Raw genomic sequence first — 68,597 nt, forward strand, 5'->3', positions numbered from 1 at the left:
TCTTTCCTTGATGACGATGCCTTATATTCGTTCTTTTGACTTTTCATTTCTGCATTTCAAGTATTCAGTCGAAAGACGTACACAGGATGATTTACATAGGCACACCTTTCACCCCGCCCGGTAAGGCTGGAGGTGGTTTGCGCTCCACGGCCTATCTAGCTGCCGACCGTCCTCATCTTCCAAATAATACGCGCCCGAGCGGAGCTTTTCGATGATTTTGAAGGGACCCGCCCACGGAGCTTCAAGCTTGCCGACGTCGCCTACCGGCTTGACTTTCTTCCAGACAAGGTCGCCGACCTGGAATGATCGGGGAATGACGCGCCGGTTGTAGTTTTGCTTCATCCGTTGACGGTACGCCATCAGCCGAACGGATGCTTTGGCACGCTCTTCGTCAACCATATCCAGCTCCATATTCCTCCGCTCGGCGTTGACTTCATCATAACACTGGACCCGGACGGACTCTACGCCGACTTCAACTGGAATGACCGCTTCACCGCCGTACACCAGATGAAAAGGTGTAACGCCCGTTCCTTCCTTAGGAGTCGTCCGGATGGCCCATAAAACACCCGGCACTTCATCCGGCCAACTTCCTCCCACGCGGTCGAGCCGAGCGCGCAGAATACGGAGAATTTCCCGATTGGCTACTTCGGCGTGAAGTGTTGCTCGATGCCGTAGCTTTTGCACCAATCTTCCAGCACCTTCCCTGTGAATTGCCGCCCATTGTCGGAAACCAATCGGCGAGGGATACCGAACCTACAGATGATGTGTTGCCATATGAATTTTTTGACCATCTGTTCGGTGATCCTGGCTAGTGGCTCGGCTTCTACCCATTTGGAGAAATAATCGACCGCTACCAGCAAAAATTTCCTCTGCCCGGTCGCCATTGGAAATGGACCCACAATATCCATTCCCCATTGATCAAACGGACATGAAACGGTTGATGCTTTCATCTCCTCTGCCGGTCGGTGAGAGAAGTTGTGATACTTCTGGCATGAAAGGCACGTAGATACTGTCCGAGCGGCGTCCATTTGTAAGGTCGGCCAAAAGTATCCAGCTAGCAAAATCTTCTTGGCTAGTGATCGTCCGCCCGGATGTCCTCCGCACGATCCTTGATGTACCTCCTGGAGGATGTAAGCCGAATCTTCCGAGCTCACACATTTCAACAATGGGCGAGAGAAAGCCTTCTTGTAGAGCTGATCGCCGATAAGTGTGAACCGACCGGCCCTCCTCCTGAGCAGCTGGGCTTCATCCCGATCGGCCGGTGTGACTTCCGAGCGAAGGAACTCTATGATGAGTGTCCTCCAGTCGCTGGGAAACGTAAGGCTTTCCATCCGGTCGACGTGTGCTACCAGCAGTACTTATTCAATAGGTTGCTGAATGGTGACCGGCACTATAGAACTTGCTAGCTTGGCCAAGTCATCTGCTGCCTGGTTCTCCGTTCGGGGAAGTTTTTGAATAAGGACCTCTCGGAAAGTGGCTTTGAGTTTTTCAAAGGCTTCAGCGTAGAGCTTAAGCCGAGCGCTGTTAATTTCAAAGGTACCAGAAAGTTACTGAGCGGCCAACTGTGAATCCGAATAGAGAGTCACCCGACCGGCACCCACATGCTGGGCTGCCTGCAATCCGGCTATGAGGGCCTCATATTCTGCTTCGTTGTTGGTAGCTTTGTAATCCAGCCGGACGGATAGGTGCATCTTCTCTTCTTGAGGTGAGAGCAGCAATATTCCAATCCCACTTCCGAGCCGAGTGGAGGACCCATCCACATATATTCTCCACATAGCTTCCGGCTCTGGCCTTTGCACTTCGGTCACAAAATCAGCAAAGGATTGGGCTTTGATCGCCGAGCGGGGCTGATACTGGATGTCAAATTCACTTAATTCTGTCGTCCACTTGATGAGCCGTCCGGACGCTTCTGGATTTAACAGTACTCTTCCGAGTGGACTGTTCGTCCGGACAATGATGGTGTGAGCCAAGAAATACGGTCGAAGGCGCCGAGCGGCTAGAACCAAAGCAAAGGCCAACTTCTCGAGCCCGGTGTAACGAGATTCAGCATCTTTTAAAATGTGACTTAGAAAATACACCGGCTGCTCTTCGCCGCTTGCCCTCACAAGTGCTGAGCCTACAGCATGCTCAGTTGACGACAAATAAATATAAAGTGACTCACCCCCGATCGGCTTGGCTAACACTGGCAGAGAATTAAGATATGTCTTCAATTCTCCGAACGCTCGATCACATTCTTCATCCCACTGGAACTTAGTAGCCTTGCGCAGAATCTTGAAGAATGGAAGGCTCCGGTCGGCGGTTTTGGAGATGAATCTGGACAAAGCAGTTATCCGACCGGTCAACCTTTGCACTTCTCTTGTATTTCTTGGGGGCGGCATGTCTTGCAGAGCCTTCACCTTGCTGGGATTTGCTTCGATTCCCCGCTCGGTCACTATGTACCCCAAGAAACGCCCTCCTTTGGCTCCGAACAGGCACTTCTGGGGATTTAGCTTGATTCCATATTTGCGCAGCGTTCGGAAGGTTTCTTCCATATCCTTGAAAAGATCGGCCGCTCGGGCGGATTTAATAAGAATGTCGTCCACATAGACTTCCAGATTCCGCCCGATTTGCTCCCTGAACACTTTGTTCATCAAGCGTTGATAGGTGGCCCCAGCATTCTTTAATCCGAACGGCATCACATTGTAGCAATACGTGCCGTCGGCAGTCACAAAGCTAACCTTTTCTTGATCTTCGCGAGCGAGCGGCACCTGATGATAGCCTTGGTATGCGTCGAGCATGCAAATCAATTCACAACTGGCTGTAGAGTCCACCAGCTGATCTATCCGGGGCAAGGGATAAAAATCCTTGGGGCATGCTTTGTTTAAGTCCCGAAAGTCGATGCAGACTCTCCACTTTCCGCCCGGCTTGGAGACCAATACCACGTTGGCCAGCCAGCTCGGGAACTGCACCTCGCGTATGTGGTCGGCCTCCAGAAGTTTTTCTACTTCCGCCCGGATGATGGTATTCTGCTCGGCGCTGAAGTCCCTTTTTCTCTGCTTCACTGGCCGAGCGTCCGGTCGGACATGCAACTCATGCTACGCTAGGCTCGGCGAAATTCCAGGCAACTCATGTGTCGACCAGACGAAAACATCATGATTTCGTTGGAGGCATTGGATCAGCTCCTCCTTCTGCTCCTCCTCCAGATCAGAAGCGATAAAAGTCGTGGCCTACGATCGGGTCGGATGGATCTGAACTTCCTCCTTTTCATCGTAAATTAAAGCAGGAGGTTTCACGGTTATGGCGTGTACCTCAATTCGGGGCGCCTTCCGAGCGGAACAAGCCTCTGCTCGGACCATCTCTATATAGCACCGCCGAGCTGCTAGCTGATCTCCACGTACTTCTCCTACTTTGTCCTCCACGGGGAACTTTATCTTCTGGTGGAAAGTTGAGACAACTGCTCGGAATTCGCCGAGCGCCGGTCGTCCCAAAATGACGTTGTAGGAGTCGACCACCACGAAGTTTATTGTCCTGGTCCTCCTGAGCGGCTCCTCTCCCAGTGAGGTAGCCAGCCGGATCTGTCCGACCGGCTGAACTTCGTTGCCCGTAAACCCGTAGAGCGGGGTCGTCATGGGCAGCAGCTCGGCACGATCAATTTGCAGCTGATCGAACGCCTTCTTGAATATGATGTTGACCGAGCTCCCTGTGTCAACAAATATGCGGTGAATAGTATAATTTGCTATTACCGCTTTAATGAGCAGAGCGTCGTCGTGGGGCACTTCTACTCCTTCCAAGTCTCCGGGACCGAAAGTGATTTCCGGTCCACTTGCCCGCTCTTGGCTACAGCCGACTGCGTGGATCTGTAGCTGCCGAACGCCCGCCTTTCTGGCTCGGTTGGAGTCTCCTCCGGTCAGCCCTCCAGCAATAACGTTGATCTCGCCCCGGGAAGTATTGCTCCTGTTTTCCTCTTCCCGAGTGGACGATCGCGACCGTTCTCTGGACGCCCGGCGATTCTCCTGTCTCGGAGATCTGTGCCGATCGGGTGTCTGTTGATGTCGCCTTTCGGTGCGGGTCCGGTCGGCTTCATGGGTCCTTTGTCTCCTGTCGATGGGAGGAGACCGTCGCTCGGCTTTCCTGGGAACGGTATTGACCACGAAAGGAAGACTTCGACAATCCCTCGTGTTGTGCGTATCCGTCTGGTGGAAGGTGCAGAACATAGGGGTCCACCTCTTCTTTGGCTTGGGCCGAGCGGCCGCCACTTCTTGTACTTGCGACCTGGCGTGGGGGGATCGGATTGCTTCAGCTCTCGGTCCTCTAGGTGGCTGCTGAGCGGCGTGTTGTTTCCGCTCGGCATGAATAGGTGCCCGCTCGGTGGGAGTTTCCTTTTTCCGGGCGGCTTGTGCTTCTTCCACGTTTATATATTCGTTGGCCCGATGTAGCATATGATCATAATCTCGGGGCGGCTTTCGGATGAGCGACCGGAAGAAGTCCCCATCCACAAGGCCTTGAGTGAAGGCATTCATCATCGTCTCCGATGTGGCCGTTGGGATATCCATCGCCACTTGGTTGAATCGCTGGATGTAGGCTCGAAGCGATTCTCTTGACTCTTGCTTGATGGCAAACAAGCTGACACTTGTCTTCTGATAACGCCGACTGCTAGCGAAGTGGTGGAGGAAGGCCGTTCGGAAGTCCTTGAAGCTAGTGATGGACCCGTCCGGCAGCCTCCGAAACCACCGTTGAGCCGATCCCGAGAGAGTTGTAAGGAAGACGCGGCATTTTACTCCATCTTTATATTGATGGAGTGTAGCTGTGTTATCAAACTTACCCAGATGATCATCCGGGTCCGTTGTTCCATTGTACTCGCCGATCGTCGGAGCCACGTAGTGCTTGGGCAGAGGGTCTTGTAGAATAGCCTCCAAAAATTGGCGATTGATCCGCTCGGGAGATGAGTCCGCCCGGGGGGCTTTCCCTTTTCTGTCATCCCGCTTTGGCATTTCGTCTGAAGAAGAGCCTCTATCTCTTCGAGCTGGTGCGGCTTCAGGGGTGCGAAATAAGGCCCGGTGGAATGCGACGGTGGCTTGAGGTGCGTCCGTTCGGCCACCAGACGCAGATGTTGCTTGTTGCTCCGGTCGTTCGGCTGATGCTTTTTGTTTTTGCTCCATAAGTTTGGCGGCCCTCATCTCGACCAGAGCATCGAGTTCTTCTGTTGAAAGCGCCACCGTGTGTTGTCGTCCAGCCTCGTCCATTGTTCTTGTTCGAATGCAGGTGCGTTCCCACAGACGGCGCCAATTTGATCCTGTTCGAATCAAGAGTCAACGAACGCTGGGGATGCGGCGCTCCCTGCTGGATCCTCGAGCGCCTAGGTGAACTCGCGCAACAAAGCCGGGCTGGGAAGGGGTGTCCCGGCGTCAGGTAAGCTACGATGAACAAAGTGGCTTCCAAAATCTCAGAATACGTACCTCTCCGGCGAAACCTGAGGTTCTTTATATAGAGCTATGAAGGGTCTGGGCACACGTACCTAGGTGCATAAGTGTCTTCTGTCTTTTCCTAGGTATGCGGCTGTCAGAAAGCTTACCTGTCCTTTCCTAGGTATGTGGCTGTCAGAAAACTTACCTGACCCATATCGCTACAGTCAAAGCATGCCCTCGATGGGACAACAAAATCCCCTGTCACGAGATTTGGAGCATGACACACACGTGAAACCTACCGGTTGTCAGAGGAGAAATCCTCGGGTCTTTTTCCTTGCTCCAAAACTTGTCGTCCGAGCGGACATCTCCCTAAACATCCGACCGGACATACGCAATGGTTTACTTGTGCTTGGTGGAGGCGAATAAACAGGGGCGCTTTATGACTGTGACCGGTCAAAAGGTCAGCTCGGTCCGTGACCTTTTTAACTGAGCGTCGGAACCCCGATTTGACAGGGTCTTCCAACTATAAGTGCGAGCCGGCCGGACCCTTCCGGGTATTCGATTCCATCGGGCGGCCGGTAGTCCGGTCGGGCCGGCCGTCTACGGTCGTCCGTCCGGTCGGACCACACTCTCCTCGGATGAGCGGCTGCTCCGGTGACTTTAACTTGGCGTTGACTTTGTCTGAAGGGGGGGGCCCGCTCTTACTACGGGATCAACGATCAAATCACATGCATGATCTAATCATAATTATAAATGATTCATTTCCTTATTTATTTTTCTATAGATTAGAAGATCTGATCTCAAATAAGTTGGAGTTAGACATTAATGGTGCCATAAAAAATGGGTAAAATATCTAATAATTTAGTCCTCCATTAGAATGCCCTAAGATTAGGATGTAAAATATCTTCTCAATTGATCTGTACTTTACGATGGGGTGATGATATTGAATACTGATGTCACCTTTACTCCACTAGGGAATCAAACCATTATTTACCGACTACCGAGAGAATCAGATCATTGTTCCTACCGCTTACCGTCGCGTGGCTTTCCCCTATAAATAAAGCGGATGCCATTCAACGCTTCAATGGGATTTTGCTTGCTTACCATAGGTCAATCCCCTACATGGCTGCCGCCCTCCCTCTCTCCGGCCGCGTAGCCATCGTCACCGGCGCCTCACGCGGCATCGGCCGCGCCATCGCCTCCCACCTTGCCTCCCTCGGCGCCTCCCTCGTCCTCGTCTACGCCTCCAACTCCGCGGCCGCCGATCAGCTCGCCGCCGAGCTCAACTCCTCCTCCCACCAATCCGTCCGCGCCATCACCGTCCGCGCGGACGTCTCCGACGCCGACGCAGTCAAATCGATCTTCGACGCCGCGGAGTCCGCCTTCGGCGGCCGCGCCCACATCCTCATCGCATGCGCCGGCGTCCTCGACGACAAGTACCCGACCTTGGCCGCCACTCCCGACGAGGACTGGGACCGCACCTTCTCCGTCAACACCCGAGGGGCCTTCCTCTGCTGCCGGGAGGCCGCGAATCGGCTCGTGCCCGGCGGCGGCGGCCGGATCGTGTGCATCACGTCCTCGGCAGTGGGAGCGCTCCCGCCCGGGTATGGGGCGTACGCGGCGTCGAAGGCGGCGGTTGAGGCGATGGTGAAGGTGCTGGCGAAAGAGCTGAAGGGGAAGGGGATCACGGCCAACTGCGTGGCGCCGGGGCCGGTGGCGACGGAGATGTTCTTCGCGGGGAAGAGCGAGGAGTTGGTGAAGAGGATAGTGGAGCAGTGTCCGCTGGGACGTCTGGGGGAGGTGGGGGACATCGCGCCGGTGGTGGGTTTCCTGTGCGCCGACGGCGGTGAGTGGGTGAACGGGCAGGTGGTCCGAGCCAACGGAGGCTTCGTCATTACCGCTTGATCCATCTCGCTTTCCTCGAGGAATTAATAAAATGTTTTTTTTTAAAAAAAATTGTGTGGCTGGCTTGGCTGTTATTGTATTTGTTTAGTTGTTTAATTGACGCCATATGGTTGAATGGGTCTCTGGTTTCACCGCTGTCTGGGCCGAGTTTGCTGTTTCTCGAATCGGATGCGTCATTGCTTACGCTGTCAGATTGCGGCAAATCGGATGAGACAGTAGGAAAGTAAATCGAGATGTCCGGACCAATTTTAGACCGCTCGACTCATTTTTAGATGCCTGACTGACTACTCTTGATGTCTCGGCTCATTTTCAGATGTCCGATAGACTCTCCTTGCTTGAGTTATTATAAGGAGCGTATTAGTGTACTACCAACTCTCCTTGCTTTTTAGTTCGTTCTATATTGATCATTTGAACGTAAATCTTATTTTAATTATAAGAAAATATATAATTTTATTAAATTTGAGCTAAATTATAAATTTAAAAAAAAACTGACTTCAAGATTAATTCGCCTGAACATCTGAATTAAAATTATCAGTTGAATTCGTGAGAAAGACGAAGAAAAATTTTTTGAAAAAAAACAACACATTCAAATCCAACATCGATACAATCGTAAATAATGAATAAATTGGTAAGTTTTTATTTATTTAGATTGATAACCGATGAGAACTACTAAAAGCCCGTGTAGTGGGAACGTCAATAGTGATATTGAAATGAGTCAAAGTAAAAAATTGATCAACAAGGAACCACTTTTACTCAGATAATGATGGCCTCGAGATGAGAAACTTCATCATTCGGCTCGATCAATCCGATTTCTCGAGCTCAACCATTTTAACTCGGACAACGATAGCTCTGAGATGAGAATCTCCACTATTTAACTTAGCTGACGTGAGAAAAGAAGCTCCACCATTTAGCTCGGTTGAATCGAAACGAGAAGTTCCACCATTCGACTAAATTAGGACAGGGCAATCCCTCCAGTTCAACCACTTCTACTTGGACGATGATAATCACACGACAAAAAACTCCATCATTTGACTCAGTCATCTCGACTCATCTTACTGGACTTAGCCTTGTTGTACCAAAGTTTGATACCCATAGCATGGTCCACGTAAGAGGTGGATGTATGGATCATGAGATGATATGACCTATGAAACATTAAGTATGAGGTGATGTGACTAACAAGATATGGTGATTGGTGTGACGTAGACTTAGAACATGATGATGTTGTTGAATATTTGTGAATAGAGAAGAGGTGGAAGAGGATAGAAGCTCTATTGTGAATGAGATTTTAGTCTCACATTGGAGGTTTCAAGGCATGTTGATTAGTTTATATTGATTCACATGTATTGAGGATGTGAACAAATGCATGAGGAGAGGTTATCTCTCATGTATGGGTGTGCAAGGAGGGTGCAAATCTAGAGCCCAGATTGCATTGAAGCAGATCTACTCGCTCAAAAAAAAAATCCGCTCAATGACTGAGTCCGATCCATCGAAATCCGCTCAACGACTGAGTCTGATCCGTCGTTCTTCGACATATAGTAGAATCAGATCATCTCTATTATGTGTAAGCTTTTTCCCAACAGATGTAACACCTATATTGAAAAGCAAGCATGGGCACCATCCCCCCGGCACATTTTTCACCCCCACATTTTTTATTCTAATTTGATGTTCTTCTTCCACCTTCATTATTTCTTTTTACCCCCATGGGAGACTTGACTTGAGTATCAGAATAGTTGAGTTAGGACACTTTTGACGTTCATTTTAACTCTCTCTCTCTCTCTCTTAAGCTTTGTAGGCGTTCCTGACGGTCCATCCCTCCCTCGGTGTTCGACGACTTCGTCAACATAGAAGACACGGTCTCAGGTAGGAACAAATTGACGTCGTATGTAGGAACACTAAGTTAAGAACTTGAATTGGGATATTTAGATGAATGACATTGGAAAATCTGTCACCATCATCATGACTTAGGGCATCCATATTGCTATTAACGTATGAACATGTTAATGTTTTTTTATTTATTTTTTAATTTGTAGGTATTAACAGGTTCAAAGAATTAAACCGTTAATGCTACAATACAACTAAAAGTATTCACGTCGGTATTAGCACTCCAAGTATTAACGGCATTGTGGATGCCCTTAGAAGGATTTCAATAAGCTTATTACAGCTATGGTGTAGGATGTATTGTAAAGACATCCATTGACAAATCCTTCACCTTCAAAGATACCTACTTCATTAGTTCTGGTACCTCAAATTCCTAATTGGAGGCTGTTACGGCTGGCTAAAGCACCTCACTCTTCAATTATGGCTCCCGCTAAAATGTCAGTCAGGACAAGGAGCAGTCGCTTGAATCTTCGACGGGAGAAACGCCTTTCCAGGGGGACCGAATTCTCTGGACCACTTTTTACGGTCCAGGGGATGATCCCTCCACATGTATTGATGGAGATGAATGGTCCCCACCTATTTTATGAGTGGGGTCATTTATTCCACCAATGTATGTGAAGGAATCATCCCTTGGACTGTAAAAAAAGGTCCAAAGGATTTGCTCCCAAAGTTCGACGAGAGAAACGCCTCTCCGAGGGGACCAGATCCTCTGGACCATTTTTTACGATTCAGGAGATAGTCCCTTCATATGTATTAGTGGAGATGAATGATCCCCATCTATTTTATGAGTGGAGGTCATTTATTTCATCAATCCATGTGAAAGGACCATCCTCTTGATCATAAAAAATGATCCACAGAACCTGTTCTCCTCTCCGAGGTCAAAGGCCTTTCACTGATGGAGCGAAGGACTCCAAGAGCAGTCCTTTTTCCATCAGTCGAAGGATCATTCTACCCATGCATACAACTAGTATACCAGGGAGTTTCGTAGGATGACTTAGCGGTGATTGGTTCAGGCCCTTCTTGGCAATTTGATTATTATATGTATTTTTCAAACTCGAATTTGAGTACCTACGTATTATTGGGCTCGAATAAAATGAAAATATGAAATGTTTTCATATTTAAGGCTCATCTGCACCCCTTCATTACGAATAAGATCGAAGGGCATCTTATTGGGACTCATTGGGAGCAGCATGGTTATCTTGCTGCGATGGGGTGCCATTCGACGCTGCACTGAATTTTGTTTGCTTTCTTGCTTAACCTACCACTTCGGCCCTAATATAGTACCCTAAGCCAATCAACTACATGGCCGCCGCCGCCCTCCCTCTCTCCGACTGCATAGCCATCGTCACCGGCGCCTCGTGCAGCATCGGCCCACGCTATCACCTCCCACCTTGCCTCCCTCAAAGCCTCGTCTACGCCTCCAACTCCGCCGCTGCCGATCAGCTCACTGCCAAGCTCAACTCCTCCTCCCACCAATCTGCCCGCGCCATCACCATCCACGCTGATGTTTCTGATGCTGATGCAGTCAGATCGATCTTCAACACCGTAGAGTATGCCTTCGGCGGCCAAGCCCACATCCTCATTGTGTGTGCTGGCATCCTCGGCGACAAGTACCCAACCCTGGCCGCCACCACAGATGAGGTTTGGAACTGACACCCGAGGGGGCCTTCCTCTGCTATCGGGAGGCCGCAAATCGGCTGGTCTGCGGCAGAGGGGTGGGATCATGTGCATCACGTCCTCGCTAGTGGCATCGCTCAAGCCACGATACAGGGTGAATGCAGCGTCGAAGGCGGCAGTGGAGGCAATGGTGAAAGTACTAGAGACGGAGCTGAAGGGGACGGGGATCCCTACCAACTGCGTGGCTCCAGGTCCTGTGGCGACAGAGATGTTTTTTGCGGAGAAGAGCGAGGAGTGTTGGTGAAGAGGAGTGTCCACTGGGACGTTGCAGGAGGTTTAGGACATCGCGCCAGTGGTGGGGTTCGTGTGCACCGACGGCATCGAGTGGGTGAACTGGCAGGTGGTCAGTGCCAACGGAGGCTATATTTAATTTGATCCAGTCTCGTTTTTTCCCTGGTTGGCTTCTTGTCATGACTGTTGAACAGGTCTCCAGTTCACCGCTGTGTTGGCCAGGTTCGGTCTTTCTTCAATCGGATGAGTCACTGCTTACGCTGTCCAATTGACTTGAACTGGTAAAGGAGTAAGATTGACATGCGACTGTCGAATAGGCCAATTTGGAATTCATGTGATTCATTTGAGAAGAAAAACAGGAACTATACCAATGCAGCATAACATAGCCACGAGCGTGAGAAAGAGCCCAAATCAATCAAGTGAAATGGCATCACCCATATTAGGCTATTAGCAGCCCAGCAGCAGCAGCAGAAATTCAAAATGTACAAACCTAAATTTAGCTGGTGATAATTCTTATTTCGCATGAGCAACTAACAAAATTGCAATCGAAGACTTAGAAATATGGGATGCAAGATATTTAGAAAGTCAAAGTTCACAAAGCCCTGAGAGCAAATAGAGGTGGCACATAAGGTTCCATAGTTAAGCATCAGTAGCATACGAAAGACTTGCAGTTACATGACATAGTTTTGAATGTAAGACACATTACCTATCGGTTTGCACACCGTTAACTCCGAACCTAAGGTTTACCTTCCTTCCCCGTAGGAGTAGCTGATAGAGCTGAAGTAAGAAATCCAACAAAGGATATCAAAAAGATGAGGATACCTACCTGGCAAGGGAAAAATATGAATAAAATGATCAAATGCTGGAAATGATGTTCCAAGAAGAAAAAACAAACTCCACGTTGTCGTAAGATTTTTTTAGATTGAAAAGAATATGATTTAAGTATTGTAATTGTTCTTTGGTTTGTAGAAAGAGGGAAAGAACAGATTCTAAAACTTTACAGAGAAGCAAGTCGATTCACCATCACATCTGTAAGTTTTTTAGTTATGCAAACAAAGTTTTGAGTGTGCCACATCTAGAGTGATGATAGGATAATAAAATTGATCTATCCTTGTATAAATCTTGAGAAATGTTATGGTGGAGCATATACATGGAGTTGCATAAGTGTACTAAACATACAACTGTTATGAGTTACAGTAGGTACATTATCACTTCATATTATCTAATATATTGAATAATAGATGCAAATGCATATGGAATATCTTATGATGTTCTGATCTGCAAGACAGATTGCCCTAGCTTAGAAAGCAACTGTCTCTTCATATCACCATCCTTTTTATAAAAATTTGACTATTTAACTGAATCACACCTATTGTCTATCATTTACATTCATTTACATCTGAAGCATGTGACAGAAGAGCAAATTTCCCACTCAAGTCAGTTTTTAGAAATACTTATTTTAAAAAGAATCATGTTGCCCTCAAACAATTCTGGTCCAACCAGATCAATTTATCAATTTCTAAATTGGCCATAATGTAAACTGTGTAAATGTGAGGCTATGTTAAACAATCAGATGCATTCATCAAATAAATTGATACCATAAATTCCATATAGCAACAGGTGAATAAGACAGACACATGCAAGCCAGACCCGCTAAGTTGGGTCAAGATCGACTGAGACAGATGATATTTTATAAGAAATTAAATATCACCTAAGGATCAACCAAAGAATTTGCATGAATCTACAGGACTGGAGGGAATCACCTTGATCAGTCTGGAATAAACAAGGACAACACAAAACTGCATTTTTTTTCTTCAAAATTGATCGGGAACAAAATTTCTCAAGGCACCATCAATGACTTTTCTTAGTCAAATAATTGAAAGATAAGATGAAAAGATCTCAAAATAGGATGAAAAGAAGGGACCCAAGTAGAGAACTCAACATAAAGAACATTGTTGATCTTATTTATACTACAGTTATTTCAAGAGTGTCGTCTCTTTGGTTACAATGTATGATCTTCTTCATAAAGCCATGTGAGGCACAATTATTTGAGGTCAGCTTTGCATCGTTGTGAAAAGAACAGACATATTATTGTGCATATATCGTGAGGTATCTCTAATAACAAATGCACATCACAAAAGGGAGACTGTCTTCTTTTAACGTAAGCCAAGTAACCTATCTATAATATAGAATTCATGTTTATACATCTAATGTTTCTAGTTTGAAAAATAAGTAAAAGGGAACAATTTAATCAAAAATGCAACTACGTTAATTTAAGAACACTAAAGTCTAAACATATCTAAATACTATAGATAATAAATATATAAGTTACTACTAAATTACAGAGATTGTTATTAAACATAACATATAATCCTAAAAAACCCAAATATATGACCAATGAATAATTTTGAACAGAAAAGAGCCAAAAAAAAAACATACCAGGACACAAATCACTACTGGCTTGGGCCTTGCTGTTGGTTCGGTGGTGGTGGCGGCGGCATTCCAGGTCTTGGCGGAGCAAACATAGGGACTTGTCCACCAGGTGGTGGCGGCATACCTGGCCTTGGGGGAAGAGGAGCAGGCATACCAGGCCGCATACCCGGTGGAGGCATTGGGAATGGAGGCCTCTGACCAAGTTGAGGCGGGGGCATAGGGAATGGAGGGGGTGGACCTCCTGGCCTAGCAGCAAACTGCATGGGCATGACACCAGGTGGGCGTTGGCCAACTGCTTGTGGCTGGCCTGGGAAACCAGGAACCTGCCCCGGGCCAGGCGGACGGAGAACTTGGGGATACGCGATCGGTGGCGCAGATAGCTGAGGAATAGAAGGTCGCGAGATCTGAGGCTGCATCATCCCAGGAGCTGGCCCGCCAACGCCACGGACGGGTCCAGCGAGACCAGGCTGTGCCTGGATAAGGGGAGCCGTGGGGATGCCACGGCCGGCGGCGCGGCCTACCCCAGGTCCAGCGAGGCCAGCCGCGGCGTTGGCCTTCGCGCGGGACTCGTCGGGAGGTGGGGGGCCCTCGACGGTCATGGAAACTACCTCCTCGCCGCGGAGGAGAACTAGGCCGAGGGTGCGGCGGTCCTCTCGGTCTCCATCGGCCTTCTTGGCGGCACCCTTGGCGGGAGGGAGCTTCCGGAACTCCTCGCAGTCGCCGAGGACAAGGTTCATGTGACGGTCGAACGCCATGAACTTGCCGACGAGCTGGCGACCATCCTGGATGGTAACGCGCATCCTGTAGTTGATGTACTGAAGCATCTTCGAACCCTTCGACATCGACATGGTTGTGATCTCGGCTGCCGACGATTCCGAAATCTAGGTTTCTATTAGGGTTTCTATGATAGCCAACTTCGCCCCGACTCCGAGCCTTGGAAATAAGAAGGGTTTGGATCATGTGCGGACCACGTGCATGTCCGCATAAGAATTCAATTTATTATTTATATTTTGTAAAATAATTAATAAATAAAATTCAATAACGGGTTAAAAAAAAGTAATGCAAAATCACAGTTTTATTAGACTATTTATCATTCATCTGTAATTTATAAAAAGTTTGATAAGATGTATAAAATGTACAACTTTTATATATTTTTTTTAACACAAATCGTTATTTAATAAGCAAAGGTGAGAAAGAATTTGATTATATCTAATTAATCAATTGTAGATCGTAGTCATTGATCAAGATCTGGAGTTTTTGATCTAGATTTGAACTGATATAGCCATTGAATCATATTTGAAGCTTCTCATTTGTCCGTTCAAATATGAGATTTGATTTAAATTGGATGTTACAAATTCATTCTAGGGGTCGTAAAATTGCTAAGGGGGCGTGATCATGCGAAGTAGAGGAGCGATCTTCTTCTTCCTGATCCATCGTCGGCCACTGGAGCTCCACTGAGGTCAAGGGTTCCCTTCCTCGTCCATCCTCATCTCCATCAAAAGCTTCGGCCACCATCTTCCTTATCCGATCCACTTGATGTCCTTCCATTTTATGAGGCAAGGTCAAGGTTCCCTTCCTCAGTCTGATCATCTCTTCTTCCTCCTGCCATCCACTTTTCATCAAGGTAAGAGGATTCCCTACCTGCTCCTTCATCTTCATCGCCAAAGCTATCGCCATCTCTACCCATTGATGCATCTCCTCACTAACGACTCCCTTTATCTGAGCGCTGAAAGATCCGACCATCATCCACTTTCAAGCTTCACCTTAGCATCAACATATCGAAGTCCAGCCATCACCTCTGATTAGCCTCCTCTGCTCACCATCATCGCCAAATTATCTTCTCCGATCCCGATCACTTCGAGCTGGGGTCGCCCTAGTTCGTGTTGTAAGGATTTTTGGTTGTCAAATCTTTGTCCCAGTTAGTTGTAATTGGATTTTGTAGAGACTTTTGCATTCAATTCAGTTTTGGTTAGTTAGTGTTCATCCAGATTATTAGTTGCTTAGTGTTACAAGGTTTAGCTAGGGTTTGTTTATTGTTACTTCTTTGTTACTCCAATGTAGTCGTTATGGAAAGATCAATTGCTTGTTTTCTTTATTTTTCATGCTTAGTCCGCAATGGTAGTTTAGTTTCCTTATTCTCATTTACCATATATAGGTTAGAAACTTGATTATTGTGCTTTCATTGCCATGAATTCTTCTCATAATTAGTTTGAATCTGTCCACTTTAATTTTACCATGTTTGTAATTAGTAAATTTCTAATTTTGTCCATTGCACCATGTTCATTCTTTGCTCTTAGCTTTAGTATTCAAAAACCCCAACTCTAATCTGAATAAATTCGATCTTAAGATATAAATTCACTGACTACATTCTTTGAGAGACAATTCGGACCATTCCCTATACTACACTAGTTAGGAAGGAGTTCATTATTTTATTTGATACACATTTTACGATAAAATTAGATTTATCAGTAACTTAGTAATTGTTATAATTTGTTTAAAATGAGTTTATGATTTAAAATTTAGGGTTACATCGTGTAGAAGTTGCCGAGCAGGTGCTACAACATGTAAAAACTACCAAGTAGATGATACAATTTATCTAGGATGAGTTTAGATTCTAGGATAGCAACATTTAGCTATTTTAAAGTGATTTTGGTAATTTTGACTAGGTTGATAAATAATATTTTGATATATGTATTTAGAGATTCTAAATTATAAACTCACACTAAATACGTTATAACAAAATAACTTCTACACGTTACAGCAACTACAAGATAATTTCTACATGATATAAATTCTATATCCTAAATTCACCATAAAACACATTATTATAATTACTGAATAGCTTATACATATTATAAAATCTACTTAATAACTACTACCCATTATAAAAACTAACGAGTAACTAATACATATTATAAAAGCAACTATTAGCTTCTACAATAATATTAGATTTTAGAAGTATTTTTGAAATAAAATTATGAAGGAGCATTGATTTGATTTTTTTTTAGATGCCTTTTTTTTATGAGTTCTAAAATTTGATTTTTTGCTCAATTTTCATTGGACTTTTTATAGTTTTTTTAACACGATCATTATTTAATATGCCACAGCCAACATGGGAAAAAGATACTAAACATTTTATAAACAGCAAGCATCTAGTAGAGTAAGTAGCACTACCACAACTGTCCCGAGAAGTTATTAGACATTAAGATTTAGTCCGACATGATTTACAAACAGCAGGGGAAATACAGCTGCTCTTAAGTCTTAACCTGACTAAAGCAAACTAAATAGAAAAGCACACATGGATGATGGATCCTACAGTTTGAGTTAGCCACTACAAAATATGACATTAAGCAAATGATTAAGGATTATTAGTGATTGAATCAGCCACAAGTCAACCACATTCCTATTCCTCCTACCTGAAGTAAGCCTGCTGATAGCCTGGTGCCAGCCCATTGTTGTAACCTCCGATGCCGCAATTGTGGTATGTGCCATAGGCTGGGTAGTTCATTGGTGGTGAAGGGTATGTTGAGCCGAGTGGAATGTGGGAAACTTCTTCAACTGGGTATCCATATGGCTCCCTGATGGCTGGTGGACTCCTGCTGCCATAGACAGTGTGAGGATAAGCAGGTGGAGCAGAGTATGTTGTGTGAGCAGAGGGCGATCGCACATAGGCAGGAGCGGTTGGGAAAGACGAAACACAGGCATTGATCGTTGTGCGACCAGCCTTGGCAGGGGGCATTGGTCCACCATGGTTGGCCCGTGTTCGCTTGTTAGCGGGGCCAGTGCTGTTCTTAGCGGGGCCAGTGCTGGAACAAGGGCTAGAAACAGCAGGCTTTTTCTTCTCCACCTTCACCTTCTCCAATGTTTCGAGTTGCTTCTGAAGGCTCTCTAGTGGAAACTCAGATTCAAGCTTGTGATCTTGAATGCATTTGATAGCAGCCCGAATAGTTGACTGTTCTTTCCTGCTAGTGCTATTCTGCAGAGGAACAGAATAAGCACCACTATCCTCTAAGTAAATTCATTAAATTAGACAAGCTACAAGTGATGTAGAGATTCTTCACGCAATTACATGAAAAAATATTGTAATTCAACATAATTATCCAAATCTACTTTGATTACTTGGGACTAGAAATCTACTGATTGATTATAGATACTAAACTTCAACCAAAAAAAATAACTATAGAATTAACCCATACCACAGCTTGCCCGCTGGTGTTAGAGTCCCCTGATGCTGAAGTTGACTTCTTCAAATCTTTGAGGAAGGATTGTATCAGGGAAATAGGAGGAAACTTGTCTTGGAGGCTAGCCTCATAGGCAAAGTTTATAGCATCTAGTTGATGCCCCTTGTCAATTAATTCTTCTATAATATCTGTATATCAAAAAGAGTTTTTAAGGTCAAGCATTTGGAAGACAAAATAACCTTGAATCTGACAAACCACAGCAGGATATCCATCACAGTTAAACGTACAATTTTAGTATTTACCCTAGCCAGAGCAGGATATTCATATGTGATTTGGAGTATGTTTCAAGATCCAACACAATTGCAAAATCTAAACTTAAGCAAAAGAACAAAAATATTATACAAGAAGACAACACAGATGTCAATTTCCATCACAAGAACTCAGGACCACCTTCAAAAAGTTTGCAAGCAAACAGAGAAAAGAAGCCTAAGATTTCAATCAACAAGGGTTCAAACACAAACGCTCCATCATAACACCTAAGAGAAGACAAGCATGCATTTAAATGCAACAACTATCAATCAAAATGATAAAACAAAGAATTTCACATTATCAGAACCAACAGAAAGGCAACATAACACATTCACTGTTCTGTTAGCCATAAATATCCAGCCTTCTGTATCAACTTAAACCAAGTTATATAAGTATTACATGTTTTATTTATTAATAATGAATCAAGACGAACTACAGAATCACAAAACTTAAAATATTCATATATCTTCTTACAACAAGCAGGTTGAAATATCCTCTAAATCCCATTCCATTAAATATACTTGTTTTTCAAGCATCTCATTGCAGCAAAGCAGCAGATGGATGATGCTAAAAAAAATGATGATGTTCAAAAACAATTGCCACAAACAGTTTCTTGTTGAAGAAAATGTTGCAAGCAATGTCTATAAAGCATGAGTTTCTAGAACTTGCATCTTATCGATACTGATATTTATTATGATGTGCAAAAGGGAAACCAAGATGAGTTGACCACAAGATCCTGCCTTTCTATACGTCTGCAAATGAAGCTGCAATAAAGAAAGCTACGGAAAAGCTGGAGAGAACATTGTTAGCTTCCGACTGTACATCTGATATGCCCCATACTTGACAAATTACATATTGGATCACTATAATCATAATTATTAAATCTCATCGTACAAGTCAACAACTAAATAAGAAAGATAAAAGGATGCACCTTCCATACTATCCTCGAGTCCTAGGGAAATAGCAAGTTTGGGCATTTGCCTCCTCCAGGCAAAGCTGATCACAAGTCTCCTGTATAGGTTCTTGTCATTCGTATCTACAATTCCAAAAGTCACCACATGCTGGAGAAATGTGTGTGCATCAGGTGGCTTAACATTCTCAAATCCTCCACGATGCTCCAGCCCCTCCTTCCATTCCTTTGCCATCTCTTCAGCCCGTTTCCTTGCGCACCGAGTCACCAATGGCCTGGTCGATCCCAGCTCTGGATCAGCCAACACCAGCAACAGAGACTCAAAAATCATCACGCATGCCCAACCAAGATCATTAGGTGATTTCACGGTCCTCTTATCCAGAGGGAAGACCACAGAGATCGCGTCCAACACAAATTTGGCAGGATCAATGCAATCAGAGAGGGCCACAGGAAGCTCCGTTCGAAGAAGCTCCAGCTCCTTCCTTTTGGCAACCACGAAATCGAAGAAACCAGCGAAATCCATCTTTGTGCACAAAGACCGCAACTTTCCAGCGATATCAAGCTCCTCGACTTCCGCAGCAGCAACCGCAAGGGCCTCAGCAGCGGCAGCGCGCTCTTCGAGCTTGGCTAGTGCGAGGTCGACGGCGCCCTCGATGGACAGCTCGCGATGGCGGAGGGAGTCGAGGGCGCACTGGGTGGAGGCATCGAGGGACTGCCGCTTGGATCGGAGGGCCTCGGACCTGCTCTCAAGGCCTCGTTCGAGGGTGGAGAAGTGGTCTGATAGCTCCTTCCACAGCACTGTGCAGCAGCTGATGAGCTCCTGCTGCCTCTCTAACTGCTTGAGGCTCTCCTGGACCACCGAGCTCGGGACGACGGAGGCCACCTCCGATCCCATCTCCGGTCCTCCCAATAGCTCCTGCACCTCGATCTCTATACTCGCCGTCGTGGAAGAACAGCTGAGGAATCTAACCTAAACCCTAGACCGGAAAGCGCAAGAGATGGAGGGAAATCAAAGAAAATTAAAAGGAGGGAGACGTAAGGCAGGGAGGGAGTACGGCAGACGTATCGACCTATGGTAAATCGACACGTAGTTTGTCGACTATAAAGGGTAAAGCGGAGTAGGTTAAAGCCTGATGAGACTCAATAAAATAATGTTGAGAGGACGATGGCTGCGGTGCGTTCACCGGCGAATCAGACGACACAGATCATGATAAGGATAAATGTGTAATTACGCAAATCGGATTCGGATCCCTTCTATTTCAAAACCGTCCGAACAGAATCCGTCCGCCCGTAAACGTTTTTTTTCCCTAATACCGCCAAAATTAATTAATAAATAAATATTTAGAATATATATAAATTTCAATTGGAATGATAATATTTTTAGAATTTTTTTCTTCTATTGGTAATTAGCGATTTCTCCCAGATCTGTTACGGCTTCGTCGTGGTTGCGCCGCATTGCCATGGCGGTTCCGTTAAAAACCTAAAAAACCTCTTTTTATTTTACTTCCTCGCTCTTTCGCTTTGTCTCCCCACCGCGATCGCCCACCGAGATTTCCGTTTTTCGCCTGCACGCTTCCTCTTCCTTTTTGCTCCATTGCGCTTTTCGCGATGGAGGCCTCGGAGTACTTGGGTGGGATCGGAGGGAAGTTGCGGCGGAAGCCGCACCGAAGAGTCGCCGCGACGCCCTACGATCGTCCTGCAACTGCCGCACGCACCATCAGCAGAGGCAGGTGGCTGTCGAAACTCGTCGATCCTGCATCGCGGTTTATCGCTAGCGGCGCCTCCAGACTCTTCTCCTCCATGTTCCGAAAGCAGCTCACCGCACCGACGGCTGAGAAAGCTCCAGGTTGGAAGACCTAACTTTGTCTTTTTGTTTTTCCGCTTTCGTTTTTTTTTTAAATTTTTTTTAGGTTTGTGCTTTAATTTGATGTTTTGATGTCCTTTCATATTCAAAATGGCATGTACTATTATTTTTGGTCGATCCAAGTGATCGTTATTAGGGTTTCAGCAATATGAAAATGAAATGGATGACCGGTTAACATTTATTCATAAGGGAAAAGACGCATGATTATATATTCATCAGAAGAAGACATCTGTTTCATTTGCAGAGTTTATTACCTGATTTTTCCATATTTATATAGATATCATTTATATAGATATCATGGTGTTTAAAATCACACCTTTTCTGATTTCATCTTGATACATTCAATTGCGTGCTTTGGACAATTGGCAATAACTTTTACCTTTAACAAGGTTCAGGATGTTGCTGAAAGGCTATGTTGTATCTATTTGTATATTATTTTGTTTCTCATAACTATGTTTCATTGATTTTCTTCCAAAAGTAGAGTCCTTTATCGTGTTGATCTATCGACAAGTTTGTAGCCATCTTCTTTTCTAACTAGAAGGTTTTGCATGTCATTTAGTTCATGTAGGAAATATATACTTTTGATCCTAGATAATGGAAGTCTTCTCCTTCACATCTTATTTGTTCTTTTGTAACTTGACAAGCGCATTCTAAGATCTTATGTGATAATTTGAACTGGTAGTTTGAATTTCTTATTGTTAGGTAGCTTGTATCTTAAGATATCTTGTGTGCTCAAAGAAATAATGCATTAGAAACTCATACTCTACTGTGTAGTTTGAAATGGTATGTCTCCCTTGATATATATGTAATACACATATATATGAAGCCTCGACTGAAACACCACGGGCACAAATGCGCATCGAAGCGTGTTGAGATGAATTTAATTGAGTTAACACACTTATGACAATATAATTGACGCATAATTATAAGTTAACTACACTAACTATATCCTTAGCTTATGTTGCTCTTGTAGTTCGGAGATCACATTTAGAGTTGGTTTATGATTATAAAAAAAAAAACATAGCTTCCCTTGTACTTGTTGTTATTACTTTCTAATGTCTTATACTGCTCCCTATTGAGTATTTAATTAACAAGACTATCGTTTGGTCGAAATTGAGAATGTCTTTCCTTACTTGCGGTTATTTGTATTACCTTTTTGAATATTTGAGCTAATGTTCATATGTGGCTTGGAAATTTTTATACGCAGGTGAAGTATCTCAGTTTCAATCTGCACAAGAAGTTGTAACAGCAGTATCCCCTGTGAGTAACTGAAACCTATTTTTAATTGCATCAATTATATTCAACATTTTGCATGGCATCAATGATAATTTTTCCCTCTTTCTCCATATGAAATTTATTGAGCTGGTGAAAATCATGTGTTTTCTATCACCAACATTTATTTCACATAAAATACTCTAGATTTTTTGAAGTTTATTACTATTATTAAGGAAGTAGTTTATGAAAACAAGACAACAGTGAGTTGATCATGGAGAGTACCAAACTATATGCCTGTTAATCAACGTCACATTTGCAAAAGCACCATTTCAAGATTTGCTCATGCAAAGGCCTCTGTCCTTAACTTACCTGGTCCTGCATGCATGCATTTTCTATTTTCGTGTTCCTACATATGATGGACCATTGAGCTTGGACACTTACAATTCAATGTTAGTGGTGAAAAGATGGCAAAACAAGGGATGGTGTGCAAGGGATGGCTTACGAAAGCTCATTTGTTCCAAACCCTTTCATTGGTGAATCTAAGCCGTACGATGGCATCTGAATCCTAGGATTGTGTTTACTGTGAGCCTATCTCAAAGAACAAAAGTTAGTAATAATGTCTAACTTGACATCTTTACTGGCATTGTTATTGAAAATAAATGTGTGTAATTTTATTGCTATGAGCCTATAATTAACTTGACTAATATGATTGTTTGACATGCTTGTGTTCTAATCAACAGACTGCATACAATTAAAATTTTCCACTAAATAAGATCTTGTTATCAATAATTGTTAACAGTCATCACTTAGACTCCTACCAAGTGTTGAGGGCAGACTGATGGGCATTTGTGTATGATGCTATAATTCTCCAAATCAAAAGATTGTTTCTGTCAGTTGAAGCAGTGAATTTGGCATTCCCCACGAGCCAATTTAAAGGATGATGAGGCAGAGATAGAAAACTACATAGGATCACCCACTCTATATTGATAGAAACCGAAATATGATTTTGCAACTAGATGATTTAGTAACACAGTCCAAGGTCCTTATTTATTAATATTCATTTTCCATTGCTTTCTTTGAATCATGGCATCTTTTACTCCATCTAGCAATTGATTTACTGTTGTCATTTGCCATGCAGGATTTGCCGATTGAACTACCAGAGAATGAAGCTGAAAACAAAAATGTTGCAGCAAATAATCTTGAGGATAACGTAGTGTTGGAATTTGGACAACTTATTAAGGAGAAAAGTTTCACAAAGTAAGTAACTAACCCATGCGGATGTTGGATATGAGATGTGTATGGTCATCATCAGTATCACCTCAATTTCCTGCAGCTACTAACAATGATGAGTTTCTTGGGTTTCTAACTTCTGCCACAGCAGATTTTATATTCTTCACATGTTAGAAATATGAGAATCTTCCCAAAGAGCTAGAAAGGAAGTTGATTATTAGTTGTCATATTAGCTCTAGATCATTGTTTAATTTTATTTTGTTTTGCTCATTAAATTAATGAATTGAATTTATCGCATGCACACAAGGCTTTATCTTAGATTTTTGTGTTATTTTAAGCAGCTTTTAGTGTTAATAATTGCATTTTAATACCATTCTGAAATTAATAATTTGATCACATGCATCTGAAGTTTTTGTTTAATTTTTATGTGTTATTTAGTAATGGCTACGTTCAAATCCTAAGAATCCTTATATTCCTGACAGAGCTCAATATGAGCATCTGATTGATGTACTGAGGTCAAGAACTACTGATTTGGATACAACCAATTCTGGTGCAAATGGTGAAAAGATAGATGATGTTATTGTTCCCCAGCCAGCAACAAGAACAGACAACTTCAGCTTATGTGAAGATCATGTAAGATCTTGAGATGTTTTAGCTCTTTGAGAAAATTAATATTCTTAATTAGAACATTGCAATCCTGTAATACCTTTTGTTTTTATCTAGCTCACATAGTGTTTAATCTCTTGTGGGAATACAAAGTTCCAAAATCTTAGTTCCTATGGCTACAGTTTCCGGACTTGAATGCCAACCATTTTGAGTTGGTTGCGTTTAGTTCCAATATAGACATAATATTTCAGCTCATCGCACTCGGTTATCATCCTCAGGAGTTATCTAATAATTTCTTCATGAGATCTAATCTGCTTCTAACTTTTATGATAACCTCACTTCTTGAATTTTATAGGTTACTGATGGTCATGCTGTCACACCAGTGGAACTTGCTAAAGAATATATGCGTGCCAAGGTTTCAAGTGCCAAGGTTTCCAATGATTCCCCTTTGTCTCAAAATTGGCAAAGTCATCTCTTTCATAAGAATAAAAAAGTGCAAGCTAATTCACATTATGGTGCAAAAAAGTTAGATCTTAAAATTCCAAGATCTCTAGCTCAATTGCCTGCCATGATTCCTGAAAGTAGTTATTTAACTCCAAGGTCTCTTGGAAGATCTGGAACGTATAAAATGGAAGGCTCTCTGTATGCTAAGGTTAGTGCTGTTACCAGGATGCATTACATAATGTGGCTGCATATAAATCTTCAGTTTGTCTTTATTATGAAAACTGCCCCTTAACAATGCCTTTTTCAGTCAAAGGTCGAGGAATCTTTGAAAGATGACTATGCTGGAACCTTTTCTGAAAAGACACCATGCAATGAGCAAGCAGGGGGGCAGGTGAATTATTGACCTTTTTTGTCAACCTTTTAGAAAGTTTTAGGTTGTTTTATGGAACATCTAATTTCTAAATTGTTTGTTGCAACATTAAATATTTGGGATATAGTGTCTGATCATTCCAAATTTCAAATTATCTCATTATTTATAGGTATTGAAACGAAGCAGTTCAACATTGTACAGTGATTTTCGATCTACTTGTCCTATACGGAGGGTCCGTCAAAAATTGGGCATCAATTCATCGAATAGAATAATGCATTCAGTTTTACCTGGAAACAGTGAGCCTTGTAGTTTGACTGTCAAGAAGGGTTTTCAAGATCCATCACAAAATCAATGTTCTCATAATTTGGATGCACGGGAAGAAACTGAGGGCAACAAAATTCTCAACAAGGCTGTTGCTTCTGGTTCAGTTCAGTCAAGAGAGATGGAAAACAAAATATTGCAAGGCCTTGATAAATTATTGCCTTCCTCGAAGAGAAAATCAATGAAGCTAAAGGATAATCCTGTTGAAGAATCACCTTCGTATGGGATACATACACATCCAAAAGGTGAGGCTCTCATAAGTTTAACCATACAGCATAAAAATAGTACAAATTGTAATCTTGCTTGTTCAATTGCAGGTACTGGTGATGCTTTATGTGATAAACAAGGAAGGCTTGATATGCTTCAGGAGAATGGTCCATTGACTGCTTGCATGCATGATAATAATGTTGTGGATGCTGGAGTCTCAGATTACATTGCTGTTTTTGGGAATCAGAAACCAGCTTTTCAGATTAGAGAATTTAAGGTACAAAAGCTCTCCCTGTGTCACGGCTGAACATGTTGTGACCCTGATTTCATCTCTATATTTAATTAATATGCCTATCCTCTATTGAAGGGGTTTTCATCACATTTTGTTCAGGATACAGTAGTGAATAATATCGAGGGATCTTCAACAATTTCCAAATATAGCAAGGATTTTTCTTTTCCTTCCATAAATGTTTCATTTACTTCTGAATTACCTCCAACACCTACTCTGCCAGGACCATTTCTTGAGAAGTCTATGGTACAAAAAGTACAAAGTACTACTCCTTTGGTTATATCTGGTTCCATGGAAGCCAGCACAACACAGTCAGACACAAATCGAGACAGTTCTCATGCCGTTTCTACCCTAGAAAATTGTACAAGGTATGCAGTTATGTCTATTGATTGGTTTTATTATTACCAGTATTGGTAGCTACTGTGGGCCATATCAAGGATTTATCCTGAAAGCCATTTCTTTCAGTCTTCTATTTGTTTTTGTAAGGAAAAAAAGTATGAGCACGATAGGTAACTTGAATAAATCCTTAGCGCAGGTTGCAAAATGGGAATGCAGCTTTTTGAGGCATGTACAAGTTATCTTATATTGTTCATTGATAGTGAGATAACTAATATGATCAATGCAATTAAAGAAACAATCTGAATTTCAAATTTTGAATTACAAGTCATTTTTTATAATTATTTATTTTGGTGTTAATAAGATTGGTTCCTTTTAGTTTGGTAGGGGTTTTTGTTAATTTGGTGGTAATTTAATGAGATTATTTTGATTTTAAATTAGTGTTTTTTTTCTTAGTTTGGTTAGAGTTGAGTTTATAGAATAGTTTTCATCCAATTTGTGGTTGAAAACTAAGACACCAATGCTTTTGGTGGTTGAAAATAATGAAAAACATTAGTGTTCATCCAATTTCCTTTAAAGAAGATTTGATGTTTAATTTTCCTTTGTTCCCATAAACTTGTCTTCCTTTTTTTCTTCTTCAATCATTAGTTTCAGCAATGATTAATGACATTACTTTCTGTATTACCAGGTTAAATCAAGTTTCAACTTCATGCGTTGATTCTGTTCCTGCACTCCATTTTGAGCCTGTAGCCTCAATAGTTTGTTCTACTCTGGCACCTCAAATTAGTTCTGGGAATTTGGAAGGAAAGCCTAGTGATGCATCGCCATTCATCTTGAATAGTGCAAGTCAAGACACAGCTTTTAAATTTGGAAGTAATTCCGTTGCACCAGTGGCAGTGTCTCGGTTCTCAAGTGCTAGCAGTGACATGGATTGGGCAGCACCCACAGTTTCTAGCTCTGAAGTTGGTTCTGCTCCATCAAGTCTGTTACCAGAGAGTGGCAGAAGCCAATCTGCTCTTCCAGCAAAAATGTTGTCAGGTGCAAGCAACAACTTTAGTTTCAATTCGTTGAGATCTAATAATTTATCCTCTCTGGACAAAAGCACTGAAACCTCATCCACTGTTGCTGTTACTGGATTAGTAGGAACTTTGGCAACTCAACAAACTTCTGATGTTTCAGCAAGTCAATTCCAGTCAACTTCTGAGAATAGAGCGAACAATAGTTTTGTGTTGGCACCACCAATAGTTTCCAGCTCTGGGAGCAGCTCAGCAGCTGCTGCATTGAGTTTCTTTCCAAGTTCCGGCAATAAACAAGCTGCCATTGAGCCAACTTTACCTGATGCAAATAACACAAAATTTGGTTTTGGTTCAACAAAGTTTAATAATTCTGCCTCAATAAATCTGGGCAGTAGCACCAAAACCTCTCCTGGCAATAATATTACTGGATTTGCCGGAACTTTTGATAACAGAGCTAATGATGGTTCTATTTTGCCGACATTTGGTGTCCCGAGCTTTGCAAGTAGTTCTGCTGCGTCAAGTCTGTTTCCTCATGCTGTTTCCTCAACCAATAGCTTCTCTAAACTGGGTTCAGGACTTAATAATCTAGGCTCATCTTTAACAGACGCCAAAACCTCTCCAAGCGTTAATTTTACTGGATTTGGCATGCAGTCAACTCAAATTCAGAGTGGAATCCCACATATTTCTAACAGCTCAATGAGTCAATTTCCGTCGTCGTCTATTTCCAATTCAACTTTTGGAACGAACGTTGCTTCCTCATCAAGTTTAGGCAGCTCACCATTTGGAACAACAGATACACATTCCAAGCTGTTTTCATCTTTTTCAACAGGTGCTGGTTCTTCCAGTATCAGTGCTGCTGCTGCTACAACCCTTCCCTTAGCAGCAACCCCTGGTTTGTTTGGTTCTAATTCCTTACCACCGACATTCCTTGTTTCAAGTGCATCTTCTGGTGGCTTTGGTTCTACTTCCGTACAATCAACAATCGATGCACCTTTTGTATTTAAATCGTCATCCAATCCAGCATTTTCTGCTAGTCCTGCTGGTACTTCATTTGCATCTGGAAGTCCAGCAGTTGGTTTCAGTTTCAGGACAACCAGAGATGATCAGTTGAGTATCAAGCAAAGCCAGACCGTAGGTGCTAAGCAGTCAACAGGCAGTATGGTTCAGCAGTTCAGCCAATCAGGCACTTCATCTGCTGCAACAGTTTTCAGCGCTCCGGCAGTCCATTCTACTCAACAGAATTCTTTTCTTCCTTCCATTCAACCACAATCGCAAGCTGCTGGCAGTGCTCAAATTCCTCAAGGAGGCACCTTTGCTATGGGTAGCAGTGGCGGTGGCAATGGTGACAAATCCGGTCGTAGAATAATTAAGATTAGAAGAGACAAGAGGAAAAAATAAGCACAGTTGCGACGCAAGAACATTTCTTGCTTGCGTGATCAAACTGTTGTTGCTGGAAGTTAAATCATGGTGAAGTGGTCGTGGAGCTTTAATTCCTTGATTTTGTACGGCCAATTTTGGTCCACCTGTGTCAGAAGGCATAAGTTTGTGTATTGATGATTTATATTTATTATGTACAAATACATATAATTTTTCATGACGAACCTTGTAGTGATATGTTATAGCAGATTTTACACCTGTGCCTTTATACTAAGGCGTCTGCGATCGGGATCACAACTGATCGATCATAGGCTTCAAATCAAGTCAATAGCTAGTATGTCCCTACCTAACTAAGCACTTCATCCTTGCTAATATTGTATAAAGGCCTCCAAATCTCCAGCTTCTTTTGATACACCTCTCATTTAGAGTCCCACTTCATCCTGCTTTAATGTGTTGAGCTTTCTGAACTTGCTTTATGTCATCGTTCTTCGTAGCTCTAAGTTCACCTCAACGTAAGAGCTCCAATCCCTCAAAAGCATTAAACTCTGTAAGTTTGCTTCATACCATTTTCCTCCTCACCTTTCAAGTTCACTTCATACCATTACCTCCAAGTCCCACATCGACATAAATTCGTTGTCTGTACCAAATTCCTCGACAAGAAGATCTACTTGTGCCAAAATATTGCTTTTGGTTTCATGAACTGGCTCTTGACCATAATTATAATTCAACTGATCCAACACCTAAACGCTTTGACTGGGTGACAATATCTTGAACTAATGCAAAACTTGCCTCCGTTCAAGTTCAAAAAATCGAGCCAGATTCAACTCCAAAAGTGAATTAGTTATGCTTGCATACAAGCGAGCTGATGCTCGGCTACATGACAGAGACATGCGAATTTTGAAGTGAAATTCTGGGGACATTAGATTATCTGTGTTAACAATATCAAGGATACCTTTGTCTGGCATCTCTATATCCTAAGATTAGTTGCTTTTCTAATCAATGAATAGAAAGAAACTAACTCAATATATCTAGTTTAGAAACTACAAGAGAGCATGCATACAGCTTAGCATGCTCTAAATCAGGGATCCTGAGGACACAGTTGAGTTACAAGCTCAAGAACTCCTCCCATCGATCCATCATTCTGCAAAAATATTAATTTGTCAGGTGCAAGGACATTCCAGTGGCAAAAAAGCATCATGGTTGTATGTGTAATATGAAAAGTCACAATGACAGTTGACATGATGGTATACCAGGTATACGATATCAAATGCATCGACATAATTCTGGAGGGACGTCTCTGTGTTAGTATTCCTGACAAGGAAAATAGACGTTTTGAGAGTATAAGCTAGAGACAATAATCTACAAAAGTATGCCTTCTGGCATCATAAACATAAAAAATTCTCAATTTTTTCCAACTTTATTTCTTGTGGAAATTTGTTTCACGGATAGAACTTGCAGAATTTGGAGCTTTGCCCTTTAGTTGAAGCCCCCTTTGAACACTAGTAAACTACATGAGCATTTTTCTTGTTTATGTAAACGTTTCCTCTCTTTCGTCAGGTTCATATATGTACGTTCTAGGTATGCGCATACGAAATATTGAGTTTATGCACAATGCTTGACATTTAAACACAAAATGAGCAATAGTATTCTTACCATTTTCATCCTCTCTCCTATTACATCAATCTAAGCCATTAGTCTTACTGTTTTCTATGAACTCTAGAAATTTCTCTATTCTGATCAAGAAAAAGCAATCAAAGGAAACCTAGATGTGGCCAGTGTGGAATTGGGCACGATGCTGAAATATTATAGGGCACTAGGGACTTTTGGTTGTGGAAGTCTAGGACACTAAATTTGAGATTATCCAAATTTCCATTGACACAGTTCTCAATATCCATGGACCTTAAAGTAGGCAGCACTAGCTAGGAATCCATGTGTCACCATAAAGTTGGACTTGTATGGCTTTCCACTAACAACTTAAGGGTAGTTCGTGTTAGTAGAAACCAAGACGTTATAATCTTTTTGTATGGATATGTTTACTAATGCATATATGTCCTATGCCAATTGAAAATCAAGCTGTCAAGGTTGTAAGAAGTTTCTAATCTTTGAAAATTCCTCCGAATTATAGAACAGTTTAATCTACCTGGAATGCCTTATTTGCAGGCATAAACATGCATGAATTTAAAACTCAATATTGACAACAGGAAGACTCACAGGAATCCAATAGCTACACGGTTTTCATAGTTCAGACCATCAGACATGCCCAAGTCACCAATATGATCTCCAAGAAGCAGCACATTAGTTCGTTTCTTAACCAAGGAATTATCAGGATCGGATTCATTGGGATCTCCAAAATTATCGTGAACAGGTGCAGCCATATCCAGTGCATGCTCATTCTTGTTGAGAACATGAATTGTCTTCCCTGGAAGAAAAAGAATGCATCATGAACATTTGGATATGAAGAACAAAATTTATCAACAAAAACATCATGAAGGGTGACAGCCAGTTATTAACCATTTCAGCAGTCCCACTTTTAGTGGTTTGAGGTTAGAAAAGCCAAGATTTGGTGGGCTCATTAGGAACATGTTGCTCCCACCATGAATAGGGAATAATCTCACACCCAACACGGCATGGTCAAGACCAAAGAGAAGAAAAACACATCCAAATTTGGATGAATATGAACATAGACCAGAAGGGCCATGCCCAAAGTGCCAACATATGAATAGGCTAATTGAACTTGCTAACAAAGATTTCCTATTAGCATCAAATGGATTAAATTTGTGCCAAAGCAGTAAAAATATAGCATCGAGGTCAAGCACGACAACCACCAAAAGACCATCATTATCTTTGTCTGATTTATCACATGCTTCCAGTTATATCATTCATGGGTTAATTTGCCGGTTACTTATCACCTATTTTCCTATTCTCATAGCAATTTTAACAATGAAAGATGCAAAGAAGTTCATGCCTAAAATTTTTGCAATATGACTTGAATATTAAAAGAGCAAAATCATAACATATTCAAAATTTTGAAGCTATGGATTTCTGAGATTTCAAGGAAATATTTTTTTAAGAAAACAAAGAAACACCTTTAAAGGCAATAAGACGGCCAGTTTCATCAAACACCATTCTGTTAGAAACAACTTTGATATTCTCAAAAGATCTATGTAGTTTCTGCCTGAAAACCTGACAAAAGAAAACAGTTGTGTTAAGAATAGTATCAAGAAGTAATATTTTTTCTAATTTTTAATTTTATTTCATAAACTAATATTTGCAAAGTATTCATCGAACCAACTTCTTCTATGATGTCTGCAAGACCTGCAGAGAACACAAGGACAGGCACACCTCTTTTCTGCATTGCAGAGGAAAAAGGTCTGTTAGTTTTCTCATCTACAGCCAGCCATAATCAATTTTTATTTACTGAAAAATAAAATTTCAGTATGAGATTTTAAGCATCAATCCTCAAAAACTAATGACAGATAAACTTTACAAAGCTTTTAGAACTAGACTACAATTAGCTTCAACTGTGAATTACAAATAAGTAATTGGAAGCAAATATTGACATGGCTGGTTCACACAAATCATCTCGAGAACAATCATATTCATATTAAAATCAGTTATCCCCTTTTGTTAGTTAGAAGAAAGGAGAAACAATAGACTTCAATCGGGTGCATCTTATAAAATCTAATGATGCATGATTAAAAATACATAACCCGTGTAGAACGACTATTATCCTAACACTTTTCTCAGTTCAAAATAGAAAAACAAACAATACAAAGTGATTCAGTAAAGGAATTAATACATCTCAGAGTTGGTGAAAGGAATGAATTTATTTAACACAAATCGAGCGTCGTGATATTGTCTCAGATCTTATATAACAAAGTGAAGCTCTTATTTAACAATACAAAGTAATTCCAAAGGACTAGTGAGACTGTCTCAGATCTTATGTAACAAATCGAGCCTTGTGGTGTTTCTTAATGACAATAGAAGTCTTGCTTTACCAAATGTGATAGCTTCCATTTTTCATGCATCTACTTCGGTTGCATTACTTTTAGACTCTTCCTAGTGATCATGTGTTTCTAAAGCATCTTTCTCCTGAGATCCATAAAATTTTCACGTTTCCAAGTCATAATTAATCATTCATTTTGATGTCTTTATTAAGTTCAGTCATAATATTCTTCAAAGCCCTCGCAAACTTCAAAAGAATTAATTGTAGCTAGATTGCTTTTCAATTCTACAAACATATGGACTATTCATATCTAAATATAGAATTTACAGAATAAAGTGTCACAATGTTAAAATGTTGCTTAACTTCCAATCATTTCCAAGAAGCTTATATATTATTATCTAATTTAGCCTATGTGTTTAAGAGATTTTGCACAAATTGACAAATAATAATGCAACTCTTTGTCATAGTTATTATACAATACAAAAAGAAACATGATCTACTTCATATAGTAAAAATAATAATAATTTATTTTGATAGTTACTAGTGATTTACCCTCACATAGAGGTCAATAGCACAGCTAAAAAATGATGAAAGTAGGAGTTATGTGGCTGAACCAAATATTTGGGACTAGCACAGCTAAAAAATATGATGAATCATGAATGTCATAATAACAGAAAAATGAACTGTATAGTTTATATAAAATGTAATATATTTTTTAATGTTGTAGGTTTTGAATTGTATAGACTCAATGTGGTTCAACCCTTGCGCGAGACCCTGCATTGCCAAGAGTTTCTTGCACCAGATTGCCCTTTTAGGTTTGGAATATTCCATAGACTAGAATTTGTAAATCATATTCCAATCCTAGAATAGGAAAGTGAATCTAAACTGTCCACTACAACCATATGCATATAAAAAATGCATTAGGTACGTACCTCTAAGAATTCAAACAACTCGACAACTCCATCCCTAAAAGCAATTGTAGACTCAGAAACAGATCTCTTAATTGCATCATAGGTAAGGCCTCCCTCAATAAGAAGGCCATGCGTCTTCTCCCACCTGTAGGATAACGATTATGATGTAAAATTATAAAGTATTAGAAAATGGGCTTTGAGGGTTTCTTAAACATACCGCATAGAAACTATAGCCAAGATGAGAATATCGAGATGGATCACAAGGTTATTGGGAGAATTCAAATGAAAATGCTATTATGCATGAGTAGTTAGGTGCAACATCAATAGATGATACAATTAAGAGTATAACTAAGGTCATACTGACATATTTAAAAACTACTTGGGCATTTCATAGTTAGACATGAAAACGATGGCGAGATAGGATGAAGTATTACATGCCTATTAGTTGGACGATTTGCTACCATGCAAGACCTGGCTTTTCTGCTATACCATTACCCTTCCTCGTCCATCTGTAATGCCTATTATTGTTTAACATTCTTGACAATAAAGATCCTATTAAAACAATACTAATTCGCCCTTTCCCACAATATGTTCTTGATGAAATTCAATATACAAGAAACCTAATTGTAAGGTTTATACTTTACTTTGATGAATTACAAACACAGAAGACACTACCATCAGATAGAATCTTACTCTAAAGGAATATCCAACAAAAACATATGACACAGACTATTCCTGTGGAATTCCAGTGTGAAGGAGAATAATCTGACTGGAAAATTAAGCAACAATTTAAATAAAGAACAATATTAACAATGTGTGAGAACTGAAAAGCCAAGAAAACTCTAATGCCAGAGTGGCGAGTTGCAGGACCAAACTATGCACACCAAACAAAGCATTGCACAACAACTGGCTACATTTATTGAGTAGTAATTAATCAAAAAAGCTATCTAAATATTAAGATAATTAATAAGAAAATAAATAGACGTGTCGAATTACCCAAATTTTCAGACACTTAAAACAACCAAATTTCTGCATGTGCATCATCATATGAACATAAATTTGATATAGTAGCAAATCCCTCTAAAAGTTGGTTATGTAAGGTTCAAAGGGAAGTAGAGATCATATCCATTTTAACAGGAAATAGAGCCATTGACATAGCTGAGGTATAATTTAAGCTTTTGTAGGAAATTCATGATGGATCAATGTAATAAAAAAAACAAAACAAAAATGCAGGACTGTACAGAAGGAAGAACATTAGTATACCATTCTTCCATTAATTTCGTCTTCTCTTCGATAGGAATATCTGGAGAGATCTCCAACGGATGATAGTACTCATACAAAGCCTGCCTCTTGGCATCATAAACCTGATTCCCCTGCTGTAACAATCCATGGCTAGCTAATGACAGCAAAGAAAACGATCGACTAAGACACAGCTGAAACAAGCTTTAAACTCATCGACCGAAATAAACGGGACAAAGTGGTCTAAGGAAGCCTACTTTGACCACGGATACCATTTATCCAATACTTCGTCAGCGTGCCGTCAAAATCCGCAATCACCTGAGTGTTTCACATACATCCAAAAGATTAAACATTTCCGACCCAGCAAAAGGTTCAAGGGCTGAAGGGTTAAGCAGAAAGAGAAAGAGCTGCACCTGAACATTAACCGGGCCAGCGCTCCGGATCGCGGCCTTCTTCTTTTCCAACGACTCAGGGTCTCGGACAGCGACGCCGGGAGCCACCATGGTCTTGGGGTTCATCGAGCCTCCGAGACACCGGGCGAGAGACGAAAGGAGGAATGCGGAGGGAGGGAAGAAGCTAGCGAATGGGAAATGGAGGAGGCTTCGCCGTCGATTACGGAGGATGTGGATCGGAGTGAGAGCGGTGGAAGCGGCGCCCGGCGGAATGGTGGTGCGGTGGAGGCGGCGGTGCCCTCCGGGCCTCATCAAGATGAGCTGGGCGACGCGAGTGTGTTCGAACATTTTATTTCTCTGTGCTCGCCCCTTTTTTTTCTTCCTTTTTTACCCTAAAAAAATGGTATTTATTAATCATAATATTCCATTTAAAGAAAATAAAAAATAGATTAATTGAAAATTTAAATAAATTAATATGAAAACAACTAATAATGCTTAATAAATTATAAACCTATTGATTAATAATGTAAGCAAGTCCTTGGGATATGGTGTTGCGATAGAATATTTAAGTTGTTATCCAGATATTCATAGGATCTAGATCGATAATACTAGTACACAAGAGCTTCCCTAATTTTTAAATTTATTTATTGGATAAAATATAACGTCTAGCCGTGTATCCCAACTATAAAATCGGGATACTTGGTTTAAAAAAATAATGCAATCAAACTTTCCACTAAAAAAATATTATAGATGTTTTAGGTTTAGTTTTGATAGTTAATCATATCTGAAAATAGTGAAAAAGACTAGTTAGGGATGTGATTCATCGATTGATCACACGAAGACTCTGCTTCGATCTATAACACAAGAAACGTCAGTGTCAGATCAGGGAAGGGGTCCTTAATGTTAACCTTTCAATGCTCAAGTTAGTCACTAGAATAGTAGAAAGATGGTGGAGTAATGTAGTAACAGTGAGAGCAAGAGCACAAATTAAATAACGTATATCATATACCTCCGACGATGCATAGACCCCGTTTATATAGTGTTACAATAGGGGACGTGCACACTTCTCAAGATATAGGCATATTTTCTCAACTGTCCTATGAAAAGATTTGTTAGGAAAGTGTCTCTGACACCATACCTTAACAGGACATGCAAATGTAGGATATGACAACAAAAACTTCCATCGTACGATTTACCTGTTGACCGTGCTCTATTGTTAGCGGCATTATCTCCCAAAGGGATATTACTAAATATGGGAGGAGTCTCACTGCTTGCCCGCGCGAGGGAGCCGCTCGTCCGAGATTCTCTGCGCCGGTTGATCTCAGTTACTCTTCTTCGTAGGACCTCGGTTCTGTAGATTATTTCTTGTCCGACCAAACCTACGCTCTAGTTAGCATAGAATTTGTTTGGTCACTTGTGAACATTTGATGTTCTTTCCGTAGTAACTTTAGCCGGACAAGCGGTCCACTAATATATAAGCCACTTGATTAATCAGACCCTTCATGTCCGATTGACAATTGATTTTGACTTTCGTTTGGACAACTTTAGTAGACCTATTGATTCTCTAGGGTTGACTTTTTTAATGTTAACCTCTACATCGACTGTTGATCCCACCTATTTATACTTGCTTGATACCTTTTACCACCATATCAATGGTAAAATTAATTGGATAAAAAGAGCTGCTTCTATTTTTAATCATGAAGGTAGTTGTCTTTTCATTTTTTTTTATTGCAAAAGATCATCCTACCAATCTTCCTATAAAAATGACATAGTTGTCAATAAGTATAGTGACATTATTATCTCTTAGCTTAGGTTTTAAATCTTAAAATAATCTAATAATAGGTCAACATTGCAGCTACAAATCATAACTATTATAATATTATAATAATTATAATTTCATAACTATGATAATTTTTTATAAATATTATTGTAATAATAATGGCTATAATTTTATAGCTACTAGTAAGATTGATAATCAATCGTAGGTTTATGAATAAACTTAGTATTAGCAAGTCTGTTAATGTTTGTTTAATACATATAAGATCGATTAAATGAACAAGTTTGAACAATTTATTAATCTAAATAAATAAGTTTGAACACACATATATATTCAGTCAATTAAAACTCATGAACAATATTCATAAATAATATTCGTGAATCATCATCATTAATAAAACTTTTATCACTATGTTAAATAAAAAAACTTTTAAAATAAACAAACAAGTTTAAATTATCAAGATCAATATCTAATTAAATAAGTAAAATTTTTAAATAATCAAATAGGTTTGAATTGAGAGTTTGATAACATCTAAATGAATTAAATTCAAGCTATGATTAAACTCAACAAAAATAAACCAAATCAAATTTAAATAATCATTTCAAAGACTTGATTCGATTACTTTATCAAACAAATTTATACCCTAAAACTTAGTTTAGCTTGACTTATCTTATTTACAGCCCTAACTACTATAAATATAAACTTATCTAATTCAATAATATTTAAGTTATAACTATAATCGTTATAATTATGACACTAATTATAAAATTATAGTTATTATAATGTGAATTTATTTTGTTCCTATAACTAATCCATCATTTCAGAATTTAATATGGATATAAAAGAAGAATACCGAATAATTAATTTTTACCCAAATTAATTTCCTAGAAATTGGGCAATTAAATCATGAACAAAATAAAATTATATGTTTTTCCCTTAGGATTACGGTGATAAAAGATTTAAATAAATAAATAAATAAAAATTTAAATTTTAATAAAATTAAATAATATATATAATATATTTTAATTTTATCTGATAGATACCAATTTTATTATTTTACATATTTAAAAAACCAATGACGAAATCGTACGAAGCAGAAACATACCTACTACGACTGCAAGCCACCGCACGTGTCTCTCTCAACTCTCGCCGTTACTTTTCATGTACCTCCAACAATTTCAAACTGACGAACGTCACGTTACCACACGTGCCGATCCCGCACGCACCTCGATCCACAGGGCCTCTGATTCTCACCCATGCTTCCAATAGCCACCCGCCACGTCTCACGGACGGGAATCCTTAAAGATGACTCTATTTAGTTAACCGTAGAGATGCGGTGCACGGGAGAAAACATCGACTGGAACCACTAACGAATAGTTATCGGCAAAAAGCTGGAGGCCAGCGGTCCCCACTTTAATTCCAGACCAACGGTTGATGGTAGCAATAAGGGTGCGAGTATTGTGTCTTGCAGGAGATCCCAAAAAACGCCGTAGTCACGTTTGAGTTCCGCCGTTTTCAGACGCCGTTTGAAAGCGCGATCGAGAGATCTTTCGCGACTATTTTTCTTTTTACATATTTTTATTTATTTATTTATATTTATATTTATATTTTCTTCACTTCTTTTTGTACAAATCCGTTGGCTTATCCGAGAGCGGGAAGTCGAGGCCGAGCTATGGCGGAGGTGGAGGGGTGCGATGCGAGCGCCGAGAAGGTTGCGCCGCAGCCTTCGGAGAAGGCTAGGGCAGATGAGCCGGCGGTCGTCTGTGTCGAGCTACCGGCGCCTGCGGGATGGACGAAGAAGGTTTGGTTTCGAGAAATTCCTCCTGGTTTCTGTCATTCCTCGCCTTAAAATCCCTTTTTTTTGCCCTAGTTTTTATTTTTGGGCTTCGATTTGAGACGGGAAGCTTGGGTGATTGGGTAGCTTATCTTGGTGGATTTGCGGTGTGGATTCTAGGGTTTTCGTGCGCTCTGACTCCTTTCCCTTGCTTTCTTTAGTGTAGCTGGGATGGTTAGGGAAAGGAGTTGCAATCTTACCCAAAGTTTAGTTAATTCTTTACTAGATGAAAGAATTTATAAATGAACCTGGAAGATATAACTGAAGAAAAGTCACATGACGAGCTCATTCATATTCAACTTCAGTTTAAGAAGAGGCCAACATTAGTATCTTAGGAGTGAAGACCCTACCTTATCTGATGATTTTGACACTATAAATTTTGGAGGAAAAAAACATAGTATTACTTTGTAAAGGGTTAATTTCATGTTTATATAAGATTCACTTGAGAAGTCTTAGACCTAACATATCAAAATAACCCTATTAACTTAACATTCTTCCTCAAGCTGGATCATTGATGGTATCTATGTTCATCTCATTAATAATAATAATAAAAAAAGACAGCTCGATGCACACAACTCCTGCCAATGCAAGAGTCCTAAGGAAGGGTCTATTGTAAAAATTCTAATGGGAAAGACATAAACTAAAACATGACCAAAGAAAAAACACTATTAAGGAAATTTTGGGGATAGTTGTTGGCCTTAGGTCATCACACAACCAACAATATGTTTAACTTCCAATCAGCACATCAACAAGTGAGGTCGGAGAGAGAAATGATGAAGTGAAATGAGAATGGAGAGATTTCAGAAATTAATCTCTTGAGTGGGGTTCTCATTGGAGCAGTATACAACAACATGCAATAGATTGAGGGGGGAAAGGAAAGTATTAAGGGTCTTGGAGCGCTGAGAGGTGTTGAGATCAGAATCTTTTGTGAAGGAATACGGAAAAGAGAAATCCAATACATCAGAATACCAAAACTCTCCAAAAGTCAGAAAGCAGATCAGTATAAACAGGAAGGAATCAACAGAGAAGAACATCAGGCTTGATTTGGGAAATCTTGGGCTTGACATGGAAGAGGTGAATCTGCTGTAGTTGTATTCTTTGAGTCCCTTGCAAAATCTACCATCAGATCTTGAATCTCTGGAAGAAGGCACGGAAGTAGTAGACATTGAAGACGAAAGCATTGGCCTAGCTGCCTAGGAGCAGTGGTGGCATGGTTGTTCCTACAAAAGGCATGAGTTAACAGCAAGATTTGTAGAAGAGCACAACTTTACAAGAATTGGAGATTAGGGTTCATTTCCATTTCAATTCCAGCAATGATTTTGCTATTATGTCGCAGGCTCAATGCAGAAAATCAGCAGTAGGGAAGAGGTGATCCATATGGAAGGATCTGTAGGTTGAAAGAGTTTGTAGCTTGGAAGAGATGTGACCTTCCATCTTTATTGTTGGACAATTGAAGACGAGGAAGACTCCCTTGTCTTCACATGGCGAGGGTGGAAGCAGAAGTGGAAAGGAACCCCTGTACAGGCATGGTATGAGTGTTGCAAATATGCTGAGGAAGGGCAGTGCTTTTCTTGTATGGAGAAGGAACCAATGGTGGCGGATGGTCCTTTGATAGTTATGATGGAGGCCAAGGTGTATATGGTGGATCTAGGAGCAAGCTATGACAACAATGTTGTGTGAGGATGCTTGATGGGTCAGCCATGGGTTTAAAATAGACCCACTGAGAAAGAACTCTTTTTTTTGTTTTGTTTTTTCAAGAGATGATCAGTGTCATGAAGGAGAGTGGTGGGGCTCCTTTCAAAACTTTAATCCAAATAATGTTGCAAGTAAGCTAAAAATATTTAAGGAAAAAACACTATAACTAAAAGTACTCAATTAAACTGGGATATATGCTCTATTCTCAAATCATGACAATTATTAAATCAAAACCACCACAATTAGTTTGTTTTCTTAAACAAAAGGATATACCATACTAAACTCTTTTAAACTCTAAAAACCCTAAAAAACAAATCCTAACTTGCAATAAGTTATTCTTCAAGATCTTTAGTTTATATATTTGGTTTCTTTAATATTTTTTTCTTTCACTAAAATGAGAGTCTATTGAGCGCATACGATGTATGAAAGACACATGCCATTCCTAGTAGTAAAATTATATTAACACTTATTATAAAATACATATTCATATTTCATACAGACATACACCTATTGAATATAGACAATACAATATAGGAAGGTATGTCCTTGCGTTCAAATACTAAGTATTTTCATAAACTGTCTTTCAAGGACCCTTATGATCGTGTCAATGACCTGCGCTGTGTGAAAACTGATTCAAATTATTTATTTGTCTTGCCAACTAACTTTAATATCAAAGTTTCCAATTACCTACCTTGCTAGAAGACATTCTAGCCTCCATATGTCTTTATCTACTGACTTTCCAACTGGTCAGTTTTAACCCAATTTCTAGACATTGATGGTACAATTGAGACGCAAACCAAGTTTTTGCCATGCTTAAAGTGCAACACATATGTTAGAAGGGACAACAAAGAAGCATATGATGATGGACTTCATGCTTGGTTGGGTTTGAAAACCTAAAGGAGGATGGTAATGCCACTTCTTATTATCATCAGAAGGTACCATAAAAGGGAAGATGATAACAACTCATCAAGAATTGAGTCCCTCCGATTAAAGGAGAATTGTGCAATATTTTTTAAATAAAATGATCCAGTGAAATAAATCGATTCGTAGTCTAATTGTTTAAACATAGAATAGTTTTATTATCTTTATTTTTGATAGCAAACCTAATTTATTAAACAATGAGTTAATGAGTCTTAGGAAGACTGGATTGTTGTGAGCACCACAAATCCAGCTTTCTTCCGTTGTTTTACTCATTTAATTTTTTCAGTTTGGATGTATTTTTCTGGATTGTGATATTGATGATTGAGAGACGCATCACCCTGAGATTGTTGATCAAGACGTATGGTTACAGGGATGGCTGACATGAATTTAGGTTAGGAGAACTGAATTAAAGGATGCAGAAGTGATTGCTGGACATGGTATGCCATGCTTGAAATCAAATGAAGATGTGTGTAAATGACAATCATTGCTAAAAGAGTTTATTTTATTGAAGTGTGTGTTTTATTTAGCCTCATTGGTTTGGGGATTTTGTTTGATGCTTGTTCACATTTGGTGCGCAAGCTTGTTGTCATATCACACGTTTTTCAATTTTCATGGGATCAGCATGACCAACTTTCTCAGCGTTATGAAGATTTCCATGCATTTTAATATATTCTGGAGATGAAAAGGGTTTTAGTTTCATTTAGCCACTTCCCAATTTTTACGTGATTTTATGTGAAACTAAAGGGATTACTGAATCTGTGGATCAGGATTTGTTGGAGTCTTAAGATATGATTTATGGTTTAGTTCAAGGTTTAAAATCTCAATCCGTGCCAAGGTTTCGATCTCAGACTGGAACGATACGGTTTCGGTATCATATCATACCGTGTCGTGCCGATACGGTTTTGGTATTTTTTTATTTATATATAGTAATTATTATATAAATATATTTATTATGTATAATTTAAAAATAAGTTGTATATTGATTTTATATAAGTTTTTCATTATTAAACAACTTAATATTGTTAGAAAAAATAATTAAATATAATTTTTTTAAAGAAAATTGATCTATTCGAGTTATTAAATAATTATAATTATATAAATTAATACAAAATACTATTTTATATAGAATATTAATATAAATTAACTATTTATTTAATAATTTTAATAATATATATTTAAAATTGTAAAAAATTAGAATATCAATTAAACATTAAAATAGTAAAAAAAAAATAATAATTAAAAAAATATCAGAATATAAATTTGATTTATTAGACTTTTTATAAATTAAAAAAAATTAGAATTTAAAAAAAAATAGTTTTTTTTAATTTTTAAATAAAATTTAAAACATTGAAAATAATTTCAGAATATTATTTAATAAAATTTATTATTTTTTTTTAAAAATTAAATATATTTTTTATATTTTATTGGAATAATTTAATTAGGGTTAATGAATTTTTTTAATATTTTATTGGAATAATTTAATTAGGGTCACTGAAAGGTTTTTTAAAATATCACACTTAAGTAGGAATTGTTTGATTTATTTAAATTATAATATTAATTTTGCACAGTAACTCCCCCACGCCAACGACGCCCGCGACGCCTCCGAAGCTTGCGGATGCCTCCGACTGTGCCGGACGCGTCCAGTGACGCTTCCGATGGCGCTAGAAGCATCCGACTACGCTTTCGGCGGCTCTAGAAACATCCTGCACCGCCAGAAGAGACGTGGACGTGCTTGCGACGCCTCCAACGGGGCCGACGCTTCCGCCGATGTCAAAAGCGACCCATGACGCTTTCGGCTCCGCCAGAAACGTCGCGTCACAATGCCTTCGACGCCCGCTATGCTTTTGGTGCCTACAATGCCTCCGACGACACCAGAAGCGTTGCACGATGCATCCTTGCTACCTGAGATGCGTGCGTGTGACGTGTCGATTTCGCCTCCCCGGCGGAACGGTAAAAACCGTCCATGCTGGGCAGTACAGAACAACATGTCATTTGCTAATTTAGTTTCAAAATTATTTGTCATAGTTGCAACCTGAACAAATATTTTAATTATAACCAATCAAACATGACAATTGATTTAGTAATTTAAACTAAACTAATGATATTGTGCTAATTGATAAGAGTATATAGATTAAACTGAATATTTGAAATGTGGAGAAAAATCTAGTAACTAAATGTCTGCTTGTTTCTTTCAAATTTCCATTTTTCATATGAAATATAAAAATGAAGTAAAAGAAAAAAGAATTTCACCTTTTTGATCTCTCTATATAATAGCTTTTTTTTACCGAGGAAGTTTGATCTTCCCCCAAAAATTAAAATTTTCTATCCCACATTATTCAAGATAGTTTGAAAAAGGAAGTGTAAAACAAAGGAAAAAAATCAAGCACAAAATAAAGATTTAAAGTTAGAGATTGAGCATTATATTAGGCTATGGTACCTAGAAAATAGTAAGAACTTTAGATACCTTCTTTGATTTTTTACAATAAGAAAGTGATATTAGTTAAGATGTCAAATAAATAGTGAGTTGTTGAAATGTAGAATTTTTGGAGTTTTGTGTGGCTGTGTGTGCCCTTAAGGCTAAAAAGAGAAGTTTATGAGACTTTGGTATGAATTGCCATATTTTATGTATTAGAATGTTTGGATAGTTAGGAACCAGGCAACCAGCATGTGAAAAAAAGATAATATATCATAAATGAGAGTGCTAAATTGATGTGCGCGTATTAGGAAAAATATAAAATATATATTATTGATGGAAAATTTTATGCCTATTTAAATTATCCCTACTATAACTAGAAGTTGATTGAAATTATTAATTTAGGTTTTTATTTAATTGAAAGCTAATTTACTTCCTATTACATGTTGTTGCCACCGCGGTGCTTGCACGATGCGTCCGCTTTGACCTTGGGGCTCGTGCCGTCGTGCGATCTATCCACCGTGGTGCTCACACGAAGCGTCCGCACACCGCTGCGAGTGTTGAATTTTTTTTAAAAAAAATTGATTCAAGAAGGTGAGAAAAATTGCGCCTTACACATGCCTGTCACCTCTCAAAAGGCGTGCATGCTTAAGCACCCTTCTTTCTGTGTCTATTATCCTGGTGCAAATGGCACGTGGCTGCGCCTTGTGCCTAGGCACAGCTAGGCGTGCGCCTTTCACAACTATGCACACAACAATTTGAATAATTAGGCACAAAAAGATTACTCTCTCATTATATGGTAGATTAGTTCCAACAATTACTACTTTCTATACTAATTAGTAATAATGAATTAATAATTATGGTTTATGTTCAATTTTCTAACTATTAACTTGTAATTTTCCGAAGTTGTTCTAATGGTGATTTACCTTTTACTTTTTACAAAGAAAAACATATCTCTTTTTTAAACCAAAAGGCAAAGCTAATTAGATGCAACTTCAATATATAATGAAATGATAGAAATAACTTTCATCTCTTGCACACACACTTGCTTGAAGCCTTGTATTCAGTTGTCCATGTTTACTATTGCTTGTTGATATCAATGTTACCTTTAAAAAACTGACATGATGCAGTTTGAAATTAAGATTAAGATACAGTTAAGATTTGAAGGTTCAAATGAATTTTTTTTGGTCATGAAGTTGTAAGATTTTACTTTGAAGTAGTATAATAAAAGGAGTTTATATTTCATTCTAGGGATCTAGTCATCTATTTACAATTGATTATTCTTGGAAGAATTAGCCTTTTTTACTCTGTAAAAAAAGAGCACTAGAACATACATGTAAGGCATTTTTCAATTTCATTAAAATTGTTATGAGTGTTCTTATATCTGAGAGATTTACTTTCTCAGTATGAGATAGTTATCCCTTTCTTGTATGAAATTGGTACCAAAGCTTTGTGCCGAGTTTTATTTAATTTTGATTGTGCATCAGCATCCCTTCTATCAATTCCATTTCTGCAAACTTATGCCCACAGCTGGTCTATATTCTCCCTCCGATCCCTTTCCTTCTGTTTGTTTCTTCCAACTATGAACATTGGAAATCATAAACCTCTGTGATGAAAAGGAGGTGAGTTAAGATAGAGGGGAGAGAGAAGGCCTTTCCATTCCCAGCTTGACTGAGTATTGTTGCAAACTTTCCTTTGCTTCTTTAGATGTCTGCTGATATTTTTCTGCTGTATTTATTTGTTTTTATCACTGTTTAGCTGTTTTTGAATGCTAATACTATGATTGATTCAGTTATTTGTTTTTCCTTATTGTTGAACCGTTGTGAGAAGATTAATCCTATGATTGTTCTGACTGATCTTTTCTTTGGCCCTGAAAAGGCAAGATTTTTTTCTTTTTGCATGTTATGGTGCTTCCTCGTTCTGTTCCTGCTCATCAGCTTGCCCTCGGTCTTCATCATGTCTATATATCGGAAAGCCTAAAATAGCCACAGCTTTATCATGTATACTTTCCACCTAGTAGCGACACCTCGTCATAAAGTTATCAACTGGTGAATTTGGAAGTTTAAATTTGTCAAGCAGATCCAAGGTTTTCATCTTTATGAATATGCCACTCATAGAAGGAAAGTTTACTTACTTTGGTATGTAAGTGAATTACTGAGGCGAGCATTATAAAATGACTGCATTATTCATTTGCTCTGATTCACTTTCTTCTGTAAAAGATTAGGTTTTTCAAAACATGATCTTAGCTTATGTAAAATTCTAAGATGTATTATTAGCTCAAATTTTATTTGAATTTGACATCCATTAACCGATTATCCTTAAATCATACAGTGGCCTGTTTTTTAAAATTCTTTAGTTTATTCTCTAGCAAATACAAAGTTATAAACTGTCTTTGTTAAGGAGCAATAGACAGATTTGCATGAGTAGTTTGATTTTAGCATCTCTGACAGTATATATGAAATTATTTTGTTCCACCTACCTACATTTTAGTACTTTGTTCCATCAAATAATGGGACTTGTTACTTTTCCCCCTTTTGCAGAATATAATATTTTTTTATTATCTTTTCTGCAATTAATTGAGTCCAAGTTACTCCATTTGTCTCTTTCTAGTGATTTTCAGCAATTTGTGGTGTTGTTGGCATTTATTTGTGTCTACTTCCTTTGGTATGAGTTCAAGGCCTTTCTCCGATGGCACTGAAGATGTTGGATTAGGGGGTTGCATTCAATCTTGGTAATCCTTGAGGAAGTCATTGGCATTAGTCCTTGATTGGATTGGTATGCTACTGCTTGTATGAATGCAAAATTATCAAAATCTTGAAAGATGGATTTTGGAACCATTGTTGAGTTTGTTGATAAACCTTCACTGATAACTCTTCATGTAAAAAGTTGGTGTTTTCATGAAACAGTAATCTGAAAAATAAAATGAGGATGAATGGGACAATACACGTTTTGCATCCTTCATTAATTGGTACAGATAAGTCTTTTTTAACCTTTTGAATTGACCTCATCCCTTTCGCTCCACTCACATGAGTCTATTAGGAAGGTCAATGGCATAGTTGTACTATGTTTTTTTTTTTTCACTTATCATCAAGTAGTTCTACAACAGCTCAACATACTCATCCTGATCTGTCATTCAAGTGCTTAAAATCTTCTTCTCTATACCTTATCAGCATAGTTATGGTTCTTCACATATTACATATTTTTTTCCCTTTTGTTCTTCCTGAATGTCCCCTCTTTATTTCAGATGGTAATCATCTCATTTATTTCTTCAAATGTTGTTATGTTAATCACAAGAACGATACATATTTCAGTGACATGCAGATGTTGTTTGTATATTGGATCAATATTTTGTTTACATGTATATAAATATGCTTGCCGTGGCCAGGCAGAGCTGCAAAACTAGTTTGGAAATATATTCAATCAGTTCCTTCTGTTGGGAATGTATTGTATTCTCTTCACTATGAATAGGTTAGTAAGAGCGTCCTAGATTCTTCATTAACAAGTCTATTCTAGGTTTCCTAGAGGATGATGGTCATCTTCTTGTCTCTTTGCTATTCTTTGTTTTGTCACTTATTAAGGCAATTATAGAAAAGCCTAATACTGGTTTGCCTTTTGTTTTCTATAAGAGGAAGTACAGTTGCTCTTTCGGTCATACTAAACTTAGCTTTGGCACCCTCTGGTCCGAGGAGCTCTTTCGGTCATACTAAATCACAGCCAAATGATGCTTTGACAATGATTCTATATAGAACTCTGGATACATGCCTTTAACATTTTCCAACATTTTCTCTCTGGAACTGGATTTTTCCAACATATTACTGAGTCTTAACAAGCTTAATATGGTTCTTCTGTGTTTTACCTTCACTATGATACCGGCTGTGTTGAGTTTCTGGATATACAATAAGACTGAAGATTCTGCTAGCTTTTTGATTGCTTGACAATTTTCCGACTTTTCTCTATCCTCTGACAACTTTCTGAGTGATGAAAGCCTAATATGCTGTTAATATTGTTTTTCCCATTTTGTTCTGCTCAAACATTTATTTGATCTTTTATATGAATACACGTCTAAGACCATAGCAAACAATTGTTGTATTTACATCCATGAAAATTGTAACCTGTGCATTTTCTGAACTGACAGTTCATACTGAATGAGGATGCAAGTCCAAGAAAGAATGAGATTGTGTTCATATCGCCTACTGGTGAGGAGATTAAGAATAAGAGACAGTTACAGCAATACTTGAAGTCACATCCTGGAGGCCCCTCTTCAAGTGAATTTGACTGGGGAACTGGTACCCCCTCACTCTCACTGAGTATTTCCTAATCCAAGTTGAATGCTGCAATTATGCAAATTGCATATGTATGATTATGGCACACTTGAATCCGTGTTTTGGTTTGTTCATAAAAAACATTGCATGCAGGTGACACTCCAAGGCGTTCTGCGAGAATTAGGGAGAGAGTCAAGACTATAGATAGCTCAGAAGATGAGAAGCCAAAAAAGCGAGAAAGGAAATCAAGCTCAAAGAAAGCAACAAAAGACAAGAAGGATAGTGGAGACGGAGTCGATGACACTTCAGAAGCAGAGGCAAAGGAAGATGCTGCAATGGAAGAGGCTAAAGCACCAACTGATGTGGAAATGCAGGATGCTGAAGATGGAAACAAGATTAACAGTGAGGCTTTAACGGCTGGGACTGAAGTGACTGAGGTTATTGTTGCTGCTGAAGAGATCACAGTGAATGAGGATACGCCCGCGGGAGTTGTGACTGCAGATGAGCAAAATTCAACCCTTGGAGCCAACAGAAACATTGAAGAGAAAACAGCAGCTAATTCAGAGAACCATGATGCAGTATCTGCGACTGAAGCCGATAAGCCAGCTGATGCGAAGGAATCACCACTGCCGGATTTGAAAGATTTGTCAGCAGGTAAAGACAACCAAGGGGATCTAGCAGCAAATAGTAGTCAGGAGAAGGATTCCAGTGCTGCTTCCCCCAAGGATATCCCTTCAGGGACGGGTGATGCACAGCATCTGCCCAAGGCTTCTCCTATCAAAACTTAGTGTATTGTCGACTAAACAATGGTTTGTTGATTCTAGGGTTTAGTGTGATCTTCTGGACGTGTATGCTTGTAATGTATGAGCTTGTAACAAGAGCAACCATATGTATGAATTTTCTGTATGTCCTTTAGGTAGATTATTATCTAACCTAAAACCTATTCCTGATGTAATATCCTGTAGTCATTAAGGAATTCTAGTTTCATCGAGATTGGTATTAAACCTTCGTTCTTGAATTGCTTTGTTAAAAAATGCATGTATCTAGGAGCGAACACCGCAAGCACACAATCAGATTCCATATTCTTGGAGTTTTTTTGTAAAACAAAAATGCTTCGAACACAGAGAGGGTAACTGAAATATCAAGTAGAAATAGAAAATTGTTCTGGATAGGATTATCCATCCCAACAGACTCAACGATAACGGCGAAGAGATAATGTCTGGTTCCGCTTCCAGGTTGCCCGACGAGATGGCCTGGCCTTGTGATAGCGATGACCTTTGCCACGAAGACCCCGGTACTTCTTACCAGCTGAAGTGAGCCCACGAAGCTCACGGTGCTTGTGAACACCCTTGCAGATCCAGTTGATCCTAGGGTCATTGCGGATCACTGTGTGAGCTGCATCAACAAGGATGACCTCAAAATACTTGTAGGTTGAATCCTGCATAACATAAGAATACAAGCAATAGCAATTGTGGACGTCTGAAATATCAGGAAGATTTGGAGCAAAACTGTTAAGGTGTGAACATTGTCAAAGAGAGATTGTCAAACCTCGTTCACCCAGTAGGAGTTTAGCACCCTGAGGCCTCCCAACTTACGGCCAGCTCTCTCCTCGGCTACAGACCTCTTGTTTCTTTGGAATTTCAGCTGAGTGATACCCTGATTCTTGGGTTTTCCATAGACAATACCTTTGGGGACTGGTCTCTTCCTACCGCCGCGTCTAACTCGAACACGATAAATGACATATCCCTGCATCCAGGAAACAAACAGTTACGTATGAAGAATACTCAACAACAAAAAATAAAATATAAACAAGTATACAACTTCACAACGTGTTTACATATATCTTGATACATAGGGTACTATATAAAAACTTGCAAATAGTACATACAAGGAAAATACTTTCTCTAAGTTACAGAGGAAGAAGCATCAAATGGTATACAGGATAGTTTACAGTTGTTGCATTGCAGATTAATAGTTTTAAGTAGATGAATGAAAAAAATAAGCTAGGCTCAAGCAATTGTCTTTTCTTCAGATATATCTAAAAAAAGATAGGAACTTTAAACCATAAAGAACCAACTAGCAATGAAGCTCAGATAAGTATAATCTACTGAGAAAGAAATTGAATTATACATCCAAATTAATATCATTTTCGTAGATAACAAACATCATGGCGAAGCTGAAGTGAGAAATTATTGAAATGAGCACACAACAATTTGATCCATAAATATCCAAACAACCACAAGATCATGCGTGGCAAAATCATGAAAGAATTGAAAGAATGTAGTATACAAATCTTGGTTAAGGAACCAAAACAACTGGAATTGACTATGGATGCTAACCTGCTTTGCCTTATAACCAAGACGGCGAGCCTTGTCGGGGCGTGTGGGCCTGGTGACGCGGACGATGGAGGGAAGCTGGCGGTACTCCCAGCACCGAACCCGCTGCAGGAACCGCATCACATCCGACTGCTTCTTCCTCCATAGCTCCGAAACGTACTTGTAAGCCCCTGAAACCTCACGAAATCCAACCCACAGAATCAACCACTAGAATCTCCAAAAACACGAAGACAATGATATGAATCGATGCGAAAATTTGAAGAATAAATCAATAGGAAACCGTGAGATCGCCGGAGAGGAGAAAGAGATAGAGAGAGGGAGGCGACTCACCCATGACTCGGGCGAAGATCGTCGGTGCCTTCGGCTAGGGTTTCACGCACGATGAGATGGATCAATATTTAAAGCGAGCGACGCGTCTTTATGGTCGTTGGATTAGTTAGCACAATCACGGGCGTTCATTTTGACCTTCCTCTGAGCCGGCCATGTTTTCGATCCGGAGCTCAATGATGAGCGTTTGAAACGCCATTTTTAAAATACAAACACATAAATCATAAAGATTTTTTTTTTTATCATCCCCTCGGTGTTTTTTTTATCATCCGCTCGGGACGGCACTATAGTTAACGCATGAGATATTATTATATAAAATCTTAAACTCAAGACTCATCGTATCTTAATATATCTCTCTCCATGTCCTACTATCTCTTAGTAAATCTTAAACTCAAAACTCATCATATCTTAATATATCTCTCTCCATGTCTTATTATCTCTTAGTATGTCTCTCTTCATGTCTTACTATCGGTACTAATGACTAATAATTATTCATGATTTATTATTTTTTATATTGACTTAGAGACAAGTTGATAAAGACACTAACAATGAACAAATCATCTTTTATCACATAGAGATATTTTTTTAATTGAATTTATAATATATTTGCATCATCAACTTATTCACCTTATAATCCACATGATCTACACAACCAATAAATGTTCTTGCACATGGTAATTCAATAAAAATAATAATATGATTGCATCATTATTCATTTAGATTATTATTTAGATAAATGAGTCTAAACATGGTTAAGATCAAAGCTAACCAGAACAAATTATAAAGCAAAATACGTCCCTTCCTTTTAGATCTATCTTAAATTAAAGATGATCATTGAGTTACACCATAATTTGAACTTCAACTAAGACATTACAAAATAGAGATTCATAACAGGGGAGTAAACATCATTAATGCCAACAAAAATGAATACATTAGTTGCCATAATTTATTACTAATAGGTAGTCTTTCTTATCTTTCTGTATGCAGCTCCAGAAAGGATTAACTAGCCTTTTCTTGAACACTGGGATAAATGAGATTCTTCAATATAATTTGTAGCTCGCGATATTGCATAGCAAGAGGCACTCGAAGCGGCATAGTATGATGACACACTGAGCTGACTGAACGCCGGAAGCAGGTAAGCTGTTTATAAAAAGAGAAGTTAGCAAACAAATATAGGAAGAAAAGAGAAGAACCTACAATGGTATAATGGTTAGGTTGGTTAGGTCCTCTTTAATGGATAATCAAGAGATCTAAAGTTTAAGTCTAAGTTGTGTCGCGTTGTAGGAGATTTTCCCTCTAATGAGAAGTGGGCCTAAGAATGCTTGCAATCTGGATGAATCTCTATTAGACTTTTCGATTTATCCTAGTAGCCGGTAGAAAACTTCCATGGGATCAGACAAAAACTAAAGCTTGATTGAGTTGTAGTACTCTTCTTTGCATTGATTTATTTCTAACAAGGATATGAAAAATATGTTGCGATGTACTTAGTGAACCTACTTCTCATTTGGAGTATGTGAGCGTTTTTAATAAGAAATAAAAAGAGGCATTATGCAACTGAATCAAGCATTGAACCAGCATTGCTGCATTATACAATTTTTAGATCATCATTTCGAAGGGCAGACAATTGTGTAGTGCCAATAATACACAATAATGGATTCCTGAAGACAAGGTTCCTGAAGCCAATCTCTTGAGCTAAATGGGTTAAAATCACTATGTATCTCATTTTTTCCCCCCAATTACCACCCCGATCTATGGGAGCAAGTACACCTATAAAACTTGTCTATCTAAATTGTCAAATTCTGGTTTGCATTCATTGTGAACAAGCAACCTTCAGTAATTGTTTGAAATTTCATGAACACGCTTCCGAATGTGAAGATAAAGTTCAATACCACAAATACAACAGGCAGCCATGTATCCCAACTCTGGGTTGGCTATTATTGCATTACACCACTGAGATTCAAATAATACTACATAATGGTAATACCATGCCATTTAATTGAATTTGGTAATTTAACTGGAATTTACTTTACTCTCCTGTTATCTCCAAACAGTCAACATTATTTATTCAATTATCTTACACGTTATAACCTTTTTTTCTCACATTTGATGCAACAACAAAGAATGCCATTATTGTTGGCATCTGAACTTCAGATAAATAATGAAAGAAAATAACCAAGTTCCATTTGAGATAACCTTCTCAAAACTCAATTGCAACAAACCCAAAATTAGATTACTGTCTGGTGGTCAGTAGTCTCTAAGAAAAAAAAAGGACAACTTGTGCACGAAGCTCCCGCCATGCGAGGTCTTGGAGAAGGATCCATTATATGTAGTCTTACCCTACTTTTTGCAAGAGACTATTTCTAGAATTCAAACCCGTGACCTTTAGGTCACAAAGCAACAACTTTTTTGTTGCACCAAAGCTCCCCTTCAGTCAGTAGTCTCCAAGAATGATATAGAAATCAATGTCATCTTACATAACACAATGTTCAAAGTACAGACAAAAAATCATCAGAACAATACTTATCAAAATATAGGATTTGCAAACTGTAAATGTACAATTGGAAATGTCGTATAGCTCTTAAGGTCAATGCTGTTGGTTTGCAATTTTCATAGTGGGGGCTTATAGATTGGACAAATATTTCTTGTAAGATGAAATCACATAGATGCATGTACAATCTGATATAACAATTCTAAACTATCGTAGGTAAGCATTAGAATACATAGGAGACAGTAGTAGGTATTTTGAATTGGCTAATTCTTTAGCTTGAAGGGGAGTCTTGGCGCAACGGTAAAGTTGTTGCCATGTAACCAAAAGGTCACGGGTTCGAATCTTGGAAACAGCCTCTTGCAAAAAACAAGGTAAGACTGCGTACAATGGATCTTTCCCCGGAACCCCGCATGGCGGGAGTTTCGTGCACCGAGCTGCCCTTTTAATTCTTTAGCTTGAATAGTTTCTTTTTAATACACACAACTAGGGCTATTTCAAACGTGTTTCACTTATAGAATTTCAAAATACTAATAAAAAGGGAGAATATGAACACATATGTTCTTTACCTCCAAATACAGCACTGGTTCCTGAATACAACAGAAGTGAAGGAATCTGGAGGGAAAGAAACGTTGCATAACAGTGCCAAAAAATAATTAAATAAGAGAAAGTGTTATTACTTAAATTTTGGAGGCAACAAATCAGCAAATGCTTCTTCATAAATGTAGATCAGAGCATTTTCAAGTGAACTAGAAGAGGAACCTATTTAAACAAAATATCTAAATTTGGATCAGTATGGTAATGGTTATGTAAGATAAACATCAATGTTATCTAAACTTTAGTAAACCTTCAGATAAAGGAAAGAGAAAATCAGATGTAAGATTATAGTGAGCATGCTATGGTGGATGCCACTTCAATTTCACACAGGACATAACATTGTATAATGAGGGCGCACCATGTAATCTTGGATGATTACATATCTGAATGAATATGAACTACTGTAACTCAGTTCATCTCACAAAGGCTTAGTACCATACAAAGTTTATTCTGCCAGAGAACCTCTATCATGTTTCTCTTTTTATTTTCCTGTTTTACCAATTCCTGTGTTGTTTTTATTTACATGTCTTTTCATTGCATCATCCATGAACTCCTCGAGTTACTATTTGGAGAAGGATGGTCAATGTTCAAATTCAAATAAAAAATTCAAACCTACCAAAAGTAATAACATGACTTGGCTTTCATTTATCGAAGTCTAATGGATGCCCAATGTGCACCACCATTAGTACACAATGAAAAAGCAAATTAACAACCAACCATCCAAGGTCTCGTTTTTCATAGAGAATCTTATAGGGAATATCCATAAGATCAATGGTAAAACTAAATCAGATGATAAGACAGTAGATATCATCTAATCTTTAGCAATTCGCATAAAAAAATACATATCACATAATCTTTAGCTATTTACAAAAACCATGAATTCAACACAAAATGACAGAAATCATTACCCCAACTGAGAATTGCAGCCATTTAGGACCCTTGACATGCTTCTGAATAAATGGAATACCTAGCAATCGCGTATCCACAGTCACCTCTTTTAGGATTATCACAATGGTCAAATTATCCATAGGACGAGTTAGCTTCAAAAGAAACTAAAACTATGACCTGAATTCATACTATGGACAGCACTAAGCAATCCGCCAGCTCCTGAACCAGCCTTTTCAACACAAGATAATAAACAGAAGAAACAATCACAATAAAACAAGGTAGAATACCAGTCGCCATTGAGTAATTAAGTCATGTATTCAAAAGAAGTACATTTGTACCACACTAGCAGCATCATGCAAGACAGAAGTGATCGCCCATCCCCCTTTTTCCTGAAAATTTCAAAAGCCGCATAAGGCACTGATAGTTGGAGTAGGGAAATTAAGGTGAAAGCGAAATCCAAGTTGAAGAAAATCAAAGGTGCTATGATTCTTTTTTTTGGTTTAAAAAAAAAAGAGAGATAATATTACCCAGAAAAGCAATGCAAGGTTGGGATGTGAGCAGAAGAGAACAAACCGGATTAGGGTTTATGAGGGAGAGGCAACGAGGGCAACGAGCAGAGCCCAAGCCAGGACTCATCGTCGGGTCATGTTGAAGATTTCCGTTCCGGAGCTTCTCCTCGTAAACTTGTCTCGTCCCCATCCCCTTCCCCTCGTCCTCGAAACAGCTCGAACCCCTGGAACAGAAGTTTCGCGACATCGCTAAATCAATTTCGTAGATCAAACTCAAAACAGCCCAAAATCAAGCCAACACGATCTCCAAGCTAACAACTTTCTTGATAGGGAAGGGCGGCGGTGCGTGCTTTCGCCGGAGAAGGCAGCGGCGTCGTCGAGCAGCCGGGACGAGATTTATGACGTAGGCACCGAAATCTGGATCATATAAAAAATAACAATATTAAAATTTAAATTTCCTATAATAATATTATTAAAAATATATTCAGTCATCACGCCACGTGGCTGCATGAGGCTGCGTAGGTTGACGTCACCTCTCTGCATGCGAGCGAGCGAGCGAGGGTTGAGCCCAAGAATTAGGCAATCGTTCATTCTCAGCAAAGATATTTTATTATCGATCACGTGAAATTGAATCTTGCCTAATCTGTAAGTCACAATCGATGGAATTACTCTGTTTTTCTTGTTCCCCGTTCGACCAATTCAAATCAAGCAACATTTCTTGCACCGTCCAAAGTTCGACTACTGGTTCCGACATAGCCATGTCTTCCTCTGCTCTACGCTACGCTGCTGCCGCCGCTACTGCTGTCAATCCGACCGTCGAGATTCGCCATTTCGGTCCGCAATTGGGTGCCACTTCAGTGAACGTGGCTAAAAAGCAGGCGGCGGCGTCTGCGCGCTGCTCTTCCTCTGGTTCCTTTCCGGAGTTGGTCCGCGAGGAAGGACAGCTCATGAAGGCCGGGGCCGCCGGGCCCGACTGGAACTTGCTCCAGCGCCTCGCCGCCGCGGCGCTTGACCTTGTTGAGCGTTCTTTGGTGTGTAATCTGCTCGAGCGGGGCTGCCCGCTGCCCGAGACTGCCGACCCCACCGTCCAGCTCGCCGGTAACTTCGCGCCCGTCGCCGAGAGACCGCCGTGCCGCGATCTTCCCGTGGAAGGTCGCATCCCGCCGGACCTTGACGGGGTTTACGTCCGCAACGGGGCGAATCCCCTGTTCGAGCCCCTCGCCGGTCACCACTTCTTCGACGGCGACGGGATGGTGCACGCGGTTCAGCTCCGTGACGGCCGCGCCGGCTACGCGTGCCGGTTCACTGAGACGGAGCGGCTCCGGCAGGAGCGCGTCATCGGGAAGCCGGTCTTCCCCAAGGCCGTCGGCGAGCTCCACGGCCACTCGGGCATCGCTCGACTGCTGCTCTTCTACGCTCGTGGCCTCTTCGGCCTCGTCGACGTCAGCCGGGGATCGGGCCTCGCCAACGCTGGCCTTGTCTACTTCAACCGTCGCCTTTTGGCCATGTCCGAGGATGACGTGCCGTACCACGTGCGCGTCACCACCGCCGGCGACCTCGAAACGGTGGGCCGATGCGATTTCGACGGCCAGCTCCGAGGCTCCATGATCGCGCATCCAAAGATCGACCCGGCGACCGGCGAGCTCTTCGGTCTCAGCTATGAGTTCGTCCGGAAGCCGTACCTCAAGTACTTCTACATCTCCTCCGACGGCCGGAAGTCAACTGACGTGGCCATTCCCCTCGACCAGCCGACCATGACGCACGACTTCACCATCACCGAGCGCCACGTGGTTATCCCGGACCAGCAGGTGGTCTTCAAACTCCAGGAGTTGCTGCGCGGTGGCTCGCCGGTGGTGTACGACCCGAGCAAGACAGCCCGGTTCGGCGTTCTCCCCAAGTACTCCGCCGACGCCTCTGAGCTCCGATGGGTCGACGTCCCCGACTGCTTTTGTTTCCACCTGTGGAATGCGTGGGAGGAGCCGGCCGCCGGCGAGGTGGTTGTAATCGGTTCCTGCATGACTCCGGCCGTCGCCGTCTTCAACGACTCCTGCGAGAGCCTCCAGTGCGTGCTCTCCGAGATACGGCTTAACCTCCACACCGGCAAGTCGAGTCGCCGGCCCATCCTCTCCCCGGCCGACCAGGTGAACCTAGAAACCGGAACGGTCAACCGGAATCTTCTCGGGAGGAAGACCCAATTCGCCTACCTCGCCATCGCAGAGCCCTGGCCAAAACTCTCCGGGTTCGCTAAGGTCAACCTCTTCACCGGCGAGGTCAAGAAATTCATCTTCGGGGAGTGCCAGTACGGCGGCGAGCCGTACTTCGTGCCGGCGCAGGACGACGCTGACGCCGGCGAAGACCACGGCCACGTGCTCTGCTTCGCGCATGACGAGAGGACGTCGGAGTCCAAGCTGACGATAGTCGACGGCGCCACGATGGAACTCGAAGCTACCGTGAAGATGCCGTCGCGCGTACCCTACGGCTTCCACGGCACCTTCATCAATTCCCTGGAATTGGAGTCACAGGCTTAAAAATCTATCTGCTTTCTTCATCGATTCCTCCCTGTTCTTGCTCCACACCTCGATTCAACAAAACTATGTTACGAACGTATTATTCTTGCAAACTGTTTCATCAGTACAATCGATTCTTCTTGATTCTGTCCGGACTCTAAGTCTGACGAACATCGATTGAGATGGCGTCGATGTTAACGGAGAGATGACTTGGACACACCTAACATATGTGCATCAAAAAGACGGACCTCCATGTGGAGCTCAAAGATAGTGGTGACAAGACTGGTAATATTTAGGCTCTGCGCACATTCAGACAGTACACGGAACGTTAGAGATCAGAAACTAAGAAAAAAAGTCTCCGGCGCAAGCGCTCCGACGCTCAAGTCAGGTCCTTTTTCCCAGAAGAATAGTGCACGAAGGAAAAAAGAACGGTAGAAGATGAGTGCGAATGTGCGCGTATCTGGCTAAGGGAGAGGACCTTCCTTTTATATGATGCTGTGATCCCGTCCGGAAGTTGAGTCGGATGAAGGCGGGCCTTGATGTACTGGAAGTTGACGGAAAGTCGTTGAGGCGTCGGATCTACCTGGCACCCCCCGGAAAGGTTCGTACGGGCGGCTGACGAAGGAAGATGACCAGGACGATGACACTGCGGCTCTACGCACATTCAGACGAGTCCACGAGTCGTTAGAGACCAGAAACCAGGAAAAAAAGTCCCCGGATCATGCCTTCCGACGCTCAAGTCAAGTACTTTTTCCCCATAAAACACAGAGAAAAGACGAAAAGTAAATACGAGTAAGAAATGACGAGTGAGCGTACTTGCATAAGGGATAAAACATCCCTTTTTATACTGCAACAGATGTTTCTGTGTCTGGTGGGTGTCAGGGAATGTCGGCTGTCAGACTTTGTCTGGCGGTGAATGACACACGACACCTCCTCATAGGCTGGCAACATAACAAGAGGGGTAATGAGCCCTGACTGTTAGCATATTCCCTGACACACTGATTATTCTCTGACATTCTCTGACAAACAGTTACGATTCTCTGACTTGTTTGTCCTGTAGTGCCTGGACGCTAGGTCTGCATCCAGACCTGCTTCGATCCGCTGCTATCCATGGCTTGTACGTTCCGACCTGCACGACCGGTCTATATCTTGACCTGCTTCCGTCCGCTGTTATCCATGGCTTGTACGTTCCGACCTGTACGACCAGTCTGTATCCTAACCCGCATCTGTCGTCAATTATCCATGGCTTGTACGTCCCGACCTGTACGCTAGATCTGTAGTCTAACCTGCTTCTGTCCACTGTTATCCATGGCTTGTACGTTCCGACCTACACGACCGGTTTGTATCCCGACCCACATCTATTTACTGTTATCCATGGCTTGTACATTCCGACCTGTATACCAGGTCTATATCCCGACCTGCCTCTACTGGCGTGTACGTTGTTGGACCCCGTGGTAGTTTTGATGTGATCAACCAAATTGGTTAGGTCCTGCTGTGTTTGATCCCTGTGTCTGAGTGTTTTGGAGCTTAGGAACACAGGAAGTCGAGCGGAAGACCCAGCTAGCGAGAAGGACGGCACGGGAAGAGAGCCGACGGGCTCGGTGCGTCTGAAGGACGAGAGAGCTGCGGAAGAGTACTCCGGTGGGCGTGAAGAGCGTGCGCGGCGTTCGAGGGACGTGAAGCCGGGACGGAAGGCTACTCGAGTAAAAGGCCGGGAATTGGGTTCGGATGAGCCCTATTCCGGTTGGCCGCAATCACCCAAAAGAACGGAGCGTCGGAAGCTGGAAAAACCAAGCTGGAAACTGTGCTGCCAGCTTGGAGGCGTCTCCAGCAGGCTTGGAGGCGCCTCCATCATGAAGGCGCCTTCAACCCTGTTGAAGGCGCCTTCAACATGTCAAATTTGACCGTTTATGCTGCGAATAAAGTTTTATCCGCTGACCGAGCTGGAGGCGCCTTGAACCTTGTTGGAGGCGCCTTAGACCCTCGGGATAGACTTTTCAGGAGCTATATAAAGGCCCCTGGAGCTAGGAATTCAACAACAACTAAAGCAATCAATCTGTAAGCAATTCCTAGCAGTAGTTCTGAGCAATTAGAGTGTAAAAGGCTTCTCCGCCTTCAGAGAAGGAGAATTTTCTTAGTGCGCTTTTCACTGCCCTGGATTAACAAACCTCTTGGTTGTAACAAGGTTAAACTTCTGTTTCTGCTTTTATTTTCTGTCTTTATTATTTTACTACTGCATTTATTCTGAGTTGAAATCCGAGGAGGGTAGTTTCATTTTTGTTTTCAACAATTCACCCCCCTCTTGCCGGTCTCCGTTGCACCAACAAGTGGTATCAGAGCTTGATCGCCTCAGAAGGACTAACCGCCAACTGAAGCAGTACGATCAAGACGATGGCCGGAGCGAACATCCATCCCCCGAAGTTCGACGGAGACTTCGCCACATGGAAGCGCAAAATGGAGGTATTTTTTAAAACCGAATTTGACATTCTTTTAATAATGAAATATGGCGATGCAGTTCCGAAAGATAAGGAGGAAAATACCTGGACGAAAAAGAAGCAAGCAGATTTCGTCGCCAACGGAAAGGCTGAGTTCCACCTACTCAGCGTTCTACCGCCGTAGGAGGTAAATCGGATCGGAAGCTACGACTCAGCGAAAGATCTCTGGGAGAAATTCCTGGAGCTTCACGAAGGTACTTCCGAAGCGAAGCTAGCGAAGCGCGACATCCTCCGAAACTAGTTAACGAACCTCCAGATGAACCAAGGCGAAAAGGTAGCGCAACTCCAAGCGAGAATCAAGGAGCTGATAACGCAACTAACGAACCTTGGAGAAGAGGTAACCAACCGGGATTCTATCCGATACACGCTCAATGCCTTCCTGAGAACTCCAGAGTGGGCCTCCTTAGTAGATGCGTACTACATCTCTAAGGACCTCGAGGTAAGTACGTTAGAACAATTATTTTCGACTTTTGAACTTCACGAATCTCGAGTTTCAGAGCCAAATGGTAGAGAAGACCAGTAAGAACATAGCTCTAAAGGCAAAAGTAAACAGTTCTGACTCCGAAGCCTCAGTCGACGAATCCGAAGCGACACTACTGGTAAGACGCTTCAATAAGTTTTTCAGTTCTAATAAATTTAAATCGCAGAGGCATCATCGAAAGAAGAGGACGGTTCATTGCTACAACTGCAACGAAGAAGGGCACATCAAGGAGGACTGCCTAAAACTGAAGAGAAAGGAGAAAGAAAAGGAAAACCCAAAATACAAGAAACCAGAACCCTCCAAGCACAAGAATCTGAAGGTTAGCTACTTGGTCAGATTCGTCAACCTCTGAGTCGGACGTCGAAGAATTTTCAGGGTTAGCACTATTGGCGAACCATCAACCGGAAGAAGACTCAAGCTCAGAGATGAGCATCGATGAAGGGGGAGGAATATCAGAAGAAGAAGGCAGCAGTGAAGGGGGAGCGTCACCAGATCAGGTAAGTAAGGTACGCAATCTAACCCCGTCTCAGTCATTTCGATTTATTAAATCGCTTTCTAAAGACTTATTAGAAGTAGAAAAAGAAAATAAAGAATTAAAAATGAAATTAGCAAAAGCATGTCCACTTGAAATGTATAATAGTGTAAAATCATAAAATGATAAATTAAAATTAGAAATTGAAAAATTGAAAAATGATGCATGCTTAAAGAAATTTCCAAAGTCAAAAATTAGAATTTATGGTAAATTAAACTGGTATATAAGGAAGCATCAAGGTCAACTTAGGAAAATACCAAGAAACTATGTACCCCCTAGATTTTTGAATAATCCTGTAGGAAGGAACCTCTATTGAGTTCCAAAATCTGTACTTAATTAATTGTTCAAAAATTAAAAGCTTACAGTGAGAAAATTAAACATTGAAATTCTTTATGGAAGCTTTGTCTAAGAAAGTGGTTGTTGCTCCAATAACCAAGAAGGCCTAATGCCTCGCCACGACCTGGAAGCTAAAATATTGAAAGAAAATGTTTAATTAACTTTCTGAAAAAGCATTAAACAAGAATTAAATAATGCTTTGAAAGTTTATCAAATATTTGTTAAAATAAACAAAAATTCCTTAGAATTTTTTTTAAAAAATTCTAACTTAATTTTTTTTGAGTTAGAAATTTTCTTCTGGAAAATTCTAAAAGTTCATTCACTTGATTTAGAAATTTTTTTTGGGAACATTTGAACATTTACTTAGGATTTTTTTACTTAGAATTTTTTTTTTGGAAAATTCATTTTAACTTAGAATTTTTTTTTCAAAAATTCATTTTTAACTTAGAAAATTTTCAAAAACTTCAATCTTACTTGAAAATTTTTAGGATCCCATTTTTGTTGTGATCAAAGGGGGAGAGAAAAGTACAAGTTTAGGGGGAGTTAGAAAATTTTAATATTTCTTTTATTTTTATGAATGTTTATTTTATTTTTATGAATGTTTAGGGGGAGTTAGAAAAAATTTAAAATTTCTGTTATTTTTTTATAAAAAGTGTTGCAATTTTACTAATTGCAAAAATTATGCTTAACTTGTTAGTTTAGTAATTTCTTCTTTAAAATTACTCTTTATGTCTATTTATACCCTAACTTGAACTTGGGTTGATGCACATCAAAAAGGAGGAGATTGTTGGACCCCGTGGTAGTTTTGATGTGATCAACCAAGTTAGTTAGGTCCTGCTGTATTTGATCCCTGTGTCTGAGTGTGCAGGAGCTTAGGAACACAGGAAGTTGAGCGGAAGACGCAGCTAGCGAGAAGGACGGCACGGGAAGAGAGCCGACGGGCTCGGTGCGTCTGAAGGACGAGAGAGCTGCGGAAGAGTACTCCGGTGGGCGTGAAGAGCGTGCGCGACGTTCGAGGGACGTGAAGTCGGGACGGAAGGCTGCTCGAGTAAAAGGTCGGGAATTGGGTTCGGGTGAGCCCTATTCCGGTTGGCCACAATCACCCAAAAGAATGGAGCGTCGGAAGTTGGAAAAACCAAGCTGGAAACTGTGCTGTCAGCTTGGAGGCGCCTCCAGCAGGCTTGGAGGCACCTCCATCATGAAGGCGCCTTCAACCCTGTTGAAGGCGCCTTCAACAGGTCAAATTTGACTGTTTATGCTGCGGGTCACCAATTATTTGGTCAATTGGATGGTTTGGGTTAACTCTTAACATTCTAGTAGGTTTATTTACTTGAGGTTATTCTTCTTCTTCGTATTCGTGACTTAGGTTTTCACTGGCCCCCCCTTGACCTTGAATAAGATCAATTGTTTGAATATGTGTTTGTTCTAAGTTTTGGTTGGTCTCTTCAAATTTTACATTTGAGGTTTCTTCAATTCTTAGTGTGACTTTGTTATATACTTTGTAACCTCTTCTGTTTAATGAGTAGCCTACAAAGATTCCATTTTCTACTTTTGAGGTAAACTTTCCTAAGTGTTTTCTTGTGTTTAGTATGTAAGCTGGGCATCCAAATACTTTGAAGTAATTAATATTAGGTTGTTTATTATAATAGAGTTCAAATAACATTTTATTATAAGTTTTATTTATTGTGGTTCTATTTTGTACGTAGCAGGCTGTGCTAACAGCTTCTGTCCAAAAATATTTTGGTAGTTTATATTCATTTAGCATTGTCCTAAAGGCTTCAAATAGAGTTCTGTTCTTTATTTCTACTATTCCATTTTGTTGGGGGTATGATGATACCCATTTTCAAGGCAGAATTGATTAAAGTTGCGATTTTTAAATTCACCTCTGTTATCACTTCTGATTCTTTTAATTTTTCTATCTTTTTCATTTTCAACTTGTTTGCAAAAATTACTAAAGACTTCAAATGTTTCATCTTTGTTTTTTTTAATAATTTTACCAGGTAAATCTAGAGTAATCATCTATTATTACCGGGCAATAAAGGCTTTCATTTATTAATTTTATTCCATGGAAGTCAAATAGATCTAAGTGCAATAGTTCTAGTATAGAATTTGTTTGAAGTTGATTAGTTTATTTGTGAGCTGACTTTGTTTATTTTTCTTGTTGACAGACATTACAAATTATTGAGTCTAAGTTGGGTAACTTTGGTAAGCCTCTAACCAATCCATTTAATTTACTTAGATTTCTAAAGTTTGTGTGTGACATTCTTCTATGCCATAACCAGGTTTCTTCTTTTTGTGTCAAGTGACACTCAAGTGAGGAAAAAGTTAGGTTGATTGCATATATGTTGTCCTTCCTAAACCCTTTTAGTTTTATGGTAGGGTTATCTATGTACTGAATCAAGCATTTAGAGGATAGGAACCTAACCTTATATTCAGAATCACACAATTGACTAATGCTGAGAAAATTGTATTTGAGATTTTCAACAAGTAATACTTTCTTAATAGTAAAATCAGTTTTGAGTTCAATATTACCTATCTTAATTATCTTGAGTTTGTCATTGTTTCCAAAGGCAATTATTCCTAAGCTTTTGTATGTTAATTGAGTAAATTTAGTGTGATTACCAAACATATATTTGGAATAACCACTATCCAATATCCACTTGATTTCCTACAACAGGTAGGAGTTAAAGGCCAATTTAGATTAAACTTGATTTGAAATTCGATTAAGGTGAATAAGTTAAGTTTAATTTTAATTTTAAATTTTAATTTTAATTTTAATTTTAAGTTTAAGTTTAATTTTAAATTTTAAATTTTAAATTTTAATTTTAATTTTAATTTTTAAATTTTAAATTCAAATTTAAATTTAAATTTAAATTTAAATTTTTAATTTTTAATTTTAAGTTTAATTTTAAAGTCCTTAGTCATCTCACCCGAACTACGTTTCCAATCAAAGAATTCTATAATTTTATAAGATGAGTTAAGTTTAATTTAGGGTTTGGTTTAACTTTGTGTTAGATTTAGATTTAGTTTTGGGTTCAACAAACAAACATTCTTTGAATAAACTTCTGGGCTATGGTGAGTCACCTGGACATCATTAGAGTAACCATGTTTTCGAGGTTTTTCAAATAGTCTTATCCACTGAACTTAGTACAAAATCTTGATCTAACTAGTTAGGATTCGTAAGGGATAGCTTCGGTTAGTTCCACTAAGTCAAATGCACCAAGTCGAAGCCATATCTTCCCAAACATGCATAGAAAGAGTTTCCTTGACTTACTATCATCCAAAACTTCACTAGTACATTTGTCAAGTTAAACTATTGTCCCTATTTTAGCTAGTCTTAATTATCCAGCCGGGTAAGTTATTATTTTGGAGGTGCCAACTAATTTGCAGCCTCCCCCTGAATTGTTGAGTTAGATTTTTAAGTTTTAGGTTTGTGTTGATTACTTTTATAACTATAGTGGACTTGATGATAGTTTAATTTGTTTGATTTTATTTCATTTTTAAGTTTAGAATTAAGTTTTGAAGATTTGTTTTGGTTTGACTTTAGGGTTTTAGTTGAATTTGATTTTATATAATAGACCTCATTTTTAGGTACATATTATTGGTTGATTCCTACTTGCATGGTTAGGTACACTTTTATAACCCAAGCTTTAGTTTGAGTCTTATTTTGATTAACTAATGATATAAAGAATTTGTTGGTTGAGCTGGACTTGTTGTTGAACCCCGTGGTAGTTTTGATGTGATCAACCAAGTTGGTTAGGTCCTGCGTTTTGCCTGAACCCTGTGTCTGAGTGTGCAGGAACTTAAGAGCACAGGAAGTCGAGCGGAAGACGCAGCTAGCGAGAAGGACGACACGGGAAGGGAGCCGACGGGCTCGGTGCGTCTGAAGGACGAGAGAGCTGCGGAAGAGTACTCCGGTGGAGTGAGAAGAACATGCGCGGCGTTCGAGGGACGAGAAGCCGGACGGAAGCCTGCTCGAGGAGAAGGCCGAGAACTGAGTTCGGGTGAGCCCTATTTCGGATGGCCGCAATCACCCAAGGAGCCGAACCGGAGCAAGTCAACTAGGAGTTGAATTGTCAACGGTTCGGTCGACCGAACCTATTGATCGGTCGACCGAACCCTTCTTCAACCGAAACCAACTGCAGCAGACACGTCGAATGCCACGTCAGAAGTTGACCGTTGGTGAAGCTGATTGGTCGACCGAACCTTCTGATCGGTCGACCGAACCCAAGTTTATCCAGAGATCAAGTCGAGCAGTTTGATCGGGCCAACCTAGCTGGAGACCGTTGGCCGATCGGTCGACCGAACAAAAGGATCGGTCGACCGAACAAAAGGATCGGTCGACCGAATCTATGCTCGATCCACAGAGGCTGTACCTGGATGGAAGAATGGGCAGATACAGCAGGTTCGGTCGACCGAACTGGGGATCGGTCGACCGATCCCTCTCGAGTCAAACCTGATCCCGAAGGATCAGGTGATCTGATAAGCTCGAGAATCCCTATATAAAGAGGGTCTCGGGCAGCTTTAGAGATAACGAATACGAACGAAATTCAACTCTTGTACTCTCTAGTTAAGCAATAGTTCTGTGCTCTTCAAAGTGTAAAAGGCTTCTCCACCTTCAGAGAAGGAGTTTCTTACTGCGCTTTTCATCGCCCTGGATTAACAACCTTCTTGGTTGTAACCAGGTTAAAATAGTTGAGTCTTTCTTTTCTGTTCATACTTTAGTTCTGTTTAATCTTATAGTTATTGCATCTATTTGAGTTTAAATTGGTTGAGGAGGGTTTAGTTTTTACTTGCAGGCAATTCACCCCCTATTGCCGGTCCCCGCTGCACCAACAAGTGGTATCAGAGCCTGATCGTCTCAGAAGGACTAACCGCCAACTGAAACACTACGATCAAGACAATGGTCGACGCGAACATTCATCCCCCGATGTTCGACGGAGATTTCGCTACATGGAAGCGAAAAATGGAGGTATTCTTTAAAACAGACTTTGATATTTTAATTACTATGAAATATGATTTTGCAGCTCCTAAAGACAAAGAAGAAAACACGTGGAGCAAGAAGGAGCAAGCCGATTTCGTCGCCAACGGAAAAGCTGAATTCCACCTCCTCGGCGTTCTGCCACCTCAGGAGGTAAGTCGGATCAGAAGCTACGTCTCAGGGAAAGATCTCTGGGAGAAATTCCTGGAGCTTCACGAAGGTACCTCTGAAGCGAAGCTGGCGCGGCGCGACATCCTTCGGACACAACTAACAAACCTCCGGATGAACAACGGTGAGAAGGTAGCGCAACTCCAAGCGAGAATCAAGGAGCTGATAACGCAACTAACGAACCTTGGAGAAGAAGTAACCAACCGAGATTCCATCCGATACGCGCTCAATGCCTTCCCGAGGACTTCAGAATGGGCGTCTTTAGTAGATGCTTACTACATCTCTAAGGATTTTGAGGTAAGTGTTGGATCGAGACCACGCTAGAGGGGGGGGGGGGGGGGGGGGAATAGCGTTCGTGGCTATTTCTTTCGATTCGTAAAACAAACGAGTAAAAGCGCAGCGGAATAAAGAAATAACAAACACAGAGAGACAGGAAGATTTACTTCGTTCGGAGCCTAAAGCGACTCCTACTCGAAGGCCCGCGATCCTTGATCGCTTTCCGTGGGCAACAACTATAAGCATGATAAAACTATTACAGATTAACTACAATTCAAAGCAGTAAACAGATTATACCGACAACAAAAGACTAAATCGAAGCTCCGGGTTGTCGGGGTGTCGTTGCTGTTGGTGCGGCTAGCACTAACGATTTAACCTAGGTTTTGATGAATGACAAATAGGTTAAATTAGTCTTGTTGTTGTCTGACACTTTGATCGAGTGTGCAGGAGAAGTCCAGCTAGGTCGACGGGCTGACCGGATAGCTGGCGAGAAGTCCAAGCGGGTCGACGGGCTGACCGGACGCTTGGCGAGAAGTCCAGCTAGGTCAACGGGCTGACCGGATAGCTGGCGGGAAGTCCAAGCGGGTCGACGGGCTGACCGGACGCTTGGCGAGAAGTCCAGACGGGTCGACGGGTTGACCGGACGTCTGGCAGGTAAGTGAGGTAAGTCACTGGAGGGGAGTGACTGTGAGGACGCGTTCCCGGGAAGGGGACATTAGGCGTCGATCCGGCTTAGATCCATTTCGGATGTCTAAGTCGAGATCGTGACTAGATTCCAGTCTCGGAAAGACGGAATCTAAGTCATACTCTCTTTATCCATCTGTTGAACTTTAACTGTGCTAACAATTTGTTTTACAGGATGTATATTTGCCTCGGACTAACTTTGTTTTGCAGGAAAAAGGAGTCTTTCTGGAACAAGGTGGTCCGGGCGCCCGGAAGGGATCCGGGTGCCCGGAAGGCGAATTTTATCCAGCCAAGTCGTCGCCACGTGGATCATCTTGATTTGAGCAGTTACGTCACACTCCAGGCGCCCGGAAGGGATCCAGGCGCCCGGAACAGCATATAAAAGAAGCCCCAGGCAGGAGCTTCAGGAATCAATAATTACTGAGAACTCTTCTACTGCTGGTCTTGCTGCTCGACGTTCAAGTGCGACGTCAACAACGCTCCGACAAAAAGTGCTCCTCCGGTGTTTACTTAATTTCTCTTTGTCGGTATTGCTTTATTATTTCTAGCATTTCCTGTACTTATTCTGTAATCATAATTCGACTTGTTAGTGATTGCCCAACGAAAGTGGTCAAGGACCACGGGCCTTCGAGTAGGAGTCGTCACAGGCTCCGAACGAAGTAAAAACATCTGTGTCTACTTTATTTTTCCGCTGCGTTTATACTCGTCTTTTTTCGAATCGATATTCACCCCCCTCTATCGAATCTAACGGTCCAACAAGTGGTATCAGAGCGGGTACCGCTCTGATTTGGTGCAACCACCAATCAGACAGGGGGTGAATTTTCTTTTGTTTTTTTTTTAATTAATTTTAAAACTGGTGTTTCGTTAACTTAATATTTCTCTAATCAATTTAAATTAGTGCAACACGAATCTAGTTTTTTTTCTCTTCCCGCACTACTAATCCAAGACCAAGTCTTGGGATATTTTTTTGGTTATTTACCTGTGCACAGAATGTCCCAACAAGAAGGATTCAGCACAGTGCGACCTCCACTCTTCAACGGGGACGACTTCCCTTACTGGAAGAAGCGCATGGAGGTCTACCTCAAAACTGACTTTGACCAGTGGATGAGCATTACGAGACCTTACAAAATTCCAGTGGACAACGCCGGGAATCTAGTGGATCCTGAAGATCTCAAGAAAAAAGCATCAACAGAAAATAAGGCGATCAACACTCTACAATGCGGATTGATAAGAGAAGAACTAAACAGAGTCGGTCCACACAAAAATGCTAAAGAGCTATGGGACAAGTTGATCGAGCTGCACGAGGGAACGAGCGACGCCAAGGTAACAAAACGAGACCTTCTCTTAAATAAAATTTTTAATATAAAAATGCAGGAAGGTGAAACTGCGAATCAACTACACGCGAGGATCAAGGACATCCTC

The 68,597-nt window shown here is 40.7% G+C and overlaps 9 protein-coding genes and 1 pseudogene across 16 annotated transcripts; 5 read left to right on the forward strand and 5 right to left on the reverse strand.

Annotated features, from left to right (window-relative positions):
* Positions 1–6,473: 6,473 nt before the first annotated feature.
* On the forward strand, positions 6,474–7,420 carry LOC121994541 (NADPH-dependent aldehyde reductase-like protein, chloroplastic). Its single transcript, XM_042548539.1, has one exon. It carries the CDS (start codon positions 6,507–6,509, stop codon positions 7,287–7,289), a length of 783 nt encoding a protein of 260 aa, XP_042404473.1. The 5' UTR covers positions 6,474–6,506; the 3' UTR covers positions 7,290–7,420.
* A 2,912-nt stretch (positions 7,421–10,332) lies between these two features.
* LOC121998534 lies at positions 10,333–11,563 on the forward strand (annotated as a pseudogene).
* A 65-nt stretch (positions 11,564–11,628) lies between these two features.
* Positions 11,629–14,444, reverse strand: LOC121998533 (small nuclear ribonucleoprotein-associated protein B-like). Of its 2 annotated transcripts, none has more exons than XM_042553496.1 (2): positions 13,515–14,444; positions 11,629–11,852 (listed from the first exon to the last, which is right to left on the reverse strand). In XM_042553496.1, the coding sequence occupies exon 1, from the start codon at positions 14,354–14,356 to the stop codon at positions 13,529–13,531; it is 828 nt and encodes a 275-aa protein (XP_042409430.1). In that variant the 5' UTR covers positions 14,357–14,444; the 3' UTR covers positions 11,629–11,852; positions 13,515–13,528. The 2 variants fall into 2 exon arrangements, with proteins under 2 accessions (XP_042409430.1, XP_042409429.1); XM_042553495.1 differs by having other exon boundaries at positions 11,629–11,901; positions 13,515–14,441.
* A 2,244-nt stretch (positions 14,445–16,688) lies between these two features.
* Positions 16,689–19,918, reverse strand: LOC121998535 (FRIGIDA-like protein 4a). The gene is made up of 3 exons (XM_042553497.1): positions 18,930–19,918; positions 17,705–17,877; positions 16,689–17,484 (listed from the first exon to the last, which is right to left on the reverse strand). Exons 1-3 carry the CDS (start codon positions 19,801–19,803, stop codon positions 16,921–16,923), a joined length of 1,611 nt encoding a protein of 536 aa, XP_042409431.1. The 5' UTR covers positions 19,804–19,918; the 3' UTR covers positions 16,689–16,920.
* A 410-nt stretch (positions 19,919–20,328) lies between these two features.
* On the forward strand, positions 20,329–28,439 carry LOC121998537 (nuclear pore complex protein NUP1-like). 3 transcript variants are annotated; one of them, XM_042553499.1, is made up of 11 exons: positions 20,329–20,754; positions 21,980–22,032; positions 23,126–23,244; positions 23,700–23,850; positions 24,179–24,475; positions 24,575–24,658; positions 24,807–25,203; positions 25,276–25,442; positions 25,557–25,822; positions 26,479–26,828; positions 26,931–28,439. In XM_042553499.1, the coding sequence occupies exons 1-11, from the start codon at positions 20,517–20,519 to the stop codon at positions 28,202–28,204; spliced, it is 3,396 nt and encodes a 1,131-aa protein (XP_042409433.1). In that variant the 5' UTR covers positions 20,329–20,516; the 3' UTR covers positions 28,205–28,439. The 3 variants fall into 3 exon arrangements, with proteins under 3 accessions (XP_042409433.1, XP_042409434.1, XP_042409432.1); XM_042553500.1 differs by having other exon boundaries at positions 26,934–28,439; XM_042553498.1 differs by having other exon boundaries at positions 20,330–20,754; positions 26,479–28,439.
* Positions 28,440–29,078: 639 nt separating this feature from the next.
* LOC121998538 (7-methylguanosine phosphate-specific 5'-nucleotidase A-like) lies at positions 29,079–35,048 on the reverse strand. Its single transcript, XM_042553502.1, has 9 exons — positions 34,693–35,048; positions 34,537–34,597; positions 34,304–34,436; positions 33,062–33,185; positions 31,476–31,532; positions 31,270–31,366; positions 30,395–30,602; positions 29,434–29,494; positions 29,079–29,324 (listed from the first exon to the last, which is right to left on the reverse strand). Exons 1-9 carry the CDS (start codon positions 35,017–35,019, stop codon positions 29,262–29,264), a joined length of 1,131 nt encoding a protein of 376 aa, XP_042409436.1. The 5' UTR covers positions 35,020–35,048; the 3' UTR covers positions 29,079–29,261.
* Positions 35,049–38,048: 3,000 nt separating this feature from the next.
* On the forward strand, positions 38,049–48,564 carry LOC121998540 (methyl-CpG-binding domain-containing protein 11-like). The gene is made up of 3 exons (XM_042553504.1): positions 38,049–38,249; positions 47,447–47,597; positions 47,727–48,564. The coding sequence occupies exons 1-3, from the start codon at positions 38,121–38,123 to the stop codon at positions 48,359–48,361; spliced, it is 915 nt and encodes a 304-aa protein (XP_042409438.1). The 5' UTR covers positions 38,049–38,120; the 3' UTR covers positions 48,362–48,564.
* Positions 48,565–48,617: 53 nt separating this feature from the next.
* LOC121998542 (60S ribosomal protein L15-2) lies at positions 48,618–50,384 on the reverse strand. The gene is made up of 4 exons (XM_042553509.1): positions 50,240–50,384; positions 49,913–50,079; positions 49,122–49,319; positions 48,618–49,011 (listed from the first exon to the last, which is right to left on the reverse strand). Exons 1-4 carry the CDS (start codon positions 50,241–50,243, stop codon positions 48,766–48,768), a joined length of 615 nt encoding a protein of 204 aa, XP_042409443.1. The 5' UTR covers positions 50,244–50,384; the 3' UTR covers positions 48,618–48,765.
* Positions 50,385–51,014: 630 nt separating this feature from the next.
* On the reverse strand, positions 51,015–55,268 carry LOC121998541. Of its 5 annotated transcripts, none has more exons than XM_042553507.1 (7): positions 55,249–55,267; positions 55,039–55,132; positions 54,780–54,939; positions 54,545–54,595; positions 54,384–54,435; positions 53,291–53,311; positions 51,015–51,376 (listed from the first exon to the last, which is right to left on the reverse strand). In XM_042553507.1, exons 1-7 carry the CDS (start codon positions 55,256–55,258, stop codon positions 51,240–51,242), a joined length of 525 nt encoding a protein of 174 aa, XP_042409441.1. In that variant the 5' UTR covers positions 55,259–55,267; the 3' UTR covers positions 51,015–51,239. The 5 variants fall into 5 exon arrangements, 4 of the variants coding, with proteins under 4 accessions (XP_042409441.1, XP_042409439.1, XP_042409442.1 ...); XM_042553505.1 differs by lacking the exon at positions 55,249–55,267 and adding an exon at positions 54,227–54,285 and having other exon boundaries at positions 53,291–53,336; XM_042553508.1 differs by lacking the exon at positions 55,249–55,267 and adding an exon at positions 54,227–54,285 and having other exon boundaries at positions 53,291–53,336; positions 55,035–55,132.
* LOC121998539 (9-cis-epoxycarotenoid dioxygenase, chloroplastic-like) lies at positions 55,255–57,296 on the forward strand. The gene has a single exon (XM_042553503.1). The coding sequence runs from the start codon at positions 55,375–55,377 to the stop codon at positions 57,241–57,243; it is 1,869 nt and encodes a 622-aa protein (XP_042409437.1). The 5' UTR covers positions 55,255–55,374; the 3' UTR covers positions 57,244–57,296.
* Positions 57,297–68,597: the final 11,301 nt, after the last annotated feature.

Source organism: Zingiber officinale, chromosome 6A, assembly GCF_018446385.1.
Source record: "Zingiber officinale cultivar Zhangliang chromosome 6A, Zo_v1.1, whole genome shotgun sequence".
Lineage (NCBI taxonomy): Eukaryota > Viridiplantae > Streptophyta > Magnoliopsida > Zingiberales > Zingiberaceae > Zingiber > Zingiber officinale.

What these genes read in the sequence shown, in the direction of transcription:
- LOC121998533 (XM_042553496.1), bottom strand. Translation starts at nt 14,356, where the DNA reads ATGTCGATGTCGAAGGGTTCGAAGATGCTTCAGTACATCAACTACAGG.
- LOC121998539 (XM_042553503.1), top strand. Translation starts at nt 55,375, where the DNA reads ATGGAATTACTCTGTTTTTCTTGTTCCCCGTTCGACCAATTCAAATCA.
- LOC121998541 (XM_042553507.1), bottom strand. An exon ending in CCGCCGCCCTTCCCTATCAA is followed by an intron (nt 54,940 to 55,038) that starts GAAAGTTGTTAG and finishes CTTCTGTTCCAG; the next exon opens with GGGTTCGAGCTGTTTCGAGG. An exon ending in AACCAGTGCTGTATTTGGAG is followed by an intron (nt 51,377 to 53,290) that starts GTAAAGAACATA and finishes TTTTATAAACAG; the next exon opens with CTTACCTGCTTCCGGCGTTC.
- LOC121998537 (XM_042553498.1), top strand. Translation starts at nt 20,517, where the DNA reads ATGGAGGCCTCGGAGTACTTGGGTGGGATCGGAGGGAAGTTGCGGCGG. An exon ending in AAGGCTCTCTGTATGCTAAG is followed by an intron (nt 24,476 to 24,574) that starts GTTAGTGCTGTT and finishes TGCCTTTTTCAG; the next exon opens with TCAAAGGTCGAGGAATCTTT. An exon ending in ACCCTAGAAAATTGTACAAG is followed by an intron (nt 25,823 to 26,478) that starts GTATGCAGTTAT and finishes CTGTATTACCAG; the next exon opens with GTTAAATCAAGTTTCAACTT.
- LOC121998542 (XM_042553509.1), bottom strand. An exon ending in TTGGTTATAAGGCAAAGCAG is followed by an intron (nt 49,320 to 49,912) that starts GTTAGCATCCAT and finishes TCCTGGATGCAG; the next exon opens with GGATATGTCATTTATCGTGT. An exon ending in ACTCCTACTGGGTGAACGAG is followed by an intron (nt 49,012 to 49,121) that starts GTTTGACAATCT and finishes TATGTTATGCAG; the next exon opens with GATTCAACCTACAAGTATTT.
- LOC121994541 (XM_042548539.1), top strand. Translation starts at nt 6,507, where the DNA reads ATGGCTGCCGCCCTCCCTCTCTCCGGCCGCGTAGCCATCGTCACCGGC.
- LOC121998540 (XM_042553504.1), top strand. Translation starts at nt 38,121, where the DNA reads ATGGCGGAGGTGGAGGGGTGCGATGCGAGCGCCGAGAAGGTTGCGCCG. An exon ending in CTGCGGGATGGACGAAGAAG is followed by an intron (nt 38,250 to 47,446) that starts GTTTGGTTTCGA and finishes CTGAACTGACAG; the next exon opens with TTCATACTGAATGAGGATGC. An exon ending in TGAATTTGACTGGGGAACTG is followed by an intron (nt 47,598 to 47,726) that starts GTACCCCCTCAC and finishes CATTGCATGCAG; the next exon opens with GTGACACTCCAAGGCGTTCT.
- LOC121998538 (XM_042553502.1), bottom strand. Translation starts at nt 35,019, where the DNA reads ATGTTCGAACACACTCGCGTCGCCCAGCTCATCTTGATGAGGCCCGGA. An exon ending in CTGGCCCGGTTAATGTTCAG is followed by an intron (nt 34,598 to 34,692) that starts GTGCAGCTCTTT and finishes TGAAACACTCAG; the next exon opens with GTGATTGCGGATTTTGACGG. An exon ending in CGTGTAGCTATTGGATTCCT is followed by an intron (nt 29,495 to 30,394) that starts GTGAGTCTTCCT and finishes TTTCCTTGTCAG; the next exon opens with GAATACTAACACAGAGACGT.
- LOC121998535 (XM_042553497.1), bottom strand. Translation starts at nt 19,803, where the DNA reads ATGGGATCGGAGGTGGCCTCCGTCGTCCCGAGCTCGGTGGTCCAGGAG. An exon ending in ACTCGAGGATAGTATGGAAG is followed by an intron (nt 17,878 to 18,929) that starts GTGCATCCTTTT and finishes TTTGATATACAG; the next exon opens with ATATTATAGAAGAATTAATT. An exon ending in ACACCAGCGGGCAAGCTGTG is followed by an intron (nt 17,485 to 17,704) that starts GTATGGGTTAAT and finishes GTTCCTCTGCAG; the next exon opens with AATAGCACTAGCAGGAAAGA.